This window comes from Setaria viridis, chromosome 6, assembly GCF_005286985.2.
Source record: "Setaria viridis chromosome 6, Setaria_viridis_v4.0, whole genome shotgun sequence".
Classification (NCBI taxonomy): domain Eukaryota; kingdom Viridiplantae; phylum Streptophyta; class Magnoliopsida; order Poales; family Poaceae; genus Setaria; species Setaria viridis.
In genome coordinates this window covers 6,566,979-6,627,926 of record NC_048268.2, presented here as the reverse complement: position 1 = coordinate 6,627,926, position 60,948 = coordinate 6,566,979, and the positions used below count along the sequence as shown (strand labels likewise).

At 46.6% G+C, this 60,948-nt stretch overlaps 8 protein-coding genes and 1 pseudogene across 14 annotated transcripts; 6 read left to right on the top strand and 3 right to left on the bottom strand.

Moving 5' to 3' along the window:
- The first annotated feature begins 427 nt into the window (after positions 1-427).
- Positions 428-7,010, top strand: LOC117859589 (zinc finger CCCH domain-containing protein 55). The gene is made up of 5 exons (XM_034742722.2): positions 428-473; positions 1,120-1,215; positions 3,176-3,726; positions 4,180-6,469; positions 6,580-7,010. The coding sequence occupies exons 3-5, from the start codon at positions 3,272-3,274 to the stop codon at positions 6,607-6,609; spliced, it is 2,775 nt and encodes a 924-aa protein (XP_034598613.1). The 5' UTR covers positions 428-473; positions 1,120-1,215; positions 3,176-3,271; the 3' UTR covers positions 6,610-7,010.
- A 150-nt stretch (positions 7,011-7,160) lies between these two features.
- LOC117859590 (F-box/LRR-repeat protein At3g59210) lies at positions 7,161-9,714 on the top strand. Of its 7 annotated transcripts, none has more exons than XR_011898594.1 (5): positions 7,161-7,432; positions 7,791-8,430; positions 8,640-8,666; positions 8,759-8,917; positions 9,081-9,222. XR_011898594.1 is itself a non-coding variant. In XM_034742728.2 (5 exons), exons 1-5 carry the CDS (start codon positions 7,355-7,357, stop codon positions 9,486-9,488), a joined length of 1,344 nt encoding a protein of 447 aa, XP_034598619.1. In that variant the 5' UTR covers positions 7,161-7,354; the 3' UTR covers positions 9,489-9,714. The 7 variants fall into 7 exon arrangements, 6 of the variants coding, with proteins under 6 accessions (XP_034598619.1, XP_034598617.1, XP_034598618.1 ...); XM_034742728.2 differs by having other exon boundaries at positions 8,608-8,666; positions 9,081-9,714; XM_034742726.2 differs by having other exon boundaries at positions 8,608-8,681; positions 9,081-9,714.
- Positions 9,715-13,109: 3,395 nt separating this feature from the next.
- Positions 13,110-15,150, top strand: LOC117859512 (DIMBOA UDP-glucosyltransferase BX8). The gene is made up of 2 exons (XM_034742633.2): positions 13,110-13,663; positions 14,106-15,150. The coding sequence occupies exons 1-2, from the start codon at positions 13,195-13,197 to the stop codon at positions 14,990-14,992; spliced, it is 1,356 nt and encodes a 451-aa protein (XP_034598524.1). The 5' UTR covers positions 13,110-13,194; the 3' UTR covers positions 14,993-15,150.
- A 179-nt stretch (positions 15,151-15,329) lies between these two features.
- Positions 15,330-16,967, bottom strand: LOC117859511 (DIMBOA UDP-glucosyltransferase BX9). Its single transcript, XM_034742632.2, has 2 exons — positions 16,373-16,967; positions 15,330-16,277 (listed from the first exon to the last, which is right to left on the bottom strand). Exons 1-2 carry the CDS (start codon positions 16,875-16,877, stop codon positions 15,391-15,393), a joined length of 1,392 nt encoding a protein of 463 aa, XP_034598523.1. The 5' UTR covers positions 16,878-16,967; the 3' UTR covers positions 15,330-15,390.
- Positions 16,968-22,770: 5,803 nt separating this feature from the next.
- Positions 22,771-24,129, top strand: LOC117861696 (F-box/LRR-repeat protein At3g58900-like; annotated as a pseudogene).
- Positions 24,130-28,329: 4,200 nt separating this feature from the next.
- LOC117861175 (tryptophan synthase beta chain 1) lies at positions 28,330-31,565 on the top strand. Its single transcript, XM_034744690.2, has 5 exons — positions 28,330-28,753; positions 29,373-29,729; positions 29,907-30,349; positions 30,436-30,530; positions 31,173-31,565. Exons 1-5 carry the CDS (start codon positions 28,406-28,408, stop codon positions 31,346-31,348), a joined length of 1,419 nt encoding a protein of 472 aa, XP_034600581.1. The 5' UTR covers positions 28,330-28,405; the 3' UTR covers positions 31,349-31,565.
- A 1,609-nt stretch (positions 31,566-33,174) lies between these two features.
- LOC117861223 (protein STRICTOSIDINE SYNTHASE-LIKE 10) lies at positions 33,175-34,671 on the bottom strand. Its single transcript, XM_034744746.2, has one exon. The coding sequence runs from the start codon at positions 34,310-34,312 to the stop codon at positions 33,287-33,289; it is 1,026 nt and encodes a 341-aa protein (XP_034600637.1). The 5' UTR covers positions 34,313-34,671; the 3' UTR covers positions 33,175-33,286.
- A 145-nt stretch (positions 34,672-34,816) lies between these two features.
- On the bottom strand, positions 34,817-39,926 carry LOC117861222 (homeobox-leucine zipper protein ROC7). The gene is made up of 8 exons (XM_034744745.2): positions 39,421-39,926; positions 37,817-38,094; positions 37,593-37,710; positions 36,845-37,489; positions 36,650-36,751; positions 35,803-36,567; positions 35,334-35,703; positions 34,817-35,228 (listed from the first exon to the last, which is right to left on the bottom strand). The coding sequence occupies exons 1-8, from the start codon at positions 39,511-39,513 to the stop codon at positions 35,218-35,220; spliced, it is 2,382 nt and encodes a 793-aa protein (XP_034600636.1). The 5' UTR covers positions 39,514-39,926; the 3' UTR covers positions 34,817-35,217.
- A 16,426-nt stretch (positions 39,927-56,352) lies between these two features.
- LOC117860157 (vascular-related unknown protein 1) lies at positions 56,353-57,832 on the top strand. The gene is made up of 3 exons (XM_034743399.2): positions 56,353-56,818; positions 56,954-57,028; positions 57,364-57,832. Exons 1-3 carry the CDS (start codon positions 56,444-56,446, stop codon positions 57,508-57,510), a joined length of 597 nt encoding a protein of 198 aa, XP_034599290.1. The 5' UTR covers positions 56,353-56,443; the 3' UTR covers positions 57,511-57,832.
- The last annotated feature ends 3,116 nt before the right edge of the window (positions 57,833-60,948 follow it).

The window sequence follows — 60,948 nt, the reverse complement described above, 5'->3', positions numbered from 1 at the left end:
CGCAGACAACAATTCGTCGGTCGTTTGGCGTTTGCTGCATCACACACAGGTGCAGACAACTGACTGGTACGCCGGGCCCCATACCAACTCAAAGCACACCCCGAGCCGTCGGATAGAGCACGTGCGCTCACGCTGACGTGGGAAGCCGCTCTTTTCGATTTCGAACCGGAAAACTAAATAATCAGAGAGAGAAAAAAAATCAAAAGGAAAAATAAGGCCCGTCGCCCCACGCCACGCAGCCCTAACGAATCCAGCCGCTCTCCCCGTTCCCCTCCCCCACGCCGACCCGCCGCCGAAACGCCTCCCCTTCCCCACGCCGCCGCCGCCACTGCCCTCGCCCTCGCCCTCCGCGCAATTGGCCGAGACCCTCCGCGCAAGTGGCCGTCCTCCTCTTCCCCCTACTCGGCTGGCGCCGCGTCGGGTGGCGCGGAGTGGAGATCCGCCCGCGCCTTGACTGGTGCCTTCGCTAGGCGGTAAGGAACCCTAGCCCTTGTTTCGCGCCGACGGATTCCTCGCCCGTGCTTGCTACCCCGCGGAATCTTCTCTTTCCGTCGCTCGAAGTTAGCTCCGGCTCTATATTTCTATACCAAAGCTGATATTTTTTTGAACCTCGCCTTGGTGCCCGAGATTTGCTCTAGGGTTTACGCGCGCACCCCGTGTTTGCAAACGGGAGGGTTTGGATTCTTTGGGGTGTCTTTTTCGGTGCGGATGGTACGGGTAATGCGCTGCGTTCCGACGCTGTTAAATCTGTTTCCTTTCTTCTAGTGATAGGCTATGCGTCAGGATTGGGCCTTCGCATTGTGTTGCGGCCTTGCGGGACCACTTTGGCTTGGCTGATTCCAAATTCTCCTCGTCTGCAATTGAACTCAATGCATCGTATCCTGTTCACCCAATTTCTTTTCACCACGTACGTAGTGAATATTGTTCGTGAGATGGGACATGCTCTTGCCACTTGCATAATTTAGGTTTGCTGGTGGGTTGTGTGCCTGGATTTTGACCGTAACTAGTCCAAGCCAGAATAAAATGCCTTCTTTCTGTTTTCAGTCTTTTAGTGTTTCGTTTGGTGCATTCTAATCTGCCGCGGTTTTAACAAGCTGATTTCTGTGCCTTGTTTGTCAGATGGACAGTAAGCGGTGTAAGGTCTCATGAATTCTGCCAGGCGATCAGGAGAGGTCTGACGAATCATCTCAGGGACACTGCCGGCTACAGTTTCAGGTTGGTACCTCTTGTGTCGTTCTTCCTGTCTCAACAAGCAAATTATGCGATCCTATGTTTCATGGTTTGATTACTAGCTTGTTCAATGGGATACCCTAAGACACTCTGTTTGCCATTGTTCTTAAAAGAAACCACTCTTTCTGGATAATATGTACTTGCCAGTATATTCAATACACCATTATAGGTCTGTCCGTGTTGGCTAGTCTTTTCGTCGTATTTTTCCTGCCTTCATTTGTGATTATCATTGACTCGTCTGCTGTCAGAAAATAGGCTGGATTCTTTAGTTGTCGGTATGTAATATAATTCACCTTAGGAAGCATAAAGTCCACGTGCTTCACTTTTGTAAGTTTGCCTGCAAAGTCAACCATGAACAAACTGTTGTTGTTGATAATGCAAATACTGCAACAACATGTTTCTTGCAAAATCTTACTAACTTAGCAATCCTACTTTGTTTCTTTGACTTTAAGAGGAAACTGGTTACGATGGTAGGTTGGTACTGGGTAGGGGGTTAGGCAAACTTAACCTTGTTATAAGGTTGTCATGTGCCTAGAAATGTCACTGAGAGATGGTTGTCATACTGAGAAAGCAGAAGGAATTCATGGCAGCTGATAGAATTATCTTTCTCATATGCAGGAAGGATTTTGTAAATGCCACTTTTTGGAGTTACTGGCCTTTTGGTTTAGCCCTCAAGATTCTAGCTAGCAATTATCTAAAGAAACAAATGAAATGTTAATAGCCACCAAGTTGGCAAAGTCATCGGAAAACAGCAATTGAGGGAAAACTTCACTGTAATGCTAACAATAGCAGTGCCCTGCCCAGGTCATGACAATCAGAGCCAGTAGCAACTGAACCTTAAGTATCCACCAAGTTTGGCAAAACTGCTGGAACTCAATAGTTGATGCAACTTGTCGATGCCCAAGATTTCTGCAGTTGCTGCTTGAAATATTTTCTGGATAGTCAGGACTTAATTTTGTAGATGTATGTTTTGTCAGTGTGGTGGCCTGTAGTCCTCTTATTATTATCTGTAAAGGATGTATGGTCTATTTGAAATGTAATGATAAGTTGCACAAAAGAAATTTCTTTGATGTGTCTTGATATGGAAACACCCTGGCGAATGAAAATTGAAATGTTTGTGATAATCCTGGTTGTGGAATTGCTTGTATAAAAGTATTCATGAGTCAGCTAGTTCCCAATCTGTAGAAAATGCTGTGATGCCTATTCAGCTGTTAACTCTTGCCATCCAGAATTCTTGGCTTTAGTTTCTGACGATGATGACATTGAAAAAGATGCAACCGGTAGTCTTAAAAACAAGAAACTGTAAAGAGAAGTAGGAAATACGACCAATTAATCGATGGAATTAATAAATGACAATGCGCTGCTAACACAAATTTCCATGTTTGCAAACAACACATTCATTCCTCTTTGCACTTGAACTGCACTTCGTGTATGATTTTCCCATGGACTTTGCTTCCTTTGTGTTTCCTCAAACTCGTGTTACTGTGGTTGCTCCATTGCATGGTAGACAATCTCCTGTTGTTGCCTATGCCACTGACTTAGATGCTGCACTATCTTTTTGTTCTTGATGAATTCTGCTCATGAGGGCTAGAGTCATGGGATTTTAAGACACCGTGCCTGGTTTATTTTTGGCATGAAAGAGTTAGGATCCGTTACTAAATTTTTGAGCAACAAACAGCTGCCATGTGGTAGGAAGCGTACTTGTGGAGTTGGCTAGCCACAGCTTGCCAATGGGTGTTCATAATTGGCTTAAATTGTTTTTTCGACATGCAAACTTCGTTACAGTTTTGATTTGAAGATTTAGAATGGGCTTTAGGAGATAATTTCATTTTCATATTCCTGTCAGTTATTACTGGTTTTGTGCCTGGCTTCTCAAGCTTTTAATGTCGTAGCAGTATGTTCCTTGATTAATTGTAACTATATACATATTCCTTGGCTATTTCAGAGTTTCAGAAGAATTTTTGCAAGGAGGAAGGGGATCTTGTTCTTGAAATTACTTGGCATCCATTTTCTTTTTTCATATTAGTAAAGAAGGGACAAAATGGCTGGTGATAGTAGGAAACAGCGTTCCAAGTGGGATGCGAAAGAAGGACCTCATGATATAGTTGAGATCAGCGAAGATGAGTCTCTTCCTGATAAGACAGGTGGTCACCGTAAAGGTGATGTACACCCAAAACCTGATACCTCCATGCACCATGGTGGTGCTGGACATGAGAAGGAACAGGCTGATGGGTTCAATAAAGATACCAAGGAATTGCAACCTAAGGCACCCTCTGAAAGACCACAGCTTCTCAGAGCGGCTGATGAGCGTGATGAGTGGAGCAAGGCAGCTGCTAACCAAGGCATGAACAGATATGCAGATGACAGAAGACGCGGTGATGGATGGGGTACAGCTCGTAATCGTGGTTATTCTTCTAGGGCGCCTTCTGATCCAGATGCATGGAGGCCTCGTAGTCGCAGTCCATCTCCAAGAGGGGTTTGGAATAGATCACGCAGGTATGATTGAACAACTAATTTTATTGACTGTGCAAGTATTGGCACTTTGGTTTTGTGTTCCATGCGCATAGTGTTCAAGCAACTTAAAATGCTATGTCTGGGTCAAATTTATATTATGGAAGCATCCAAGATGGAATTTACAAGAATTGTGTAAATTAAGTTGAGGCCACTAGGTTTCCTGGCTTTCCACCTGTACTTGTACTCAAGCAGCATGCTGTATTCCTTCCACTACCAACTGCAAGGAGTTGAAAAATGTGGGCCTTTGATAATATATGTTGTACTTGTGAAGAATCTCTCTCCAGTTTTAATCAATCTTGATCTGGAAGATGGTATATTATCTTAAAATTCATTCACAACTTCTACTAGAATTTACTATTTGTAAATTGTAATGTCATCGAAAGACTTAGTATGCTAGCAGTACCTTTTCTTTACACTGTGTGTTTCTGTTAACAGGAACAGAAGTCGTTCCAGAAGCAGAAGCAGAAGCAGAAACAGGAGTAGGAGCAGAAGCAGGAGTATAGGGCGAGGCAGGGGAAGGAGCAGAAGTCCTTATTTTGCTGATCGTGGACCTGAGTGGAGGGTTGAGAGAGGCAGAACATCTGGAGGGCCTGCTCTGCCCTGCAGAGATTTTGTGGCTGGCAGGTGCAGAAGAGGCACGAATTGCAGGTTCCTTCATGAAGATGGAGGGCAGAGGCCATTTGAAGATCATTATCCTGCTGACCCAAGGGAAAGATATGGGTTTCAGAACAAGGAATTCATGGATTCACGAGAACCAAATGACTATTTGCGTAATAGGCAATCTCGAGATCATTATGATGATGGGCCATGGGAAAGATCTGAACCCCGAAGGGATTATCGGTCTACTGAACAATGCTATAATTTTGCCAAAGGGAGGTGTGCTAGAGGTGCTAGCTGCCGATTTGCTCATGGTGATTCTGCTTCTCATGGTGGATGGAGAGATGAGGCTAGGGAAAGTGTCCATGATAGAGTTGGCCCTGATTCATCCTATGGGAATAGGACTGAGCACCGTAGGGTAAATAAAAACCCTTGTAAGTTTTTTGCTGAAGGTCGATGTCGCCGTGGTGAAAATTGTCCATATCTCCACGAGGAAGCTCCCCAGAGTCAGATAGGAGTGAGTGCACCTGATGAGCCTTTGAATTACAGTGATGGGCGTTCAGCAAGAGGAGACTACTCAAACTGGGGTGAACAAAATAATGCTATGCGTGCAACTTCTCAGATTTTATCCAGGGATGACAGGGAAAATCCTATTTCTCAGAGTATTGGCAGAAATGATTCTCATTATGAGTACGAGAACCGGCTTTCAAAAGATGCTGGAAAGAGTCAGTACCAGATTATTCCTCAGGAAGATTTTCGTTCACAAGTGGAAAATAAACATGAAGTTGCTGTTTCACAACAGCCACAGTTATTAACTCCTGTCCAGATTACTGCAGATAACATGAATAATGAGAACATATCCGGCATGGGCGGTCAGAATGCTCCTGCAACAGAGATGAGCATGCAATCGGGTATGCATAGTGCTAATATAATAGCAGAGCAAAGCCTTGGACAAATACTTCAGAGACATGACGCGATTCCTCATATTCCTGGGCCATCAACTCTTCCAGTCACCACCCAATTGCAGAAGGTTGCATCCTCATTCCATTCGAATAGCCATGCGCAACAGAGCAACTTTCCTGTACAACAGAACAGGCAAGAGCAATTTGTAGTTCCACAGGCATCTGCAAATAATACTCCCAGCACGCAGGGCCAGCCGGTTGCTCCTAATATGGGGCATGGCCAACATGGCTATGGTCTAGAGCCACAGGCACTGCCAAATCCCTCTGCACATAATGGACATAATTTCAGTGTTGCCAGTCAAGTTCCACAGAATCTTCCAACAACTGTGCTTCAGGCAACAGTCGACATCCCCAGGCTAAGTCAAGACAGTAGTTCTCAAAGCATACGAAACATGCAGAATTTCCAGCCTCCAAATATGCAAAATCAACCCTTGCAAGGGTTACCTCTTGTGCCAACTTCCAGCTCAACTGATGTGGCTGGAGTTCCTGTTTCTCACAATGCAGCAAAAAGTGAAGAAGTTAGCCGCGTTACTGCATCCTTGGCACAGTACTTTGGAAATACCGCTTTTGGTACTGGTACAGTTGGATTACAATCATCACAGCCTAATGTTAATTCGAGCCTGATGGCCACTTCATCTGCTGCACCTCCAGCTGTCCAACCCAATCAGTGGCCCTGGGCGCAGCAACAAACAGGCATAGTCCAACCTGGTCTTGCTGTTCCATCTGAACAGCAGCAGCAGGCTCCCCAGACATTCCAGATGCCAATCGCCCTCGGTATTAGTAATGGTAACTCTATGCACTTACCTCATGGAGGTGCACCGTCTGGTCCTGCTGCCGCTGCTTCAGTGGTCAATGAAACTGTGCCTCCAGAAAGTAAGAAAGGAGAGAACAAAGATAGTGACGCTGAGGCTCATGAGGATGGTGATAATAAGAAGAGCAAGGACTCCAAGACACTGAAGATGTTCAAGGTTGCACTTGCGGACTTTGTGAAGGAAGCACTGAAGCCTACATGGAAAGAGGGTCAGATGAGCAGGGAGGTCCATAAAACCATCGTGAAGAAGGTTGTCGACAAAGTTACAAGCACGGTGGAAAATACACCTCCAACGAAAGAGAAGATCGAGATCTACATGTCCTACTCCAAAGAAAAACTAAATAAACTCGTACAGGTCAACCTCAGCCCCCTCCTTCATCGTATCCCTTTACTCTTCACTCAACTTCATTTTCAGCTCATTCCTGTGCTCCAAGTCTCTAACCGAGCCGTGCTAATTGCTTGCAGGCATATGTTGGCAAGTATGCCAAGGCGTAACATTTCACGAATAACATTGCTCCAAGTCTGAGGTTGAAATTACTGAAAGCGCCACATTATGCGATCAAAAGGTTTAGGATTCTTCTGTAAAATAGTGGTGCGCTGGCGCTTCACACCCAGGTTTTGCTTGCAGTTTGAGAGTTTATAGTGTTGCTTGGTTAGACGGACAGGTGGTGCCGCTGCTAGCGCGCGATGGCGCCAAACTTCTCAGCTGTAACTTTTGTAGAAGATTTATTTGAAGATTGGACTTTATGTAGCGAAGTACGCAAGGTGTGGACTATAGGAGATAAACTTACATGTGGTGTGGTGTGTGCTCAGCAAGTCAGCAATCAGCATGCCTCTGAGTTCTACTTCCTGGTTTGTGTGATACTCGGTTGAATCGTGACTGGTTTATGTCTCAATTTCGATTTGCCTTCTCCCTGTATGTATCACTGTACTACTGATTGTGGTCAGTAGTTGCAGAGATTAATAACGTGAGGATTACTGTCGTCTGCCTGTTGGTTAAGTGCAGAGAGAGCCTTCAAGGGCTGTCGGTTCAGTTGCGCCCGCGGCGGCCCAGTATGTGTAGCCCAATAGCACAAGGCCTGCCTTTTGGTTTTGGGCCTTATGTGCGGCCCAGCGCGCCTAGCAGGGACCAACTAGCGCACTCTATGCGTAGTAGCCTGCGGGGACGGGGAGGCGGCGGCGCCTGCCGGAAGTTTGCAGCAGCCTACGGCGGAGGAGGCGGCGGCCGGCGGGGAAGCGGATGAGGATGGAGCGCCACCGCGTTGCTACCGACGACTCGCTCAACCCCTCCTCCTCCCACATAGACGACCTCCCCGAGGTAAACTCTCTCCCCCTCTTCCCCTGCCTTGCCCTGTGTCTCCTCTCCGATCCTTTCGTAGGGTACTAGGGTAGGTTGGGGAATCTATGCTATCAGATACATAATCGGCTAGCGGAGTTTTGCTCTCAATTTTGTTTTCCTGTTCCTGCAAATCCACGTTTATCATGCTATCTTATATGTTCCTGTGTCCGATTTGCATGTCCTCAGTTTACCTTGCAAAATATATAGAAGAGCGGTTTATGATATTTTAACGAAGGCAGTGTTTAAAGCACTGTGTGATCTGTGGTCATCGCGATTCACGCCTACCATGCAGTTTTTTTCATAGCTCTCAACCCTTGCACATTCTTTCTTGCCACAGGAAATCCAAACTCTTGTTTTGTCACTGCTGTCACTGAAAGAGGCTGCAAGGACTAGCATTGTGTCAAGAAAATGGAGACCGCTCTGGACACGCCACCCTAACCTGAGCTTTGATGGCACTAGAAACCGGTCCAATGACGAGGATTGTGTCAAAATAGAAAGAGCAGAGTTCATTGAGACAGTCAATTCTATTGTTCAGCAGCACAGTGGAGTAGGGCTCAATAGGTTCTGCATCAGGTGCGGCATAGAGAAGGAGTCCTCGGATCATCTTGATAGGTGGATTTGCTTTGCCACTGCAGCAAGGGCAAAGACCATAGACATTAACCTGTTGCCAAAAGGGTGTATCAGAAGACCAACCAAAGGAGATTATCACTTCCCTCTTGAGGCTTTAGGTGCTCGAGATGGTCCTTTTATCCAGTCCTTGCTTCTCACCCATGTCTCTATAGAGCCGTACTCAGATGTATGTGGCTTTACAAAACTCAGAAGGCTTCTTTTGCATTCTGTTCAAATCACTGGAGATCTTGCAGGCTTGCTATTAAACTGTTCTAGTCTTGAGGATTTAGAGCTCATCGCGTGCTCTGGCTTGACTGATCTGATTATACCACACCAACTGGATAAACTTAGACATTTGCTACTTTCAGGTATGTGTGTCCAGATGGTTGATTTTCATGTTCCTGGTCTTGCTCATTTTAATTACAAAGGGGATGTGGTTCCTATAGCACTTCATGGTTGCTCAAAACTAGAGAAGGCAATAATAATGTTTAAAAATTACAAAGTAGTGGGCCATGCATTCACTGCAATTCATGGTATTTCAGCAGTGAAGGTGCTAAACATGCGTGCTGCTATGCAGGAAGATCATCCAGTCTGGGGCTCACAAGTACCTGCCTACCTGGTGTATATATATGTTCTTTACTTGACTGACAGTTCTTCAAGCAGAGTTGCTGATATTTTTTTTGGGTCATGTTTCAGGTGCAAATGGTAACAAGACCAACATGCATGTTTATGAGTTTGAGGCACTTAACTTGTGAAATAAAAATCCACACTTATCGTCCAAATAGCCACAGTGGACTCCTTCAACTGGCTAGCTATTTGGAATTTGCACCCCAGCTGGAGATACTGCAAGTGCATGTGAGTGGTACTCTTTTGTTGATTTTGCAGATTTACATAGAATGCACATAGAGTCCATTAATTTGCGCATAACGCAGATCTCATACTTTTAAGATTTATTTTTGGGAAAGAGCGAACCTAGTACAGTATGTTGACTAACTGTGCATGGTGATTTCTGAAACAGATGTTCTATTATAAGTTTAGCAGCTCCTGCTGGAAAGGGGAGGTGACAGGGAAGGGGATCTCCTTTATGCACGGCCTTGATCACCTCAAGTCGGTCTACATGAGTGGGTTCCGCGGTTTCCGGGCTCAGGTGGAGTTCCTGTGCGGCATCCTGGCGAAGGGCGACGCGCTTGAGCATGTAACCATAGAACCACAGGTGAAATTACGATGCGCTCGCATGGTGAACGTGTTCATCCTTGAGTGGGAGATCAATGAGTGGGCGCGTCGTCTCTCCGAACGGTTTGGTAAAGCGATCACCGTCGCACCACCCGTCCGAGAGCCGTTGGGCCTGTTCGCTTCAGCTTATAAGCCGGCTGAAAAGCTGAAACGGCTGATTTGTTGTGAGAGGAAAATACTGTTTGATGGCTGATAAGCTGGCTGAATAAGTTGAAGCGAACAGGAAGTGATGTCATGTACCGTGTCTTTTTTTTGGGGGGTTTCCCTGAGTAAATTATGTCTGCATTAACCTTGGACGGGGTCTTAGATTTGGTGCGGCACCTTTTTAGTATTTTTGGTTCATAACATGAACTTCTCAACAGATCGTACGTGTGGTGTGTTGCCGGATATAAAAAGTTATGGCTGTTGCTCTTTTCTCACTGTACCCTTTTACAGAATATCTGTTCGTTTAGAGATTGAAATTGTCTGAAAGTGAAAATGTGCAACGTTTGGATCACATGTATGGATTGGGAGAGGAAAGTTACACGCTGCGCTGTGTTCTGATGTGCTCATCTATTCATATCTGATAATTCTCTCGGTTTGAGCACTGGGTACTACTGCATCAACGTAGCTACTGACTGCGATTAACCTGTGGATTACTGCTGTCTGATCCTTCAAACAGATTGTTAATTGTGCCTCTTCAAGTGCAATGGTGTCTCAGTTTGTTAAATTTTCTTTTACTATACTATCGTTTCTAGTCAATGAAAAGGTACAAGAGTCACTATTACGCAAGCCTTGATGCTTAGCACTGTTACGCAATGTAATAGCTAATGGCAATGCAAAGCGCTTGATTAAAGAAATGAGCCAGCACTGAACTTGAAACGCCATGCGTCGTTTGATGCTTCGGCTGGGGTACATGATGGTTGGCAGCACTGCACTGTGGTGTATAAATAGAAAAGTTTGACCCCTGTGAATGTGAGATATAGGACACACAGAGAATAACACACGAGAATGAAAGTAGTATAGTTCTCCTATCATCAAGAGAACTAGAAAGGGAAGAAGGAAGAGAGGAGAGAAATCTCCAAGATGCAAGGAGCCAACATGGCGCAAGACTTGCACATGAACAGACAAGCTGTGCGATGCACACATGAAAGATTGTTTTATTTCAGTTAAATCATTTTGTGCTAATACGTACGATCTTGTTATGCTTCTCAAAGCTTTCCAGAATTCTCTGTAATCTCCCAGTTCCTACCTCTATCCTCCCTGAAGTTTACCCTGAGTTGACTTGATTTAGCCACAAATTGATGCGTGATTTGCATGAATATATACTAGAGGTCCATGACACCAATTTTTTTAGAAAAGGGAATATGCATTAATATTCCAGCCTTTGTGACGATTGATACATATAGCTATCCATTATTACAAACAAGATCATGATCCAATGAAAGTGAAAGAACTTAAGAAGACAATCATAACATCCATCGTGCTTATGTCAAATAAAAAGGTAGTCTATTACTAGAACACCAGCCGTTTGAGGAAAAAATTTCCATAACCACCGTGTTTGAGGAAAAAATTTCCATGACCACCGTCTAAGCACAGGACACCCCCAGTTTATACGGGATCTTTCTCCTTCCTTTTGCAGCAGCGCACAAAAATAGCACCAATGTGTTCCTCTGAAAACTACCCGCATAGATGAAAAAACTCGTGTCTTGTTAAAAACCTCATCATTTCAGCTGATCCAAATTTCCCAACACATAGAACATGCCCCACCAAGTTTATCATGTAGCAATTCATCAGCTGTGAAATCATCGTATTCTTCACAATCAAAGTTTATGCATTGCCAACTCAAATCCAACTTGGGCAATGGTTTGCCTTACATATTTTATATGTTTTTACATTAAGGAAAATATCCGGTCTTCAACATTCACATGTGAATATGAATGTCTACGACCACAAAGAAACAATTCTAGCCACATAGCCAGAAACTAAACGAGTACTTAGACTCCGAGTCTCAAACCGAGGAACACAAAAGACAAGAAAGAAATACATTAAGAAAGAAAGGTTGAAAGACTAAGCTTCGAACTTCTTATACATCCTTCCTTCAACTTTGCTTTGGTCCTTATGCAGTAACAAACGCCTCACATCAGTTATCTTCTTAGAAACTTTAGATGTTAGGATCGTTGATGGTCATGTGCTGTCTAGTAATCCTTGTCATCTAGAAACCGCACTGAGTCGATCTCTACCACAAATACAAATTGGAACCGCCATCGCTCTAAGCTGAACATGGTATCACCATCAAGGACTCCAAGACGACACCTCAAGAGTAAAGCAACATCAAGATCATGCCACCGCCCGAACCAACATGTCGGTTCTTTAGTTTTCACCTGGATCTGTCCCTAGAGGTTGAGGTCCTTACGGCAACGCCTTCAAGAAGGAAAATGATACCCATGGCACCATCGTCACTAGCAAACAATCCAGGATCGAGCTAGGCTTTCGCCCGAGAACCTGCACACCCAAGAAACGCACTGCACGGCAACCGACGACCTCTGGACGCTCCACCAGATCCTGCCTCTGCCAAGCAACCAAGGACGCCCATTAGGGAGACTACCTGACACGGTGGCGGCAACCAAAAGGCCGCCCATTGCCCCCCACCTGGAAGACAACTAGAAGGGGTGGCGGCAATTGGAGGCGAGCACCCCCCTCCCCCCACCCACGGTGGTGGCCACCGGAGGCGAAGAAGATGCCATCCACCCGGAGTTCAAATATCCAAACCAGGAGAGGTCAGCTCGGACGAGCCCACCCTCACCGCCGCTACCAGTGGCAACCGGATCTAGGTTTTCTTGGGGAAGGATAACTCGGGGGAGAGGATAAACGCGTGGAAGGAGGCCTCACCGCTGCCGTCCTTGTGCCCGCGCGGGCTTCCGGCGGTGGCGAGGTGGAGGGATGGGAGGTGGGAGGGGCTGCAAGGGTGTGGCAGCCTGGCCGCCCCTAGGACGACGCGAGCGGATGGGCTTGTAACAAAGGTCAACTCGAAATTCTTACATATTTTATATAACCAAGTCAAATAGGTGAGCTCTGAGAAAATAAAAGTAAAATAGTATATACAAAGTGAAAATTGCTGGCACCAAAGAGCATGTGGAAAGCAAAAGAGCTCACATGCACATGAAATGGAGCAAATAACGTACCCCATGTGGGTTTATTCATGAGTAGTGGCAAAAGAGCAAGGAAACAAAACTCCGTGATGTCCAGACATTTCAGTGAACTACAATATCGGCTTGCATCGGCGTATATGAGAGTAGAAAAAAATTAAGGTCTTCATGCTTGTATGTTCTTTGGACTAAAACAGCCTTGAATCATCATCATGCACATGCTCGACGACCATATGGCGCTCTAGTGGCTGGAACTTCCCCCCAAATTAGGACAAGGGAGTGTTTGGACATCAGGTGCTAAACTTTAGTTGTGTCACATCGGATGTTCGGATGCTAATTTAGAGGACTAAATATATTTAAATTAAAAAACTAATTGCAGAACCCCTAATTCACGAGACGAATCTATTAAAACTAATTAATCCATAATTAGCAAATAGTTATTGTAGCACCACATTGTCAAATCATGGAATAATTAGGCTTAATAGATTCATCTCGCGAATTAGACTCCATCTGTGCAATTAGTTTTGTAATTGACCTATGTTTAATATTTCTAATTAGTATCAAACATTCGATGTGATAGGTGTTTTTAACACTTACGAGCCAAACAGCCCCGCCAACCCACGTCAGATGCCGCAAAACGAAAAATGCTACTTTTTTCACCTTTCCACGTGATCCTGTCCCAACTTTTCGTCTTTCTCACGCTTGTACACATCGAGTCGAGTTCTCCCTCTCCCTCTCCCTCTCCCTCCCTCTCTCTCTCTCTACCTGGCCATGACTCCAAGCGACGCTCCCGGTGGCTGCCCTCGCGTGGTCCTATTCCCCCTCCCCTACCAGGGCCACATCGAACCCATGCTCCGGCTCGCAGCGGCGTTCCACGCCCGTGGCCTCGCCATCACCGTCGTGCACACCGAGACCCGCGCGCCGGACCGCCGGAAGCTGCCCGTGGACTACGACTTCGTGTCCATCAGGGACGGCGTCCCGCCGGAGCTCGCCGAGTCGAGCGACGTTGCGCCGTTCGTCCTCACGCTGAACAGGAGCTGCGCTGCGCCGTTCAGGGAGTACCTCGCCGGCGCGCGCGACGTCGTCTGCGTGGTCGCCGACGTGGACTGGTTCGCGCCGCTTGGCGTTGCGAGGGAGCTCGGCGTTAAGGCGCTCCCTCTGATGACCAGCAGCGCGGCCAAGTTCAGGATGTACTTGGCGTTCCCGCTTCTGGAGGAGAAAGGCTATTTGCCCATCCGAGGTATGGAGTTTGCTGCCTTGCTCAGTGACCAGTTGACCATGTGGATGAACAATTAGCATCCGGGGTTCTTCGTCCTTATAACATTCAATTTCCGCATCCAATTGTGCTATCTTGAATACAAATTTAAAGATATTGATATCAAGATGGGGGTCAGATCGTCAAAGATATGATTTTTATTTACCAAAGGCAACTTTCCCATACCTAGATTACTTAAAAGATACCGTGCTCCAAACATTTTCAAGCTCACGAATTGAATGCAAGACATATTGTGGAGTCAATTGGAATTCATATATAAGGGTATTGAAGTACCAAATTCACATTGTTATCCTGGTACCTTTCTATGATTATTAGAAATGCTCAATCTACTTTCTCCATGTACTTTAATTACCCAATAATTGGTTCCATGATAGAAAATACAGTGACATTGAAATCATTTTCGCAGAGTCGAATTTGGACACGGACGTCAAGGAGCTCCCTCCTTTGCTCGTAAGGGACTTGCATCATGAGAGGGACGCCACTCGGCACCGCGCCTACGCAGACCTGCTCACTCACATGGTTGCTGAAGCACGACAGTCATCAGGCCTCATACTCAACACGTTGGATGCCATCGAGGGCACGGACATTTCCAACATCTGCCAGGACATCGTTGTCCCGGTGTTCGCCGTCGGCCCCCTCCACATCCTCTCACCGTCCGTGGACAGCAGCTTGCTGCTCCAGGACCGAAGCTGCATCGAATGGCTGGATGCGCAGCCACCAAGCTCCGTGATATACGTCAGCTTCGGGAGCTTGGTGTCCATCGATGCGCACGAGCTCACGGAGATGGCCTGGGGACTGGCTGGCAGCAAGCGCTCCTTCCTGTGGGTGGTCCGCCCGAGGCTGGTGCGTGGATGCGAGTCCAGCGAGCTTCCTGCTGAGCTGCGGGAGGAGGTACGGGGCAGAGGGCGGATCGTGAGCTGGGCTCCGCAGCAGGAGGTGCTGAAGCACCCCGCGGTGGGGGCCTTCCTGACGCACTGCGGGTGGAACTCGACGCTGGAGAGCATATTGGGAGGCGTGCCGATGATATGCAGGCCACTGGGGGGAGACCAGCTGTGCAACGCCAGGTACGTGTGCCAAGTGTGGAAGGTTGGGGTCAGATTGGTGGAGGTGGAGAACCAGCTGACGAGAGGGGACGTCCAGTTGGCTGTAGAGAGACTGATGGGCCGAGAGGAAGGAGACAGGATCAGAGAAAGGATTAGAGATTTGAGGGATGCAGCAGTGAAATGCACTTCCAAAGGTGGATCTACCGATGCATCCTTGCAACGTCTAGTGGATTTCATTGTCTCACCGTAGTGTGTACTTTTGCATACTTTATGATATATGTATGGTGATGATAGGAACTTAATTGTTTTTGCTCCTTGTTCGTGAGCATCATTCCTGTCAGAGTAATATTATTGAACATTTTAAGATTTACATTTTATTTGATTTCAAGTGATAGTTTATCTTGTTCAGTCATGCCGTTGGCCTAGTAATGTGTTCAGGGTATACACTTTTGGCTTCTGAGTGACCACATGCTGAGGGAATCAACACAACCTTTTGAATTACTACAGCTCAGGTCCCCGAATCTGTCGAAACGTTAAATTAGGTTCCTAGTTCAAGGTGGAAATTGAATAAAACTACAAAAGGAAAGTACACGTCCAATCCATGCGTTCCATAGCAATAACAAATACGCTTTGTACCTTCCAAGTGTTTCATAGTGAAAATATGAGATCAGCCAAGTTAAGGAAAGCTGTGTGAGATGATCCACTCTCCTTAATGCCTTTCTCCGCTATCTCTTTCAGGTTCGTCATCCTCTCTCTAATCTCCTTCCCTTCTTTGCTCCCCATCAGTTTCTCAATAGCATCTCTGACCTTCACTCTCTCGAGCTGGTTTTCCACTTGAACCTCCACTCCAACCCTCCAAACGTCGCACACGAACATAGCATTTCCATACTGGTCACCAAAGAAAGGTCGTGATATCATCGGCACGCCTTGTGATATAGCCTCCATCGTCGAGTTCCAACCATTGTGAGTCAAGAAAGCGCAAACTGCAGGGTGAGCAAGCACCTCATCCTGCGGAGCCCAGTCGACGATCCTGCCTCGATCGCCAATCTCTTCCCGAAACCCTTCGGGCAGATCACCGGACTCGAACCCGCGGATGAGGCTCGGCCTGACCACCCAAATGAACGGGCGCTTACTGTCAGCCAGGCCCCAAGCCAGCTCCGCAAATTCGTGCGGGTCCATGGCAGCAAGGCTCCCGAAGCTCACGTAGATAACGGAGCCAGGCGCCTTCGTGTCCAGCCAGTCGAGGCACCGGCGGTCTTGCTGCAACTCGTACAAGCTGCTTTCCACCGGCGGCGAGACCATGTTGAGAGGGCCGATGGGGAACACGGGGATGGACATGTCCTCGCGGATCTTGTCGAGGTCAACCCCCTCGATGGCCTCGACGGTGTTGATTATGAGGCCGGCGGACTGCCGCCCTCCATCAACTGTGTGCCCGAGCAGGCTGGCGAAGTCGGCAAGGCTGCTCGTCTCGATGCGTTGAAGGTCCCTCACACGGAACGGTGGCAGCACGTCGACTGGATCATCCTTGTGCTCCTCTGCCGTGCAAAGAGGAAACAGAGAATTTTTGGTGTCTGGTTGTTAGAATAAGCGTTAGTACTAAACAGCAAACATTTCGATTTGCTGTAGTTACCTTGGACAGGCAAGTAGCACTTCTCAATCAGTGTCGGGTAGACCATGAAGTTCCGGAAGCTCGCAGCACTGCTGGTCATGAGCCCCAGAGCCGGCACGCCGAGCTCCCTCGCCGCCGCCTGCGCCGAGTACCAAATGACGTCTGTAATCACGCACTGGACGCCTCCTGCCTCCTCCTCCTCCTCCTCCTCCTCCTCCCCCGCAAGCAGCGCCGCCAGCCGCTCCTTGAACGGCGCTGCGCAGCTGACGTTCAGCTCCATCACGAGCCTCGCGATGTCCTCCGACCCCACGAGCTCTGTGGGCACATGGACCGGCACCGGCACGAAGCGGTAGTCCGAGGGGTAGTAGGTCGGGTCTGGCGCGCGAAAATCGGTGTGGAACACGGTGACCGCGACGCCGCGCGCGTGCAGAGCGCCGGCGAGGCGGAGCATCGGGTTGAAGTGTCCCTGGTAAGGGAACGGGAAGAACACCACGCGGCGGCCGGCTCGGATGGTGGGCGAGGCCATTCCTGCAATCCTGCCACCTCGATGCAAACGGCTCTCTGGATAAGGACTTTTTTGGCCCGAAACAGGCAAGAGCTGCAAGTGATAAATACGATGGGAGTGGCCGGCAAGGTTAATTACTTTAGCAGAGTGGCCGGCAAATGGTACTTAAACAACTGCTGCTGATACTAAAAAAATGGTTCAAGTGGGCTGACCAGTTCAGAGTTATAGGGCTGCTAACACCCACCAATGCCATCAAAACACAAGAAAAATTAAGAAAATGCACATTTGCTGACTAAAAATCACCTGCAAGTTTAATATACTCTTTGTTGTTAATCTGTAATGTTTATGAGAAGCTAATTAGTTCAACGTCGTAAAGTTAACACCGAAGGGAGTATCTCGTAAACTACATCACCCAAATGTATAAGGCTCAATACAATTTAGATGGTTAGACAATCACTCAATTATTCAAAAAACTTATTTGAAAACAAGAAAAATTAACTCACTTCTTGAAACTAATATTCTCACAAGAGAAAAAAAATGTCCCACTTGATTAGCTATATATGTGCCTGCATTTCCCTAGATCTCTAGTGTTGACTTTATATTTTATTACGACTCTGCTTTTGTAGTGTGATTCGGTCAGTCAATCAGCACTTAAAGTTGGTCATGAACTCATTGTATCAAGTTGCATTGATTGTTTTGATGTATGATGTAATTAAATATATTATTATTCAAAGCTTGTCAGGAGAAAGGATGATTCGCATTTATATAATGGGGTTTTTTCAAGTGAAAACTAAGATTTTATAAACTCCAAGGCCATCTAACAAGCCTCATTGACAGGATCAGGTTCTACTGAACATGCATTTAACCATTTTTTTCGAGTCCCAATTTGAAGCATCCCCGATTATTAAATCAGGATAAAAAGGATACAAATACCCCAATTCTAAGAAGAGCAATACATACATTTACTCATCGTATAGTCGAAGAGTGATACAATTCACTACGTAGAATTGAAGTGTATTCCTAGCAACTATTTTAGCAAGTAAGCAATACCAAAACTAGTAAATGCCTAACAACAAGCCTCCGAAGTACACATCCTTCCTTGGACCCAACACCCGACTTCCTTGGACCCAACACCCGACTTGTATGTACCGGCTGCTTTTTGACCCGATACTAATATGAGCAACATTAGTACTAAACCTAACGGTTAGTCCCCAGGAGGACTATTAGTACCGATATGAGGCTTCACACGGTACTAAATGCAACCTATTAATACCAGGTGAAACCTCTCCACCCAGTACTAATTTTCCTCCAGTAAAGCTGGCTTCTTCTTCCTCCTGCCCGAGCCACCAACAAGACTAGCTAAGAGCTCGAGTTTCATTCTTTCCATGGCGACCTAGGGGAGGTGGTGCCTGATTTTTCACCATTTCGTGGAATTTCACTTATCCAAGTGTTCTAAAGGTTAGTGTGAGGAACAATGACCTATTAGGCCATAGTTTCTGATTTTGGTGAGTGAGTGACCACATGATCATTGGGACTATTGGTTTGTCAAGAATGTAGTTTCATAGGTCCCAAGAATGCGAACCACACCATGGCAAGATCCAAATCATGGTATTTGAGTGTCCAAGCCATAGTATCTAAGATTATTCTATGATATTCAAGTGTGCAAATGATAGTGAAAATCAAGATAGAATAATTCTAGAGCATGCAAGTGACAGTATTCATGGTGCTCAAATAACGGTATTCAATTTAGAAAAATAAGTAGCACTGGATTATCCATCGGTGCATGGGAGCAACCATTGAAGCAATTGGTACAACAGGAAAAACTACAAAGGTACCGAATGATCCGACGGGGTGAATTTTACAAGCGTCGCAAATGCACAGTGAAGATAGAGAAAATCCTACAGCACCTGATGATCCGATGCTATATTGAAGTGACCATCGGACGAAGCATATTTACATTGAAATACTTCAGAAGGTTTTGATAAAAACCTGTTCAAGACCGGATGATCTGATGGTGCCATCGAATGAAGCGTCGGATGTTCCGAGCATTACTAGAAATAATAGCTTCCATGACGTTTTGCGCGTGATGTTCTAAAACTTCATCATTGAACAAACCATATCTATGACAAAAATCCTAGGTTCATCATAGTTCATCGGCACCAGCCCTCAGCCACTACGGATCTATGACGAAAGTAAAACAAGCATTATAGAACAACATCTCATATCATCACAAAATGGTGCGCCATCAACCTCTTGCATTTGTGACGACCACAACTCGTCGTAGAACCGGTGGGCCACATATAGCGTTGGGAATTTTCATTTTTTGGCACCGAATCGGAGTGCCTCTCCGACTTTGATACCAGTCCTTGTGTCTTCCATATTTTGACATCGTGGTCAAACCAATTCTTCCGAATGGAGTACTCTGGACCAAATTATTTCCCCTTCATCATCTTCCTCGCTCCCATCAGCCATGGCTGCGCTGCCTTCTCCATCTCTGGTGAGTTGAGCAGACCGCTCAACCTTCCCCGCTGTAACACCCGTAGAAATCACCAACTAAAACCACCCATTAAAAACTGTCTTTAAAATCTTTTTACCGCCGAGCTCCCGGAAATCGGAAATCTCCCCGGCGATTTCGCCGTCCCGGTACCCATGCCGACCCCTACCTTTCTATCCGTGCCCGTAAATCTCGCCGCGTGCCGTTGTCAGACGCTACGCGCGTGCTCCGACCGCGTGCCGCAATCGCCGCCGGTCCCTTTCTTTTTCTTCTTTCTTTCTCTTTTCCCTCCCCCTTTTTCCTTTTCTTTTTCCTTCTTCTTTCTTCCTCTTTCTTCTTCTTTCTTCCTCCTTCCTTCCTCTCTCTCCTCCTCTTTCTTCTTCTTGGCACCCGGCGTCACCTCCCCCTGGCGCCACACCTCCTGGCCGGCCAACGCCATTTACTCCGGCGCCCCCCATCCCTGGCGCCATACTGCCCCGTCGCTCGAACCCGCGCCGCCCGCCTGGGGTCCCGCCGGTCACCTCCGCCCGTCACCGGCCCCCTCGCTCGGCTCGGTCCCGCCGGTCACCTCGGCCCTCCTGGCCCCGCCGGCGCGCCTGGCGCCACGCCGCCCGGCCGCCTTGGGCCCGCGCCCGGGGCACGTGCTGCCGCCCGGCGCCGACTCCCCGGCCGGCCTGCCCGGCCCCTACCCCGCCGTACGCCGCCGCCACTCCGCCCCGGCGCCTGGCACCACGCCGCGTCCCGGCCCCGCACGCCACCGCCGGCGCCCTCCCCGCCGCCTATAAAAGCCACCCGGCCCTCCCCACTCTCCATCCACCAACACCACCACTCCCCGTTTCCCCTGCCTCCGCCACCCGAGCCGCCGCCGCCGCCGCCGAGACCCACCACCGGCCGCACCCCCTTCCCTACCCAAATCCCCAAGGTGAGTAGCAAAATGGGGCCTCCCCGAACCCCTCCACCTTCTCCCGCCGCCTCCCCTCGCCGCCGGCGACCCTAAGCCGCCACCCCTAGGCCCGGCCGTGCCCCTCCCTCTCTCCCCCTGTGTACTGTGCGCACCAAAGGAAGAAGAAACCCAAATTCCGATCTAACCCCCTGAAATCCACTATTCGCGAAATAGTCCTTCCACCACTCTTATAGCAGTTTCGCAAATAAGCCCCTCCATCCCCGAAAGTATTTACACATAGGTCCCTGGTTTATTATAAATCAGCCCTAAGCCTCCGTTTAAGCCCCTAATTCATGTTTAACCCGTCATTTCATGCGCCAAACTTCCTCCAATTAATCCCAAATTTTACCACGTCATCCTCCAGAATACTTTCGCCGATCTATATCCAAATTTCTCAAAAATAATCCTTCTACCTATTTTCCGTTCACGTTTCCTGTTCGGAGCTCACGGTTAAAAAACCGTTTCCTCTTTTATTTATTTGTGTGTCTGTTTGTGCGTGCCGTAGATCGCGGATTGCCCGAGGAGGAGCCCGAAGAGGAGTTTGACCGCGAGCCCGAGCCCGAGGACCAGTACCGCGAGCCGGAGCTACCGGAAGGCTTTGAAGACGGCAAGTCCAATCTCACCCTTTGATGCATATTTATTACCCAATTTTTCAAACACAACCTATTGGCCTGTTTTACAAAGTGCATATTATTTCATCGCAAGACATGGTTGGATAGCCACCCCTTGATTGTTATAAACATTCCTTGTTATCCTACGCTTATCTCTAAATATGACTTGCTCTGTTTAGATGATAACCACTGCTAGAACGCTTAGGAATTTGTTACTCAACTGAAATCAATATTACAATGGTGGATTCGGAAAAATAAATGTGTGTGTGCGTCCAAGTAAGAGAAATGGCTTATGGGTTCGGGAAAAGAGGATGTGTAGACGGGATGGATGGGTGTTCCTTGTGTGGGATGCTCTGTTGTTGTGCTCGTACCTTGGTGGTTGAGCAATGTCGGGAGATATCCATCTTGTCATATTTAAGGACCGAGTTGATGTGTCATCTTGCCTAATTCCACCATCGTGCAACCACTCGACCGTTGTATGGGCAACGGCTTAGCATAAATCCCACTAGCTGAACTGTTAGTCCTCAGGGGTGCTGGTGAGCAACGGGAACCCATGGAAAAGGAGTAAGATCTTGGTGACTTAGGTCCCAGTTACGGTCTCATGGACGAGCCGTGAACCCCTTGGGTGTTTCCGCGAGGGCTAGCCAGTCTTAGCTAAGGTGGGTAATGGCTTTGTTAGGATCCGCATCGACACTAAGGTGATCTTGCTGCGGTACCCTACTTGTGGGAAAAGTGTACACCCTCTGCAGAGTTAAAACCTATCCGGGTAGCCGTGTCCACGGTATTGGACGAGTTACGGCTTGGTCACATAACTAGCAATTGGGCAAGAATGTCATGTGTGTGTGCATGGGTGTTGGATTTCGGAAGAGTCCGGCAGTTGTGCCGTGCGCTATGGCGGACGGGGAGTCCGATAGCGATAAAAACTTGGATCCTTTGTGTAGGATCAACCCCACTCAATGTTTTGGGTAGTAACGGAAACCTTTATAAAAAACCCTTTTGAAAACAATCCCCTGCATGTGTTAAAATTCAGCTTTACCGCAAACAAACTCTAGCCTATCCTTGATATACTTGTGCATAAACTTGCTTGTATCCCCCTCCGTGGATGGGGTTGGACTTGTTGAGTACGTCTGTACTCACCCTTGCTTCGTTGCCACAGAGGAAGACCCGGACTTCGTCGCCGAGGACCTTGAGTAGAGGTTGTGTCCGCACCCAACGCTGCCTGTGGTGTTGGCCTACCCAAGATGCTGCTGCTGCCGTGTAGTCCCGAGTACTGTCTTTTGGCAGTCGCTTGGTTAGCCGCCGTTATTTATTTACTGTTTATCGCTGCGTGGCTTTCACGCCCGCTCCCTCGGGAGTTATACGGTAACTGAATTATCTGTCGAATAAATGTGCTATCAGCCTCCTGGGACTGATATTTGTAACACATTTAGTCTCTACTTATGTGGGGACGCTTCACCCGCACTACATGCACATACAGTTCTCCGGTCCATCTAATATCCAATTTTCAACCTTGTTTGGTTCCAATGCATTCAAATGGTCTAGTTTCTGTATAGCACAATCTTTTGCAGTTTTTTCTTAACTACATCTATCATGTTCCTGGGATTTTGGTAAACTTTAGGATTGCCTGTGGGTTGAATTGGTAAATTCTAGCTGAGTTTGGTTGAGTTGAATGTCTCCATTTGTGGTTCGGTTCCTTTGCACTTTCTTATCTGTTTAGTGTCTGATCTGAATGTGCTCAGCTTTTCCTTGCAGAAAAGAAGGGTTCAATGTTCTGGTTTTAGTCGTTGTGTATCCTGACTCCTAATTACTTTTGATTGCCATGCCTATTCGGTAGTTTTGATCAAACCTAACCCTTCTTATCATCCGATGGTGTCACAGGAAATTCAACCTCTTGTACTGTCTCTGCTTTCACTGAAAGAGGCTGCAAGGTCAAGCATTATGTCGAAAAACTGGCGAATGCTATGGACACACCACCCTAACCTCTGTTTTGATGGCACCAAAAACCGGTCCAATGACGAGGATTGTGTTAAAATAGAAAGAGCAAAGTTCATTGAGACAGTCAGTTCCATTATACAACAGCACAGCGGAATAGGGCTCAATAAGTTCAGCATCAGGTGCAGCCTTGAAAATAAATCCTCATATCATCTTGATAGGTGGATTCACTTTGCCACTGCAGCAAAGGCGAAGATTATAGATATTAACCTGTGGTCCAAAAAGTATATTGGAGAACCAATAAAAAAACTTGTATCACTTCCCTCTTGAGGCTTTAGGTGCTCAAGATGGCCCTTTTATCCAGGCCTTGCTTCTTGCCGATGTTTCTATAAAGCCACACTCGGATATATGTGGCTTTGCAAAACTCAGAAGCCTTCTTCTGCACTCTGTTCATATAGTTGGAGATCTTCCAGGCTTGCTGTTAAATTGTTGTAGCCTTGAGGACTTGGAGATCACTGCATGCTCGGGCGCGACTGATCTGAATATACCACACCAGCTGGATAAACTGAGACATTTGCTTATCTACCATATGCGTGTCCAGATGGTTGAGTTTCATGTTTCCGGTCTTGTTCATTTTGAATACAAAGGGGATGTGATTCCTATACGCCTTCATGATTGCTCTAAGTTGGAGAAGGCATCGGTAACATTTAAAAAGGATAATAAAGAACTGGGCCATGCATTTACTGTGATTCCCAGTATTTCGGCAGTCAAGGTGCTACATATGCGTGCTGATATGGATGCATATCATCCAGTATGGTTGTCACAGGTATGTGGATTAAATTTTAATTTCTTTACTAGTTTACTAACCTCACAGTTCACCTGTCAAAATGCAGGAGCTAATAATGTTTTCTTATCTGCTTTGGTCATGTTCAGGGGCATATGGTGGAAAGAAGTCGGACATCCATTTTTACAAATTTGAGGCACCTGACATGTGAAATAACAATCTCCACTAATGGTCCAATTAGACACGACCTTCTTCAGCTGACTCACTATCTGGCCTTTGCACCCCAGCTGGAGACGCTGCAATTTCATGTGAGCAGTCTTAATCTTTGTTGATTTGATTTAGCCAGATTAACAATGGATGCACCTAGAGTACACTAATTCCTGCATCGTAAACTTTCAGAATTACCTTTGGGAAAGAGTAAACCCTGCAGCACAATGTGTGTTGTGTTGACTAACTGTATGTGCATGACTAAACTGTCAAAGATGTAGTAAATTTTGGAGATTCTTATGTGCCGGGTTCTCTTCTGTTGTTGTTGGTTGGGAATTTGAGAACTCTGCTGGTATGTGCTGGATATGAAAAGAAATAGAAGAGATGATGCCCCTTCTTTCCTCCTGTGTTTGACATGCTGCATTGTGAGGGGATGTGGGGTGTGGATGATGTTCTCCTGGACGGAGAAAGACGACGAGAATCACTACTGCTTTGATGCTGTTGTTTGTGCAAGATTTGGTCGTGTGTTCATATGCCATTCTGCTGTGTTTATAACGGCGGCAACCAGGCCGCTAAAAGGTGCTTTTTTTTTTGCTCCTGCTGTTGTTGCCTTGCCGCCGCCGCACGCTCCAGGCGCACATGTTTTTTTTTTTCCAGATTTGCTCCATGCGTGTTTTTCTCGTCCGAACTGAACATAGCTAGCAGCAGCTCCAAATTTTGTTTTGGACGAGCATGTCACAGATGTCAGAGAACATGCATCTTGCTTGCGTCGTCTTCCGAAAATGGGACCAAAACGACCACAAACTAATAAATGATATAATCATGAAAAATGAGGTCATCCCACTAGATTTTACAGGATTAAACTCACGACGGACAATCTCATCTAAAACAAATAACTCTGACGGTGGGCTCCACGCGGTGTGATCTGATGCCACGTAGCGTGGATCAGTTTGACCTCTTAGCCCATTAATCAGTTGCACATGTGTATTATTTATTTATATATATATATACAAGTATGTAGGACCCGCCGCCTGCGTGCCTGTCGTTGGCTGCTTGTCCCCATGCGTGGTGCCAGCGCGGATCGGATCGGACCACGGAGACGGATCACGTGAAGCGCGCGGTGCTCCCTCATGTGCGGATGGATGGATGGATCATCGATGGCCCTTCCTGAGGATAAGTAGGCCTATTTGATACAGGTTCATAACTTTGTACCTGTCGTATCGGATGTTAGATACTAATTAGGAGTATTAAATATAGTCTAATTACAAAACTAACTATACAGATGGAGTCTAATTCGCAAGACGAATCTATTAAGCCTAATTAGTTCATGATTTGACAATGTGGTGCTACAGTAACCATTTGCTAATGATGGATTAATTAGACTTAATAGATTCGTCTCGCGAATTAGTATAGGGGTTCTGCAGTTAGTTTTATAATTAGTTCATGTTTAATCCTCCTAATTAGCGTCCGAACATCCGATGTGACCTCTCCTAAAGTTTAGTACCCCGCACCAAACACTCCCGTGTGCGCACTTGTATAAAACAACGTCATCTCCTCTCCTCGGGTACGTTGCGCACTGTAACCTCGTGCGCTGCACGTAATTTAGATTCACTCGAGGTTCGTACATGCAGTAGGGTAGGTAGGTAAGCGTGCTGTGCTTCCACATGCAAGGTGCCTGATGATCGCGCGATGGAGTAGGTGTGTCGTTGACCGTGTAGGATCACCAAAGCCAAACAACATTAGGAGATCCCAGAGGCCAACAACGTTAGCTAGTTACGGTGCCGTCGGAGGACCGGAGCCTCATCGATCTCTGCTCATCTTTGACCAACGACGATGCAACGGGAAGCAGCAGGCAGCGTGGGCTCGCCGCAGCTGTGGATGCTGCGAGCGCCGCGCCGCCGACGACGTGCAGCCTCCTCCGTCCGGGGCTAGCGGCCGGCCGGCTTTTGCCGGGAAACAACCTCCGGGCTCCCTGCTGCAAAACCATTTATCCCGAGACTTAAGTACCAGTCGTGTTTCAACCCACTACTAACATAAGTATTAGTATCGAACCTAACAACCAGTTCCCGAGGAGCTCCCGTGACCTCTTTAGTACCGGGTGGAAACTTCACCCAATACTAAATGTCACCTATCAGTACCGGTTGAAGCCTCCAATGGGTACTAATATGCCTGAGGGTCTTTTAGTACCAGGTGGAGGCTTCATCCGGTACTAAATCGCAACTTCCTTTCACGCATCGACCCTCCTTCTCTCTCACCCATGTTCACCCCCCTCCCCACACTTATCCGCTCCGCTCGTCCCCTCATCCTCTCACCCGCGCCTTCTCTCTTCTTCTCCTCACCGAATCCCCTCTCTCTCCTTAGCTGAATCCCCTCCCTCTCCCCACACAGATCTCATCGCCGCCCTTCCCGTCGCCACCCCTCTTCTCCCCCCTTCGCTCGCCCCTCACCTCTTACATGTGGTGAGGAGCAGTGGAGGCAAGAAGGAAGGATGCGGCGAGGCAGCGGAGCGTCGGTAAGGCATGGCGGAGCAAGAAACGGCGGAGCTCCAGCGGGAGGCATGGCAAAGCAAGAAGCGTGTGGATCTTGAAGTAAAGGCCACCTCTCCCTTAGATCCGACGGTGGCGGCAATCGAGGGGCTGAGGAACGGTGGCGGCAGGTTGAGCAACGTAAGTACGCCGCCTCCCTCCCTCTCTCTTCGGTGCGAGGCTTAGGTGCTGTGCGGCTGGAGCTCCGGTCGACGGATTTCTTTTTTTTATTTTTTAATACTCCTTTAGTACTGGTTATTTGACCCGATACTAAAGATTCTCTTTAGTACCGAAATAGTAATATCGGTTGCACAACTAGTACTAAAGAGTGGGTTTGGATCAGGCGCATTCCGAGCAATGGCCGGCTCATCGTCGTGTCAAAGCTGGGGCTTACAAGTTAATTAGAAATAATAAGTAATGCTCACCGCAGCCACCGTAATATAAGCACAAACAGTGGACCAGCAGTACTGCTCGTCGATCGTGCCATGCGTGTCGATCGGTTTCACAGTGGATTCGATGTGGAAGGCGATAGGCACGGCCACGTCACTTTCACGCACGCGCCATTAACCCTGCACCTCTCATGACGTGGAGATATTGTGTACTCCTACACACACTACGATGTGTGCTTATTATGGACTTATATTTGTCTATTCCTATATTTGCTTTCACGAACGGCCCGAGACCGCCGTCCGATCCTGTACACGGCGACGATGTCAACCAGATAGCAGCAGCAGGCCGTTGCTTTCACGTTCATTGGAGAGGCACAATGTCCGATTCGAAGATATTTCTAACGAACAAACACTCGTTCTCATACATTAACATCTTAAGACCAACGAACCTTACCATGGGTTATCTTATAAATCTCGTTCTTATACATTAAATTATCTGGTAGATCTATATAATTTCTTAATTTATGCATATAAAAAAGAAAATATTATAAGTTACATGATAATAATAAGTCATACAATGGTTGTTGAGTTATCTCGTAGTCCTACAATTTGGCTCATGAAGCGGTTGTTTCGTAAAACAACGATCTCTTTCTCTCTCCTACACATCATAAAAAAATCCTACGTACTCTCCTCGCTCTCTCTCCTCCACATCATAAAAAAAAATCCTACGTGACATTGCATGAGACGATCTATGAAACCACTGACGTATGACATACAGCAACGTACTTTTCCTCGAAAACCACTCGCAGTCCCCTTGTATTTCGGGACAGGCCAGGTGAGTGCACGACTTGCTTCGACTAGTTTAGTTTCACACCAGCCATCTTATTAACCGGTTGCAACTTGCAAGCTGCCAAGCTGGATGCGACGGCGAAGCGACAGAGGCTCATTCGGTTTGGTACAAATTCAAGAGAATTTAAAGGGATGGAATCAAAATTCGCCCAAACACCGTAAAGAAAAGGAGACGACAAAAGGTAAACTCTGGAACAAACGTGCTATAGAACCTCGGAAACAAATAGGAGCAGAGAGAGAAGCGAAACGGGAATTAAAACCCGTGACGCAAAACGCCTCCCCCGTCGCCATCGATATCTCACCAACCGACCCACCGCGCGCGCTCGGATATCTCAACGGACGATCCCCGCCGGCGTCGACCTCGCCGTCCCGATCCTCCCGTCGACACCGAGCGGGCGGCGGAGGCCGGTCCACGTGGGACGGTCGATTGCCCCTGCCCGGACAGCCGCAAAAGGAGGAGCACGGGGGGAAGGCAACGAGCGGCTCCGCCTCGCCCTCGCACGTGCTCCGCGAGCGTCCCCGATCCGGTGGGCCCCGGCCCGACCCAGTCAACCCCGCCCCCGCCTCCCCGCACCCGGTCCACCTGCACCGCACAGAGAGCCAGCCAGGGGTGGCGCGCGGGGCGTGGACCGTGGCGCGAGCGCCGGGTCCAGCCGGGCCGCCGTGGACCCACCTACCCCCGCCCCGGAATTCCAAAGGCTACCGCGATATATACCCGCCGCGCCGGGTACCCGCTGCACCCCGACCACCACCCCCAACCCCGTCCCCGCCTCAGCATCTCTCCTATTAGCCGCCTCCTGCCATTTCTACCACCCATGGCCGCCGCAATCGGGAGCCCTAGCCGCGCCGCCGCCGCCGCCCCGTCCCGATCCTCCACCGCCCGCTCCCCGCTCGCGGTGCTAAGGGTCGCGTCGTCTGCGTCGTCGGCGGCATCGCGGAGGGGCGCGGTGGCCGCGGCGGCAATGCGGCCGGCGAAGGCGGTGGCCGCGGAGGCTCCGTCGGCGGCGGTGGAGAACGGCGCGGCGGTCGCGGGGATGGCGAGGCCCGACACGATGGGGAGGTTCGGGAAGTTCGGCGGCAAGTACGTGCCCGAGACGCTCATGCACGCGCTCACCGAGCTCGAGAACGCCTTCCACGCGCTCGCCACCGACGAGGAGTTCCAGGTAACGCCGACAACGCCCTCCTTCTCTGTGCCGGGCTTCAGATTCGGGGGGTTTCGCACCCGTTGGTGCTCCGAGATCCACTTTTACCGATTCGATGAGCGATTTGGGCACTCTCGTTCACTGGTGGGGGGTTGTTTGACCGCGAGATTAAGTTAGCACTGGTGCTGATGGTTCCCGATGCGTGATTTCCCGTCGTTACGTGATGCCGCGTTTAATTGGCCGGAGAGATTTTTGTCCCCTGGGCGAGTTTGATTTTTCGGTCCCATCGGCCCCCTTTCCACCATCCAAAAAGCCCGTGTAGGCGCACACCACACTACTGTAGAAGCTAGCGTTCCACTGTTTTCAGTCCCGGACAGGTACCTACCTCTACCTGAAGAGGATTTGCAGGAAGGGCAGGAAAAATGCACCCAATCATGCCATGATTCAAAATCACCCAGAGAAATGTAAAATCTACCACTTCAGTTTTTTTTTTAAAAAAACATGGTAGAATTTGACACTCTTGTATCATCAGATTCCTGTGCCCCACGAACCATGACGAAGGGATTTAGCTATTGCTTTCTATATTTATAGACGGATGACACCCAAGAGCTATGTCTGACCCTGCTCTCCTGCTTTGCAGAAAGAACTTGACGGTATCCTCAAGGACTACGTCGGCCGTGAGAGCCCCCTGTACTTCGCGGAGCGCCTGACCGAGCACTACAAGCGCACCGACGGCACGGGCCCGCTCATCTACCTCAAGAGGGAGGATCTGAACCACACCGGCGCGCACAAGATCAACAATGCCGTGGCGCAGGCCTTGCTCGCCAAGCGGCTCGGGAAGCAGCGCATCATTGCTGAGACAGGGGCTGGCCAGCATGGTGTTGCCACTGCCACGGTGTGCGCCCGTTTTGGGCTGCAGTGCATCATCTACATGGGTGCACAGGATATGGAGAGGCAGGCCCTGAATGTTTTCAGGATGAGGCTTCTTGGTGCAGAGGTATGGTGAAAACATCTGTCTTTCCTTAGATTATTAAATTTGGGTTGTTTTTGGCAGTACTTATTCATTAAAGCATGGCTGTGAGCAGCACAGTTGTTGCTTTTCTTGTTGGAGTGTTTGTTAGATATATGAACACTTTTCTCATCATTGTTTTGCTTCCTTTCTTTTTTTTCACAGGTCAGGGCTGTGCATTCTGGGACAGCAACCCTGAAGGATGCGACTTCGGAGGCTATCCGTGACTGGGTTACTAACGTGGAGACCACACACTACATCTTGGGCTCGGTTGCTGGTCCGCACCCATACCCAATGATGGTGAGGGAGTTTCATAAGGTTATTGGCCAGGAGACCCGGAGGCAGGCCATGGACAAATGGGGTGGCAAGCCTGATGTGTTGGTTGCTTGCGTTGGTGGTGGATCAAATGCTATGGGCCTCTTCCACGAGTTTGTTGATGATCAAGATGTGAGGCTGATTGGAGTGGAGGCCGCTGGTCATGGTGTTGACACTGACAAGCATGCTGCAACTTTGACAAAGGGTGAAGTTGGAGTTCTCCATGGATCTATGAGCTATTTGCTGCAGGATGATGATGGGCAAGTTATTGAACCCCACTCCATCAGTGCTGGGTAAGTTTGTTTGATTTTTACATTCACAAGACTGTATTTGTTACTTATCATGTGGGCTAAGTGACCCTTTTTATTTTGAATCATAGGCTGGACTACCCTGGTGTTGGACCTGAGCACAGTTTCTTGAAGGATATTGGACGTGCCGAGTACGACAGTGTAACAGATCAGGAGGCACTGGACGGTATGTTTATTGCTATCTCTTACCATCCTTTGCAATCCAATTTGGTCTAGTTGATTTCCAATCCACCTACCAAATACTGATAGCAACAGGTTTATGGTGTGAACTTTGAACATCCTGATATCAGGACTAACTGTTCTAATTAACAACATGGACATTCTGAATTTTCTTGATATATCACATTTGCTGGTCTCCATTGGCGCAAGATTCTGGTCTACACGCTAAGTAGCAGTAGTGATATCAGTATCATTGCTGCTTGTTCATTTGTGGCTGAAACTATTTTAAAGATGCTAGTCAGTAGAGCACCCCATGTGGAGTGCTTCAAAATGCTGGAAAATTTTAGTTAGTGAAGACATCACATGTGGAGTATTTTAAACATGTAGAATCAGCAAGATGCGATCAATCACTGACTGATTGCTAAATATTTAGTTGACGTTGCAGGGACTCCAATGTCATGTTCCTGAGATATGCTAACTGTTTAAATAACATTTCTGTGTTTTTCCTGTGCTGAGGTGCACATGTGCTTTGTTTTTTTTTTCTGAACTATTGAAAATTGTCTTAACAACTGATTCAGTAGTGTACCCACACGTTTCTGTCCTGAATGCTATGTTCAGCATCTGACCCCATGATGACACTCGCATGCAGCTTTCAAGCGTGTCTCTCGTCTGGAGGGCATCATCCCCGCCCTGGAGACCTCCCACGCCCTCGCCTACCTTGAGAAGCTCTGCCCGACCCTGCCCGACGGTGTGAGGGTGGTGGTGAACTGCAGCGGACGAGGAGACAAGGACGTGCACACCGCCAGCAAGTACCTCGAGGTCTAAAACGCCATAAGAGTCTAAACGAAGGCCTTTGCATGTCAACAGTTTTGAAGGGTTCGGCAATAATGTAGCGCTCTTTGTTCGGATATAAAAAGCACCAATAATACCCGGAAGCTTGTACTGTAGTAGCTGGTAGCGCCTTTGTTTGATTGTTTGTTGCCTTGTATCAGAAAATGATGTTGAAGTGGATAACTGAATAAATAAATGCCAAGCTTTCTCCCTTGTTAGTGTCTCTGATGGCTGAGAAGATCTGTCTTTGTGACGCTGTTTCCATTTGATTTGTGGCCGCTGGGTAGGTAATGTAACCTAATTGAAATTTGTTTGCTCTACCAGTTGCTGAGCATGACTGCAATCTGATCCCGATACCTTTTCAGTGGCGGCTGATCCCTCAAGGCTCAAGCCATCACTTTTTTTATGCCCATTCCAGTTGATTTGTTGCTGCTGGGTAGGTATGGTAAAGGTGATTTATCTGGACTTGGTTTACCGAGCCGGTTGCCGCGCTTGACTGTAATCTGATTCCTCTCAGAAAAGACTCTAATCTGATGTCGACATCTTTTCGATATTATTACGCATCTAGACATACATTGTATCTAAGTGCATAGTAAAAATTATAAATTTAGAAAAATCAAAACGATCTGCATCGTGGAACGGAGGGAGTAAGTTTTTGAGCTGGGTTATCTTCCACGTACGAAAGCGAGATGTCGAGCCGAACTGAACAAGTTGGGCTTGTTTTGTTGCCTCCAAAGTCAAGCTTCCCTGCGTTGTTTAGCTGGGTGTCATGCCAGAACAAAGCTGACGGTACTCTAATCGGACATGTTTACTGAACCAGCCGCTGCACTTGGACTGCAATGAGGCATTCAGAGGACCTTTTGTCAGTGGTTGAGCCCCCACGCTGTCTGGAAAGCTTCATTTTCTCGTGTCAACTCGTTATACTCGTGTGCCCTTTTCTGTTGCAGCAAACTGGTTGCCGGACTTTTCGAAAAGGTCATTGATTTTTGGGAGAAGGCCGGGCTCGACTGTTGGAGCAAGCAAGTAAATCTCTGAATATAAAAAAAATACTCCGTAGAAAAAAATAGAGACAACCATGACCATTAAATTATTTCAAAAGACCATTGATGGAGGACTGGACTTGGTCTTGTGATGAATGGTATGGAACTCGCGTATGATCCACACTGGCCTCAATTAGCAAGGGTCAGGTCGACCAGAGACCATTTGAATTTTCATTAGCAACTACAGTATACGATTAACTTCCTTCCAAACTTCATGTCAAGGGTTTGGAGCTCAAACGGATCGTAAATCACCTTTCCTACTTGCACCAGTAATGCCGCCAAGTGTTGAACTGAATTTGTTCTTCCACAGGCTCTCTCCATATGCTCTTTAGTCAGTGATGCCGCCATTTTGAGCTGTTCTCTCCCTGTCCCTGTACAAGCAGGGATTGCTCACGTATCCAAGTACTGAAGAAATCGAGGAAGGCACCCATCTGATGGACTGATCCAAGTACTGAAGAAATCGAGGAAGGCCAGAACAAAGAATTCTTGCTCCTGAGCTGCTGTCAAGTAGAAGATAATTTGAAAACTGTTTGTACTTCTCTGTCTCTTGAAACAAAAGTTGGCCTGACGAGGGAGAAAGAATTGAGGGAAACAACTTGATTCACTATGAAAATTTACTAGAATTTGTTCAAGGTTTTCGTAGACCCTTTTAAGAAGTCTTTCGCCAGCTTCCTTATTTCAGCAAATAGTTCACTTCAGGTTCTTAAAATTAATATATAATTATAGCATTTATGAAAGACCAAGTACATCTGCAATATAGCTCGACTAAACTACAGGTACAGTAACAACCATGACCATTAACTTATTTCTCGTAGAACTTGAATAATCCTTTCAAAAGAACATTTAATAGAAGACAAAGCTTATACGATACAATTAAACTCTATTTCTAGAACTAAACACTACTAACAATGCTAACATATGACAACTCTACGGATCCAAGATAAATTTTGCCGTCCCCTCGTTCCACTGCCTCTGTTGGCCGAACATCCTTGGGACCCCTCATCTCTTGCAGCTTCTCACCTTCAGCGCCGATCCTAATAGCGACCAAGTGGCTGTCCTTTCCAAACGGGAGCTCATACTTCTCACGGTGCAACGCCACCCAATATCCTCCCTTTCCATCAGGCCTCACATTGTCCGGGTATCCCGGCAGGTCAGCGAACAACTCGGATGTCCCTGCCTTAGGCCCTCGGATCCAATACCTCATCAGCTTGCATGGTCCAGTGAGGGCGACGATGAGGTGGCTCCTGTCGGCGCTGATAGCGATGCCATTGGGGTATGTCACGCCGGACTGGAGCACGGTCACCTTGTTAGTCCGTCGGTTGTATCTCATAATCCGTCCCGTCGAGTCTCCCGACGCGGTGACCATCTGATGCTGCGCCCGCGTGTACGTCGTGCTACTATCGGTAAAGTAGACATCCCCGGTGACCTGGTCGACGTCCACCCCGTTGGTGAAGCGCAGCGGCGCACCGCCGGCCTCGGTTGCAAGCACGGTCGCCTCCCCACCGTTCGGCCCGACGCGCATCAGCCCCATGTATGCGTCCGCGATGTACAGATCGCCAGAGTTGTTGTGGAACCGAAGGCCAAGCGGCCGGCCGCACGAGCTCTCGGTGGCGACCGATGGGAGCTCAGACGGTGCGTCGCAGTTGTTCTTGATGTAGCTAGGGCTGTACGCGAAAGTGGTAAACCCGACGCTCTTGCCGGCGTACTTGAGGATGCGGCCGTCAGAGATGCTGACGTAGGGCCCGGCGCCACGGCGGTCGAAGGCGACGCTCTCGGGGCCGATCAGCCCGTCGGGTAGGTCGAGGCGCTGGGTCTTGGTGGCGTCGATGGCCTTGCCCATGGCGGCCGACGGCAGGAGCAGCAGGACGGCGAGCAGGATCGTCGCGATCTGAGGCAGCTTCGTCGTCCTCCGTGCCATGGTTGCTGTTGCTTCGAGTAGGCGGTGGTTCTGGTTTGCTGTTGTCGATCAGCTGAGCTCTGATCGTGGTGTTTGGGTTGATGGAGAGGGCGTACCCTGGCCTCTCGTTTTATTTGGGGGGTCTCTTCAGGTGTCAACTCCGAATCGGTTTCAGAACTCCAGCACAAAATCGGACTCGACCGGATTTTCCCTCGGCAAAGGAACAGAGACGGACTCGGAGTTTCACCCAAGGAGAACTAGTACTGTGTTAATACAGTGCAATTTTCAGAAGCAATAGAATTCATGAATTTCATATATGCAGACATGCAGTCAATTCGAGGCTTCTAGTTGAAGAACCGAGAATGTTGACACAGGAGAGTGTGCTAAAATCACAGAGAACGTTGACACAGACATTTAGGAACACGTATCCATGCAGAAACGAGGAACCGTAGGCACATTACTCTTCGCGTGATTTGAGAAAAAAAAAAAGATGGAACCATGAATGATGGACGGACTACAACAGAATGAACGAATACTGATAAAAAAACATTCAAGTTAACCGGTTCAAACTTTAACAATCTCCAAAGTCAAGTCAAATTAACTCAGGTGTACAGACACATTTGAGACACCAAGAATCCAAATAAAAGACACGCATGCATGGTCTAACTGCTTCTACTACAAACCCCTGGTGAGAGAGTGGCAGGTCGATCGGATGGGAGGACAGAGAAAGAAGAAGAGAGTCAATGCCCGAACCAACCCCCTTGCAAAGTGTTGCGCCCCTCGCCTACTACCTCTGAATCAGAAGGCAACACCTTGCAAGGAGAGCACGCGGTGCGTTCTTGACTCCCCGCATTGCCAGATCCTCCCAAATCTCAATTTCATCTGATTTGATTTTGATTCAACCCGCTCTTCATCCCTCACCAGTTTCATTCATCACCTGCACCCACCAAATGCAAACAACAATTCATCAGCAGCCGAAGAAATTGATATTGATATGAATTCAGTTCAGCCATTCCTGTGAGGAAGAAGCACTGGTGCTAACCATAGGGTGGTGGTCGGGCGCCACCGCCGGTAGTGTTGTCGGCAGCGAGGGCGGCCTTGATACGCTCGACGGTGCAGGCGATGAGGCTGTTGACGGTGGCGACGGAGCCCAGGGAGAGCTTGGCGGTGGGCACGGAGTCCACAAGGATCTGGAACGCCACGGTCAGGAGAGACCCACCGCCGCCCGCACCAGGACCGTCGGGCAGGATGGCGAAGCCCGATGGCAGCAGCGCCACGTAGTCTGGGTCCCCGCCGTTGAGCACCACATTCATGGCCACCACGTCCACGGGAGCATAGATCACGTAGGAACCTGTCTTGTCGGTGCAGCACTCCTGCAGGATCAGCATGTTGCTCTGGTTCGAGTTGGCGTTCTGCGTTCCACATCCACGGCCATGGCATCAATGTGTCGTCAGATCAAATGAGCAGGAAACAAGTATTAGCTACTAATGCAGGAGCTCAAGATGACATACATTGACACGGAGCAGTGAGACAGCGTTGCCGTGGTCTCGGCCGTTGGCGATGTGCGCCATCTCCTGCACGTCGCCGCCATTGGACAGGATGTCCCACTCACTGCGGGTGGCGTCATCGCGGAGGAAGCCGAAGACGCGTGCGGGCGGCACAGGGAGCCAGAAGGAGGTGGCTGCGTTGAGGATGATGCCGGGAGGGCGGCCAGGGTCATCTACACTCTTGCGTGTCATCACGCGCACGTCCTCAGGGCCACTCCCCGACAGCGTCGTCCACTGGTGCGTTGTTGATGCAGTCACGCCACCACAGAAGCTTGCTACCATCCGCTCTGCAAGCCGGAGCATGCTCCGGCGTCCCTCAGCTGAGTTCACCACGCCTGCGGTATCACCTCCTGTGGATGCTGCAGGGACACCGCTGGCCATGGCGCTGGCAAGGCGCTCGCACTGCCTCTCCAGTGCAGCTGCCCACCGCTGCGCGCCGAACGCCAGCCCAGAGCTCACCAGTGGACGGTAAAGGTCATGCACCATCGCGTCATCGGTCTCCACATGCTCCACCCATGTCACGCGGGAGTAGCCATTTGGCATCTCTCGGATCAGGCAGCCTGAGGGGCGGCGGCGCCCACGCAAGCCCACTGCACCACCTGCACGCAGGCCGTCAAGGGACACATCCACCACTGCCCAGCTGCCGTCCGTGTGCTGCTTGCAATAGCGCACAAACTGGCTCTCACGGGTCGGCACCAGCGGTGACGGCACCTGGAACTCCGCTGTCATCTGCATCCATCGATCACCTCGTATTAGAAACAATCAATGAGATCAAACTGATATGGACAAAATTAAAACTTTTGGAGACTACCAGCTGCAGTGCGCCATTGTAGTTGCCAGCGACACCAGTGGACAGCACCTCAAGCGTGGCAGCCCGCGACACGATGCTTGAGAACAATGTCGACCACTGGTTCTGCACACCATGGACAGATTGATTAGCAATCTCAACACACTGTATAGTGCATCTAGAAGGAAATTAGCATGTTCATTTGATTAAGTTGATTACCACATCCATGAGCATCTCGACGAGGTTGACATGGTTCATGATGACAACGACAGTCTCCCGTGAGGCCTCCGAGTGGAGTTCCGGTGACTTGGGCCCCACACCCCTGGGGAACCCATGAGCATACTCCTCTTCATTGAGAGTTTCAGTGGCAGCGCCGTCAACCAGGGCAGGGACCCAGAGCGGCTCGCCAAGCTGGGCCATCCGGACCAGCTCCTCCATGGCGGCCACAGCAAGCTCGATCACCAGAGGCTTGTCAAACCCTGCTGCAGCTCCACGATGGTGGAGGCCGCCAAACATGTCCGCTGCTCCAGGGATGATGTGGTGGGTGGAGAGCGGCTGCGGGTAAGGTGCGGCAGTAGCAACAACGGAGGAGATGTTTGATGAGTTGGGCAGCAGGCTGGCGACGGGCTTTCCAACGTACTTGGCGGCAATGGCAGAGATACGATCGATCTCATCGTGGAGGCGCGCGTTCTCAATGCGGAGGTGGTGCTCATCGAAGGACATCTCACCAATGACAGCTGTGGCAGGGCCGCCACAGTTGGGGCAGGCAGCATTGGCAAGTGCGTCCTTGTAGCGTGCGTTCTCAGCACGTAGCTTCTCGTTCTCAGCCCGCAGCTGTGTGTTCTCCTGCCGCTCCTGCTGCGTCTGCACCCATCCATGCAACAGCAAAAGCAAACATGTCATTAGCAACATAGCACGCAGCACAGCATGAATGCAAAGAGGTGATGATCAGCGATGATGCCAGTACCTTCATCTGGGTGCGCTTGTTCTGGAACCAAAACTTTACCTGCAGAGGCTCCAGGCCCAGCTCCCGGCTCAGCTCTTTCCTCTGTTTGTCGTCAGGGTGTGGGAACTCCTTGAAGAACCTGCATCATCCATGCATGGCAACATCGTCAAATACTCAAGAGAAAACCGGATGGATCACAAGCTACTGCATTGAGAATTTGAGATGAGACGGAGTGATGGACTTACGCTTCGAGCTCCTGGATCTGGTGCTGGGTGTGGCGGTGGTAGCGCTTCTTGCGGGGCTGCTGCAAGCTGAGGTCCTCCTCCTGCAGCTCTTCGCCACCAGAGCCTGACCCGGCACCGCCCTCCATGTTGTCGCTGCCGGACTTGCTCTCCATCAGCAGCTCATCGTGGCGTGAGCCATGCATGTCACTCTCGCTCGTGACAGGTTGCTGCTGTTGGCCATGGTTCTGATGCTGCTGCTGCTGCATCACCGCAAGTTGATGCTGCCCATCCATCATGTTCTAAATTAAACATAGCAATGTCAGCTGCAGTTCCTTTTCAAGCACAGTCGACCAAGATAACTTAAAATCCAATATGAAATTGAATCAAAAACGTGTGCTGGTGGTTCTTTGGCTTGATCTTACATCACCTCTTCAACTTCAACCTCTACGTGTTTTGAAACAAAATTTCTGAAGGTATATTGTTGTTTCAGAGGAAGGTAAACAAACATCATGTACTACAGTACCTTAGGTAGAAATAAAAACAGGAGCGGACGCATTTATTTTGCAGTAAAACGTGGATGGTTTAAGATGCCAGCATCTGTACTGACTTGCAAGACTGTAGGAAGTTCCGGTACGCTTTGGCGGGGCAATAAATTCGAGAAAGCACTGATTAAATTGGAGAACAAGGTGGGATTAAATCCGGAAGAAGAGCACGGCTCAGCACACTTGCTTGAGAAATAAAGGATGCCCCAACTTGAACATGTACAGGTATGCTGCTGGTGCAGCAGCATGTATGAACACAGAAAGAGCTGCACCAACCCCGCATTTCTCAATCTTCAGGTGAGTGATGAATGCAGTGATAGCGTATGCAATGCAGCGGATTAATCCTGGAGATACGTTGCCCCGATTTTGGCATTTAATTATCTCCTACTTAAATGACCGCCTTCTTTTTTTAGCAATACGCCGCATAAAGGAATTCATCTTAAGGATAACGATAAACCACCCATTTCCTCCGCTTTTAGCATTTAATTATCTCCTACTTAAATGACCGTCTTCTTTTTCTAGCAATACGACCGCATAAAGGAATTCATCTTAAGGATAACGATAAACCACCCATTTCCTCCTACTAGTAGTACTACATATAAAAGAAAAGGGGTTTATAACGTTTAAGAAAACTTTCTTGAGCAGAACGTTTAAGAAATCTTAACATTGAAGACACAGATTCATGAAAATAAAACAAAACATGAGAAGAAGATATCCTTCCTCCGGTTCTCACAGTACCCACGTGACCCACGAGTCCAGCACTCGAACCCGGGTAGCTGACCGGACTTCTCAACTAGAGGATCGACCAACTGAAGTATCACTTAGCTCCAAGATTCATGCACATACAGATCAGAATCATTGTTCGCGAGGACGAGATTAAATAAGCACCTTAAATAGCCCAAACTAAGCTTGCAGTATAGAACAGGTACTGTGTACTACTGCAGTTTTCCGTGAAAAATGTCTCAGCGAAATGAAACATAGAAGCATACACACATGCATACCGAATCACTGATGACGGTGCACGGCGGTCGAGTACAACCAAGCAAAGAGTTTGCATAGAGGTGATAAGGATTGCTGCGTTACCTGGCCGAGGGAGGCGGCGTAGCTGGCGAGGCCGCCGATCATGGCCGCCGCCGTCGGCATGTTCCGGCCGGGGATCATCATCCCGCCGGGCATAACCAGCCTCCTCCTCTCCCACGAATGACGAACCCTAGAACCTCACCATGCACGCGCCTAGCTGCTGCCCCCTTCCCATCTCGCTCCACCGACCGTCCCCGAGCTTGGATCTACGCCTCCGCGACCTCGCCGGCTAGCTCCGATCCGAATATCCGATCGATCTTCTTCTCCCCAGACGCGCGAGCCGATCGATCGGTCGATCCCGAGCTCGCTGGCCGATGAAACAGGGAACTGAAGCTCAGTGAACAGACGAGGACATCGGAGGAGCTAGCCAGCGAGGGAGGGAGGGAGAAAGGGACGGCGGCGGCGATGGAGACGGGGGGATTGGAGGAGGAAGACGAAGTGGTGGTGGTGGGGAGGGGAAGGGTGGAAGGTGCCGTATTGAATACCGGAGTTATTGCGGAGAGTAGCGAGAGGGTGCAACTGCATTCAATGTCGGCGTGGAGTTATTGCATGACACACAGCGCACACAGCAGCAGCCCGTCCGCCTGGACGCCCCCCCTCTCTCTCCTCACTGCGCTAGCTAGAGAGAGAAAACATGGACAGAGACAGAGAAACAGGTAATACTGTATGTAGAGAGAGAGAGAGAGAGAGAGAGAGAGAGAGAGAGAGAGAGTAGAAGGGGGAGGAAGGGTACACGTATGGGAGTGATGTACGTATATAGTGAGCATCGATCGGCATCCATGGGTCGATGGATCCATCCATCCGTCTGCCATGGTTGACGCTTGTATAGGAGCATCTAGCGTTCTAGACATAGTAACTTGTGTAGCTGCTACAAGAAATCAAGAATAGTAGTCTGGACTGGAGTATAGTACGACTGATACCGTAAAACAAGCTAGTATTTTTTTTCAAAATAAAAAAGTCTGCTGTGTTTATACTCTTTTTTTTCTTTCGACATGTTGTGTTCACATTCATGCATGCTTTATGCTATATTAATGGGGGAAAACACTAGGTCTACAATTTCAGTAATATAACGGTGGACTTAGTAGACAAGATATGCAATTGTATTAAAAATGATGAGTGTGCGTGTGTACGTGAGCATCTGTGTTTGTATTGTGTTTTGTAAAAAAAATACAATCGTACAATGTGCGCAGCTCAGAGTGAGTTTAACTCTCAACTCTGACATTTTTAGAGACAATAATGATACTAGCTAGGCTAGTATTTGTGGTGTTCAACGCCAATGGAGCACCAACACTCCGTAAATAGTTACAACTAAAGTTTCAACCGGACCACGTTCATGTAGAATGCAAAATGACATCCTTTGTTTTTTTTTTGCGTGAAGTGTACAATAGATCATCAAAGTTTAGAAAAGGGCTGCGTGCAAACACTAGTAGAGAACTGACTTTCGATCCGCCCCCTTTTATCCCGGTTTAAAAGTGGCCCGGGACAAAAGGGGGTGCGCCGGGGTGCGGGAATTTGGAGGGGAGCATTAGTCCCGGTTGGTAATTGCAACCGGGACTAAAGCCCCCCCTTTAGTCCCGGTTGCAACGGCTAGCGGGGGGCCGTCGGTGGCGGGACCCTTTTATCCCGGTTGGAGGATCCAACCGGGATAAAAGGTTTAGTCCCGGTTGGTGCCTCCAACCGGGATAAAAGGGTGTCCCTTTTATCCCGGTTGGATCCTCCAACCGGGACTAACTTCCAACCGGGACAAAAGGGGGGGGGGCCTTTTGTCTCGGTTGGAGTTTTTAACCGGGATAAAAACTCATCCCCCACTATATCCCGAGACAGAGACTTTCTTCTTCCTCCAGCCCGAGCAGTCCAGCACATTGATAGAGAGCTGAGCTTCACCTACTCTCCGGTGGTGCCCAAGCAAGGGAGGTGCTGCCCGAAGTTTTTTCCCTCATTTTCGTGGGAATTTCACTCGGCCAACACAAGTAATGCGAAGGTTTGCTACTTCATCCTCGTGTTATGCTTTGATTTATTCTTTGGAGATGGAAAGATTATTTGCTACAATGTGATGATGAAGTAGAAAAATGGAGAGGTATTTTGAGCTAGAATGTGAGGGAGATTGATGTGTCATATATAGTATGCATTATTGCAGTGGTTTAAATCCATATGCTACCTTGTCTAGATGGTTTATCTTATCAAATTCAATATGGTTTTTTAAATCCATATACTTGTTGAACTTGCATACCGTGTTCATTTCGGCGAGAATGTTCTCCGCCGAGCAGCAACGTATGTTAAGAAGGAGGTTCGATTCTACGAGAAAGAGTGGATACGGACATCGTGACCGTGTCCCCTTTTCCGTAGCATCTAACCTCTTTCATGACGAAGTGCGGTGCCGCCCAGCTGAGGACATCCTCGCAAAATGAACACGGTCTTCAAGTTCAACAACTTCTGTAGTGGTAAGGAAAGAATATTTGTACATAGATGACTTCTGCTACTTGTTGAACTTGCATACCGTGTTCATCTCGCCGAGGATGTTCTCCGCCGAGCAGCAACGTATGTCAAGAAGGAGGTTCGATTCTACGAGAAAGAGTGGATACGGACATCGTGACCGTGTCCCCTTTTCCGTAGCATCTAACCTCTTTAATGACGAAGTGCGGTGCCGCCCAGTTGAGGACATCCTCGCGAGATGATCACGGTCTTCAAGTTGAACAACTTATGCAGTGTTAAGATAATAATTTTTGTACATAGATGGCTTCTGCTACTGGAGGAAGTGGCGATGGTGGGGGCGATCGTGGTTCCTATTATGGCAAGGTTCCAATCATAGTTGGCCCTCAGCATAAGCCGAAGAAAAAGAGCGCGTTGGAAAAAGCAATGCTTCGTTATTTGCAGCAACGTCATGAAGAAGCTGTTGCCGCGGGTCAGGAACCTCCTTTTGGTGGTCGTTATGTTCCACCCTCAGTCCCGGGTGTTTCACGTCCACTTAGTACTACCATTTCAGGCGGCACAAATAAACCTAAGGATGAGGTTGGGTCAGCGGAACCTTCATCTTCACCGTCCAAGGATGCTTAAAGTCCTCTCCTTGATAATAACCAGTGGATGGCTTGTTGTATTGTATAATGTTGTTTGGGACTTTAATTTAAATATGTGTATTTGGATCTTCATGTTGTTGTATTGTACCATGTTGTTTGGATCTTTAATTGATTTTCACGCGTAATCCATTGTCAAGTGTAATCCATTTTCATGCGTAATACGATGCAGATGGACCGGCAATGGATGTATAATGCAGACAGGCGGAGCAAGGTGTTTATTGATGGCTTGCATTATTTTCTCGAAGTGGCAAGAGCGAACAAGCCAGAGAATGGGTTCGTATGTTGTCCATGCTTCCAATGCAATAACAGGAAGGAGTATTCAAAGGATTCCTGGGGGACTATTCACAGCCACTTGTTTAAATACGGTTTCATGCCTAACTATTTGGTTTGGACCAAGCACGGTGAACTAGGGGTTGTAATGGAAGATGGCGAGGAGGAGGAGGAAGATGACACCATTCCGGACTGGGTTGCAGGCCAAGCTTTTGCAGGTACTACAATGGGCGAGGCTGATGAAGATGAGTTTGCAGAAAATGACCCTACTGATGACCTTGGTCAGGTGATACGAGATGCACACAGAGATTGCGAAACTGAGAAGGAAGCAGCAAAGTTGCAGCGCATGATAGATGATCACCAAAAATTGTTGTACCCAGGTTGCCAGCAGGGCCATAAAAAACTAGGTACGACACTAGAATTTGTGCAATGGAAGGCAAAAAATGGTGTGTCCGATAAGGCATTTCAGGGGATGTTGAACATTGTCAAGAAGATTCTCCCCGAGAATAATGAATTACCGTCCACAACATATGAAGCTAAACAGATTATTTGCCCTCTCGGATTGGATGTTCAGAAGATACACGCATGCCCTAATGACTGTATCCTCTATCGTGGTGATGAATACGAGGAATTGGATGCTTGTCCCGTCTGCGAAGCCCTGCGGTATAAGATCAGGCGAGATGATCCTGGTGATGTCGAGGGGCAGTCTACCAAGAAGAGAGTTCCCGCGAAGGTGATGTGGTATTTCCCTATAATACCACGCTTGAAGCGCTTGTTCAGGAACAAGGCGAATGCTAAGTTGATGCGATGGCACAAAGAAGACCGTAAGGAAGATGAGATGCTGAGACACCCCGCAGATGGGGCACAGTGGAGATCAATTGATAGAACATTCCCAGACTTTGAAAGTGAAGCAAGGAACATAAGGTTTGGTTTAAGCACTGATGGATTCAATCCATTCGGTGAGTTGAGTAGTGGTCATAGTACTTGGCCTGTGACCTTTTGTATGTTCAACCTTCCTCCTTGGCTGTGCATGAAGCGGAAGTTCATTATGATGCCGGCGCTTATCCAAGGCCCAAAACAACCCGGCAACGACATTGACGTGTACCTAAGGCCGTTGGTTGATGACCTTTTACAGCTCTGGAAGGAAGAAGGTGTACGTGTGTGGGATGAGGATAGACAAGAGATCTTTAATCTACGAGCACTGTTGTTCGTAACCATCAACGATTGGCCTGCATTGAGTAACCTTTCAGGACAGACAAATAAGGGATATCGGGCATGCACCCACTGTTTAGACGACACAGATAGCATGTACTTGAAGCACTGTAAGAAGGTCGTCTATATGGGTCATCGTCGATTTCTCCCTGCTCACCACCAGCTGAGAAAGAGCGGGATGCATTTCAAAGGGACGCCAGACCATCGTAAAAAACCTGCACACCATAATGGAAAGCGTGTGTTCGAGATGATGAAGGATGTATATGTAGTCTTCGGAAAGGGACTTGGTAGCCAACCTGTTCCGAACGATGATAACGGACATGCACCCATGTGGAAGAAAAAGTCAATATTTTGGGAGCTACCTTATTGGGAAATCCTAGAGGTTCGCAACGCAATAGACGTGATGCACCTGACGAAGAATCTTTGCGTGAACGTGCTAGGCTTCATGGGTGTTTATGGAACCTCAAAAGATACATTGGAAGCACGACAGGACCTGAAAGCCATGGGGCAACGAGATGACCTACATCCGGAAAAGAGAGATAATGGACAGCACTATTTACGTCCTGCCAGTTACACTCTCAGCAAGGAGGAGAAGGATAGCATGTTTGAATGCTTGAATAGTATGAAGGTCCCGTCTGGGTACTCCTCGAATATAAAGGGAATAATAAATATGAAACAAAAGAAGTTTACAAATCTTAAGGCTCATGACTGCCACATGTTGATGACCCAGTTGCTTCCGGTTGCACTGAGGGGTGTTCTACCAGAAAATGTCCGGTTGCCGCTCATAAAGCTATGCTCGTTTCTCAATGCGATTTCGCAGAAGGCAATCGATCCATCCAAGCTATCAAAGCTACAGAACGATGTGGTGCAATGTCTTGTCAGTTTTGAGTTGTTATTTCCACCATCCTTCTTCAATATTGTGACGCACTTACTGGTTCACCTAGTAAAAGAGATTGGTATTCTCGGACCTGTATACCTGCACAATATGTGGCCTTTCGAGAGGTTCATGGCAGTCCTAAAAAACTATGTTCGTAATCGTGCCCGTCCAGAAGGAAGCATCGCCAGGGGATATGGAACAGAGGAGGTGATCGAGTTTTGTGTTGATTTTATTGATTCAATTGACTCGATTGGGGTTCCAACTTCACGCCACGAGGGGAGGCTCCGAGGAATGGGCACCCTTGGAAGGAAATCAAGTTTGAGCAATGATACTAATTTGTTCGACAAGGCACACTACACTGTTCTACAACAGTCATCCTTTGTGTCTCCGTATATTGAGCAGCACAGGCAGATGGTAGCTTCCAAAAACCCGACCAAATCCGATGCTTGGCTTACCCGTCATCACATGGAAACTTTTCCCTCCTGGTTGCGCCAACAACTTATGGGTAACTCTGAGATTCACCCACAGCTTGCCTGGTTAGCCAGGGGACCTGCTACCACAATCGTCAAATTCCAAGGCTATGAGATAAATGGTTACACATTTTACACGAGAGCCTAGGACCAGAAAAGCACAAACCAGAATAGTGGTGTCCGCATAGATGCCATGGACAGAAATAATAGTAAGGAGTCGTATTATGGTTTCATACAGGAGATATGGGAACTCGAATACGGACCGCTGTACATCCCTCTATTTCTTTGCAATTGGGTGAAGCTAACTGCCGTCACCAAAGATCAGTACGGAATGACAATAGTAGATCTGAGCAAGACTGGATACAGTGATGACCCATTCGTACTTGCCAATGATGTGCATCAGGTATTCTATGTGAAGGACATGTGCAGCAAACCAAAGAGGAATCCAGAAGAGACATGGGAGCCAAAGTGCCACATAGTTCTTCCAGGTAAAAGAAAAATCGTGGGAGTCGAGGATAAAACAGACCAATCAGATGATTATGATCAGTTTGATGGCATGCCTCCATTCGACGTTGAAGTTGATCCAAGCATCCTGCTGTCCAAAGAAGAGGCTCCGTACTTACGCCGCGATCATGATCAAGGAACTTTCGTGAAGAAGAAATTTTACAACGTTGTATTGTAATGCGTTAAATGTGCATGACCTTTGTGTATTAATTGATACAATTTGTAATTTACCCTATGTATGATTTCATGTGTTATTAAATTTGTTAGGTGAAGATTTTTTAGATATACATGAACATTGTTAACCACATACTGACATGGATTTTTCTGCGCATTCAAATAATTTAATTGAATAATTTATTGATCACAGCAATGCAGTAAAATAAATATTTTACAGGCTACATGAGTTGGTATAGAAATAATGATTACTTCATACTTATTGTCAATTTACTCGTTAATTAAATATATTTTTGCATGTACAAAATCTGAGAAGGTTTTGTTTTTCATCCTGGAATGCAGTGAAAAGGTTAAATAAAATCCATTTCCAAAAAACAGGCGGGAGAAGAAAAATAGGAAAAAAGACCTTTTGTACCGGGTGCTAACAGCAACCGGGACAAAAGGCCCCCCTTTTATCCCGGTTGCAAACGGCAACCGGGATAAAAGGGTACGTTTCGTCTCCCGCCCGAACGCACCCTTTTATCCCGGGTCCCGTCACCAACCGGGATAAAAGGCCCCCCCTTTTATCCCGGTTGGTGACGGGACCCGGGATAAAAGGGTGCGCTCCCAGCCCCACCTGGCGGGGGCACCCTTTTGTCCCGGGTCCCGTTACCAACCGGGATAAAAGGGGGGGGCCTTTTATCCCGGTTGGTGACGGGACCCGGGACAAAAGGCTCTTTTGTCCCGGGTCCCATTACGAACCGGGATAAAAGGGGGGCGGGGGGTTAAAAGCACTGTACTCCCTTCTACCCCCCGCCAGTTCCACACTTAGCGAAATTTTCGCAAGTCCCGCGCTCTCCGCCTTCGCCGCCCGTCCGCCTCCCTCGCCGGCCGCCGCCGTCGTCGTCCCCCATTGCGCCGTCGAAGTCCCGCATTGCGCCGTCGTCGTCCCCCGGCCGGCCCTCCTCGATCCCCTCCTCGTCCGTCGACGGGCCCAGCCCCCGGCCCGGCCACCTCGTCGCCGGCTGCATCGCCCCTCGTCGCCGGCTCCATCCTCGTCGCCCCTCGTCGCCCCTCGCCGGCCGCCGTCGTCGTCTTCGCCTCGGCCGCCGTCGTCCCACCGTCGTCGTCTTCGTCCTCGTCGCCGCCCCGGCCGCCGCTGTCCCGCACGCCGCCCGGCCGCCGCCGTCCCGCCGTCACGCCGCCCCGGCCGCCGCCGTCACGCCGCCCCGGCCGCCGCCGTCCCGCCGCCCCGGCCGCCGCCCCGCGCGCGAGAGGTCTGCCGCGCCGGCCGGTGCGCCGGGAGAGGGTTTTCTTTTAATTTTTAATTTTGTTTTTTTTTAGATGGAATTGTAATTTTGTTAAGTTAGATTTTTAGATTTCTAATTTTGTTAAGTTAGATTTTTAGATTTCTAGTTAGTTTGTTAAGTTAGATTTGTAGTTAGCTTGTTAACTACCGTCCCGCCGTCATGATCGCCGCCGTCCCGCCGAGTAGCTACCGTGAGAGTCGCCTTGTAGCCGTCGTGATCGCCGCCGAGTAGCCGCCGTGATCGCCGCCGTCCTGCCGCCCATCACAACGTAGTAGCTTAGGCACCGCCCGTGGTTCCGGTGAACCGCCTCCGCCGCCCTGACCGCCGCCGTCCCGCCTCCGCCGCCCTGATCGCCGCCGTCCCGCCTCCGCCGCCCTTATCGCCGCCGTAGAAATTCGTCAAAATTCGTAGAAATTCGTCAAAATTTGTAGAAATTCGTAGAAATTTGTAGAAATTCATAGAAAATCGTAGAAATTTGTAGAAATTCATAGAAATTCGTAGAAATTCGTAGAAATTCATAGAAATTCGTAGAAATTCATAGAAATTCGTAGAAATTTGTATAAATTCATAGAAATTCATAGAAATTCATAGAAATTCATAGAAATTCGTAGAAATTTGTATAAATTCATAGAAATTCATAGAAATTCATAGAAATTCATAGAAATTTGTAGAAATTCATAGAAATGTATGATTCCGGACGCCCAGGTTACCCGTGGAGGGTAACCTTCTCAACGCCTCGGGAGCAGTTGTGCTTCTACAGGGGTCCCCGATGCGCAGACGCCCAGGTTACCCGTGGAGGAGCAACGGTTCCCCGTGGATGCCATCACGCAACGGACCTCATGTGAGCTGCATGCACCGGTCGGCAACCTCACTATTAAGGTATACTTATACATAATATTTATGCAATCTTGTCAATTGATCCAGGCCTCGAGATCGGAGTTCAACTTGTTTACTTCTGCTATATGTACAGGTAGCGTACGGGAGTGCGTTACCAACGCTGGCAGGGCAGAGCAGTCATGGCATGGACATTCCAACAGGCTACGCCAGCGTCTGCGTCGAGCAAATAGTAGATGCCCAGTATGAAGGTCTAGAGCTCGACTTCCCGGGAGACGACGGGGAAAAGACATTGGCAGATGCGCTTCATGGGATCATTCTATGGAAGAAACGCTACATCATTATTTCCCGCACGGAGCCATCTCCTCAGACCTCAAGACCGCTCCCCGTAGATCCCGAGCAGCGACCTTCTCCTCATACCTCGAGACCGGCATCTCCTGCTCCAGGACCGTCGCTTCCATCTATATCAAGGTCTCCATCTCCACCACATCCTAGTGCTGGGAGCGACGACGACAATAACAACACCCCTCCCCGATCACCGTCGTCGGCACCAAGAGCGGCCCCCTCGAAGGAACCTGCAGCACCACTCAAGAAGTCACGAGCACCGCCTCCCAAGCAAAGACAGCCTCGAAAGAAGAAAACAAAGGTCGACCCTGAAGTGGCTCGCAAGGAACGCTTTGAGGCAATGTCTCATGCGGAACAGTGGGCAGAAATCCAACGAGAGGCCAGTGAGTGGTTCAAGAAACAAGCCGAATTAAAAAAGGCAAGGGAGATGGAGCCACCGCCAGTAAGTCGGCGGGATTTAAACTTTTTTATCAGGATGGAGGAAGGAGCCAAGAAAAGGATACCACTCTTGTCAAACTATGAATGGGCTCTAGTAAAGGCTGATGAAAAGGATAAAAGAAAAGGAAAATCATCCTCCAAAGGTTCAGTCCCCGACCTCAGCCATTTATCAAAGAAAGATGCTCAACGGGTAAAAGCAATGCCCTTGGATCAACAAGAAAATATATTGAAGTTCATGGAAGAAACAGGTCTGGGACTTGATGAATGCATAGGGCAAGTCGAGACGCCAACTGCACCGCCCCCTGAGCCGAGATGGCCTTATGAGCTAGGCAAGCCTCTAGTGAAGCCGGCAATGGTACGGAAGCTGTCAACAAAGATGTACGAATTCCATCAATGGTACATGACGGCATCCGCCAAATCGAGGGAGATGATCGGCATGAAGGTAAAACCGATAGATTTTCACGGTGAAGGGGAGAAAGTGCTGTGGCTAGACTTCAAGGATATATACGAAGTGTACCATCATGATGCCCTGGATGTCTCTCTGATCAGCGCTTGGATTCTGTAAGTGTCCGTTTATTATCTCTACATGTAAATTTTGGCGTGCGTCACCGTACTAACTTCATCTTCCATTTCATGTAGGATGCTAATTCAGACATGCCGCCGAGAGGCGTACCTACATGTAGGCTTCATGGATCCATCTGTAGTTAACCAACAACAGATACAATTAGCGCCGGAAAAAACCTTTGCCGAAATATACAATTTCCTACACAAACAAACATTCAAGGATTTCATACTACTTCCATACAACTTCAAGTAAGTGTGTGTATACCGTCTACTTTCGATGTCTTTTTCCTTATCTCTACATGTTAGTTAGCTCTAATATGCATGAACATTTTACGCACGCAGCTTCCACTGGATCCTTATTATAATTGAGCCTGAAAGAAGCCACGTCACTGTCTTTGATTCGTTACGGAAAGATCCGGTGGACTACCAAGAATTGCAAGACATGCTAGGCTTGTAATAATTCTGGACCTTTATCTCTATGCAAAAATTTATTTCCTAAATTTTATCCCTGTTACACTATGTCATTCATTATTCTAATCCGCAGCGCATGGAAACAATTCATAAGGACACACAAAGGTCCATTCAAAGAAAATCTTACATGGAACACAGACTTCCCGGTACGTATGAAGTCTGCACATTTATTACATTGTATAACACGAATATTTCATAACTTATTTTTTTCCGCACTGAAGTGCTTAAGACAGGAACCCGGGAATAACCTATGTGGCTACTACATCTGTGAGCACATGCACAGTTTTTTGGGACCCAAGGGACCGAAGATGACGCCGCACAACTTTAAAGTACGTAAAATAAATATATTACTAGTTAATTATTTTCTAGCTCCTTATATGTATTTGTTCATGTAACATTGACAAATTTCCAAATTATAGATGTTAAATATTCAACAAGGACTCTTGAAGGAAGAAAGAGTAGCGGCAATATGTGAAGGTCTCATTGGATTCATAATGGACGAGGTGGTAAATCCAAGAGGAGAATTTTATTACGATGGACGACAATTAGACACTCCTCTCAGCAACACCACGACGGGAAGATCGTAGGAAGATACTTTGATTTATTTGTATATATGATCGATTTGTACTAATTAAGCTAGTTGAATTGTGTATATGAATTGTGTATAAGGATTGTGTATATATATAGTAGTTGTATAATTACAAATCCCATTCGTTTAAATACTAGTTGATTTCGTTCTAAAAAAATCTCAACTACAAGGTTAACAAATTAAAAGGGCCGCGGTACTACTATATACGTATACGTGATGCATGCATGAAAAATTCAGGCGTCACCAGTGCCATGCGAGCGCAATTTAGTCCCGGTTGGAATTGAGCCGGGACTAAAGGGGACCCCTTTAGTCCCGGTTGGATTTCCCGGATGGATATCCGAGAGATATGCACCCTACCAACCGGGACTAAAGGTCAATTCTCTACCAGTGAAAGTTTTTTACGAAAAATCTTTTCACTTCCGAAACAAGAGCTGACGTAGAGTAGACGCATCGGCTCCAGACTGTTATCAAACTTTGATTAAAAAACTTTACACTTGGTCACCTATCGTTAAAAATTTTTTTGGAATATTTTTACTTGTCCAAAAAACATGAGGGACAAACATAAAGGTAGGGGTTACATACATAAAACTCTCCACGTCACGTATCATGGTGGCAAAATACATCCACGAAACATATATACATGTGACCATATATGCACACAAGTGATAAGTTTGTGTATCTATTCGTATGTTTTGCTATTTTATTGAACCAAAATGATACAACCATACAAGTTGTTGTATGGTGGGTGCAATTTATACTCAAAAAGGTAAAGTACTTCAACTTCAAGATGCATGCATGTATATATACAGTACACGACCCCCGTGACCATGAGACCAGCCAAAGAACATTATGTGTCAAGATCAAGGTATTTTGCATATTTTGGTGTCCTCTCATATATAGTTGGTGCTGATTCTATTCTGTGAGTCCAATTGTTAAATTGTTAAAAAGTGTAGTTTTATTTTTTAGAAAAAATATTCAGGGATAAAAATTGGGTTCCTCATAGTTCATCGCAATTGGTTCTTAAAAGTATTCTTTTCCTTGAGAAGCATTAAGTCAATTCTATTAATTTACCACTACTTTTTTTAGCAGCACTTTATTAAGGTGTTGTTTCCTTTCATTACTCGTATGCCCGTTGCCTGTTTGGGCTCGATGTTGACAAGTTGTCACACAGCATGGGACGAGAAGCCTAGATAAACATATTTTTTTTAAAAAAAGAGAGGAAAGTGATGTGTTCGTGCATGCCCTAATAACAAAAGAAAATTGCTTCGTATAGGTCTGAATTTTAGTCATTGGAGATTAAGGCGACACAAATCCAGTAATAATGTGCTTTGATGCGCAATCTATGAAACTAAGTGTGCGTTATACATTACGAACACTAGTTAGTAAATGTTTGTATTATTTTAGAAATAAAACAAAAGTGATGCTTCTATAGTATGGCGCAAATTGAATGGCATGAAACCGCTGCACAGTGATCTTAGCAATAATAGCAGCTTCTTTTATAATGATGAGTAGGAAATTATCAAAATCGAACTCTAGTTCAGTTGACTCTGAGTTCATCTAATCTCCTTCAGAAAAATCATGAAAAGAATCTCTCAACTTTACACTAGTGTTTGTTTGTATTTTAATCAATCACCATTTTAGATAATAGGATAGCAATTTTATATGAAAACAAATCATATTACGTTTTTATTGTTTTCTCAATCGCCACAATACTATTCGTTTGTTTATTTTGAACAAACATAGAGCAAGACCTTTATCCCATCTCATAATTATTGATAATACCAAGAAAGCATTGTATTTGCATGCAGTTCAGCAAAATTAGAACATCAACACTAACTCAGTAGGTTATGGAAGTTTCATTCTCCATAAATGAGATGCCATGTAGGCAAATATGGTGACATGTCGTAGGAATTATAAAGAGAGAGATGAAATGAGTTTCATAGGGATGAAACTTGGTCTGCACAGTCTTCCAACACATGAAACTCTTCCACACCTTCAAATGAGAACTAGAGTTTTTATTTCATTTGATCATGTGTCCAATTAAAAACTTTCACATCATGCATGAATTGAATATAGTGACACAAATGAAACTTGCATTGTAGGGCCTGTTTCATTTGAGGTTTCATTTCACTCTAGATGATGTGTCAGTCTTGAAAACAGTGAAATGAAACTTCCATTGAGAATAGCCTAAGATATACGCATGAGCACACATAGTATCCGAAACATCATACTATTAATTAATTAATTATTACACAACACATATATATATTAATTGTGAAATCAATTTTCACCATGAACTGTGTGTTCGTTTCGATATGCTGGGATTTTTCAAGGCGAGCAACCAAAGGAAGAATCATAAAGTCAAATAATAAATATGTACTCAGTTGGCATCTTGTATCTTGTTTTTTAGTTAACTCGATGAATAAAAACAACACCTACTCCCATGTCATAAAGAATATGATGCTCAGTTGGCGCTTTTGTTTTTTGTTTTGGTTGGGGGGCGGTGGTAATTTATACACTACGCATGAAGGGATTAAGAAAGAAAGACAAAGAATTACCGTTGTGTCGAGATGTTTTCTTAGTTTTGGTCTGGTATCTATCGAGTGAGCCAGCTCCTTAAAACATACTGAGACAGTAGTTTTTTCTAAAAGAAACAATAAAAACAAATAGTTCCTCGCAAAAGGTTCTTGAAAGTACATATAGTTTTTAAATATTGTAAAACACATATGTAATTCTATAAAATTTGCTATTACCTTCTTCTGCCGTACTTTAAGGCGTGTTGTTTTCATCTCATTCTTCTTGTGCCCATTTACATTATTATTGCCTAGCTGGGCTGCTGGTCCAAATGGTGGTATTGATAAGTTGTCATGCAGCAGGTGATGGGAAGCCTTTCAAGTTGCAAAAGCAATGCTGGAGAGTGAGCCCCCTGCAGCATTTCAGTTCTGGTCAGCAGAACCATTTCAGCGTGAATATGCAGAAAGGTCAACCGTGCTTCACACTTGCAACTTTCCGGTTTTGCACACACATCAAGTCCTATGTCCCAACTTTGTTCGTTGTGACATAGTTTGGCCCCATTTTATTTGTTTTTTTCTCTCTAGAGCTGGGCCTATTCTCTGTAACTAGGTGTGGTCTAGGCGTGTAGTCCAAAGAAAAGAACAACTGAAGTGTACAATAGTGTCTATATGTAATGCCTAATACTCTGTTCTTCTCTTCGGAAGGTGTACATGCCTCTCAAGATTCATCAAGCATTTAAATCTGTAGCCAATAACTAACCTAAATATTTGCAGATTAAACACATAATTTGAAATATCATTCGATTCATGTTTGAAAATACTTTTATATGATGCTAAACCTATGACCATGAGATAGTATAAGAGATGTATGTGCTAACGAACTTATATATCCGTTTGGAAGAATTAGGGGCGTTTGATTCCTTTACTTATTTTTAGCACGTGTCACATCAAATGTTTAGATACTAATTAGAAGTATTAAATGTAGACTATTTACAAAACCCATTACATAAGTGGAAGCTAAACGGCGAGCCGAATCTATTAAGCCTAATTAATCCATCATTAGCAAATGTTTACTGTAGCAACACATTGTCAAATCATGAACTAATTAGGCTTAATAGATTCGTCTCGCCGTTTAGCCTCCACTTATGTAATGGGTTTTGTAAATAGTCTACGTTTAATACTCCTAATTAGTATCTAAATATTCGATGTGACGGGTGCTAAAAATAAGCAACCGGAACCAAACCAGGCCTAAAAAACACACAAATTGAGTGCATATATAAGTTGTGACAAACTAAGGGGGCGTTTGGTTCCTCAAGCTAAAGTTTAGTCTGTGTCACATCGAATATTCGGAGGCTAATTAGGAGGACTAAATATGAGTTAATTATAAAACTAATTGCACAGATGGAGGCTAAACGACGAGATGAATCTATTAAGCCTAATTAATCCATCATTAGCAAATGTTTAATGTAGCATCATATTGTCAAATCATGGACTAATTAGACTTAATAGATTCATCTCGCCGTTTAGCCTCCAGCTGTGTAATGGGTTTTGTAAATAGTCTACGTTTAATACTCCTAATTTTTTAATTAGTATCGAATGGAATGTGACGTGCTAAAAATAGGTCAGAGTAACCAAACAGCCCTAAGCAATTCTCCATGAATGATTGATTTGTCACACGACAACGCAATCGATACACGCATGGCTGCCTCCTCCTCATGTACACATGCACGCGTGATGTGATGTGACGCAGCAGCTGCAGAGGAAAGCCGGCCGGTGATGCTTGGGTCACTGCTGTCGTCTGCGTCGTTCTCAGATGTCAATCTTAGCTCACGAATTGAAGACCCCGGCCATTTCTCCTTTGCTTGCCTGCGTGTACCTTTCGATCAGATGGCACGCATCTATTTGTAGGAGCAGGTGTGTTGCATTGTACACCGTCTAATTGCTGATTGGGTTTCTGGTAACATTGTGACCTGGCAACTAATTTGCCTACCTGATATGGTTGTTAAGTTATCTTATTCTGATTGTCATCATTTATTAAAATTGGAGGAGAGAGACGTCCCCTCCAACAATTTAAGTACAAGCTTGTCATTTCGACGCCAAAGGAGGAGCCGAACCTGGCTTGTTTTCGGTGTGCTTACCATTTTAGAATTTGAGTTTGCTTTTCTACGCGCGCCGTCAGGTAACTCAAATTATTTTAATAAGGTTCATTTACTACCCTGAGCAATCCACTTCGTCCGCGCTTAGCCCCTTGAACAAAATTTAGGTTGTCCTCCGAACTTTTCAATTAGTCCAATATACACTCTAATGAAGTTTGCATTTTTTTGTCTCTCCACATATCAATTAAAGTTTAAGTTTTTAGTTCAATTTTTTTGGATTGACATATATAGAACATTGTAACTTATATTATGTTAGTAATATATATTAAGAATATTTCATCATCATTTTCATAGATTAGGAACATCTAATTCTAAATTAATCCTAGATATACAAAATTCAAGAAACATATTATATGCACATCATACCCACTATCATCTCACAAATTGAGCAAAAGGTAGATTAAATCTCAATAAAGGTAGATTAGAACAATTAAAATGTTTTTGGGGGTGGGGGTGGGGGTGGGGGTGGTAAATTGAGCAAAAGTTTTGTTCAAGGGTCAAATAGACACAAATAGACAACTCGGGTAGGATAATAGAATTTTTTTTTCCTATTAACAATTATGCAAGTGCGCCATGATAATTAGGATTAATGTGACTGTTTTGTAAGCAAATCATGATAATTTAAATTATTTTGACAGCTCCAATTTACACGTCACAAAAAGCGTGGCTGCCAGCCCTAGTCTATAGTTTCTAGTACTGAGTTGCTTGGTCAAGATTAATCTGGGCCACTCAAATGCAAGTTCCTTTTATTTGAAATGATTGCAGGCAGGAAGAATAACCATGGTTATCCATAACTGTTGGAAATAGCCCAGTCAGGCAGTCGACGTACCGTAACATCGATCATTCTCTGGCTAACCAGAGTTCATTCATGACCACTCGATCGCAGGTTAGAAACTAGAAAGGTTATGTGTATGAATTATTCATCTTGAATACGTTGACAGTGAGCTGTGAATCTTAGACGACCAACCGCTGTAAATTATTCTTAGTACAAGTATTAAATGAACAAGAACACATTAATGTTCTTGAGGCAAATATGAAACACAAATTTCATATTTTTTTTATACTTGTACTAGTTAGAAGTGGTTTGTTCAGCCAGTTCTCTCCAACACAAATTACTCTAAACCCCCCTTCTGTCCAACAGGCTAGTCACACCGCCATTCAATACCGCTGGCTTTGTGTATATAAAGCGACAGCAACACTTGACCCCCTCAAAGCCTCACAACCTACTACCTGCACCTTCTTTCCAATGGAGAATTCAGGCGAGGAGCTCTCTTCCACGGCCAACCGCTCCTTCTCCGGCGACGGCAGTGCCGCCGCTTCTGAGGAGGAGAGCGGCTGGACGTCGTACATCGACTACTTCATGAAGACGCAGCGGCGACAGAAGGGGGAGGCGAGTCTTTCCGCTGATGCTCTCTCAACTGACGATGCTGGAGGATGCCGTTCTACATCGGAATGCAGTGGTGATTGTGGAGTAGGAGCCTCCACACGGCTGCCGGCGCTCGTCGAGCCGTCGGTGGTGTCGAGAAGGTTGAGCCTCAAGGAGGGTTGGGGGAAGAAGAAGAAGGTCTTGTATGATGAGTCCTTGGAGGATACAGCAACATCTCCTATCAGTAGCCCTAAGGTTAGAGCTTAATTACAAGCTTATGCTACTTTAGATTTTTGTTTGCGTGTTTATTTGTTTTGCACATAAAAAATTGGACCCTTTTTGATTTGGGAGATTTAACTTCGTGGAAGTAAATTTTATTTTATGATTCAGTTGATTGAGCTGAGGGATTCAGATGCCACCCACCAGAAGAAAGATAATCCCAGCGATGAGATTTTGCATTCTAAGGTGATGTCAATTATCTATCAGAACTTTTTTTTTTTGCCTCTGCTCCATTTCTTCCTTTTTTTTCGCGGTATGTCGCATCAGAAACACCATTTATGTCTGAACCTCGAGTACTACACCACTAAATTTAATTGCAACATGTTTTGCAATCTTTTGGAGAAATCAGGCTACTGAAGTTTTCGCAATGAGCTGTTAGAAACTCATCATTTACTTTATTTTATTGAACGAGATTCGTCATTTACTTTGAGTCTTTGATATAGTTTGACCTTCAAGACACATAAAAGAGCATTTTAAGAAAACAAAATCTCACTTTGATGTACATTCTCCTCAATTTACAGAAGAATACAACTGGTGACGTAAATGGGGCAAACACAACAACAGACACGACAATCAAAGAAGAAGACGGTGCATATGACAACAATGAGCTGAGGAAGAAAGGCCTTTGCTTGGTCCCAGTGTCTGCTTTCCGTGTATATAATAGCTGATCTGATCCCAGTAAACTCATTCGTTGCTAGCTAGCTGGTTGTACATATGGTAATAAGCTAGCACCGAACCTTATCACACATTGCTTGCATACATGTACACACACTTGCACGTATGAAAAGAAGGTTGATAACCTTGTGAAATTCTTGTACACGTTAGTCTGTTCCTGTTCATGAAAATGGTACAAACTTTACATGTAAAAAGGTACAAACTAAAGGTTTAGTGTTAGGTGACGCATCACACTGGTGTGTTAGATACGGGGTCTATTCCATCTTGTGAAGGAGATTAGTTATTCTGTTCATGTATGAGCTGGTTGTTGATCTATCTGTTCCTTCCTCCATTTGAGTTCAATCATGAATCCATGACCAAGATATACAATTGAAAGTGCACAACATGAAAACGACACGGTATCAGGATTTGTTTAAAATGGCAACGGCTTGATTGAGTGAAAATGAAAGGGGTCCAAAATCGATCTAAAGAAGCTGTGCACGCATGGGTGCAGACGCATTTGTCGGGTGGAAATTTCCCCATCATTTTCAGAGGAAGGTCGTCCGGTGTCAAAATCGAGCCAATTAATTCTAGACATAGAAATCTAAAGTTGAATTGTAAAGATACAGGTGGAATAAAAAAAGTCCGGGAGATTTGAGGCAATTCACTATGTTGTGGATGTTTTTGTTAGCAAATTGTCTACACACATGGTTGTCCACATAAATGTATACGTCTTCCTTATAAACAAGAGAGAGATTTAATTAAGTGGGTCTTGAACAAGGGACATTGTTCTGTAATTTACTTAGATTTTTTGAAATTCAAACTACTTATAGGATCTAGTTTCAATATGAATCAAATAGTTAGGAATTTTAATCCAATTTTTTGCTATCCTGAAAAACATACAAGTTGTCGTACCTGCGATCTTTGGAAGTTTGAACTGAGATACCATTATTCTCATAACAATATATCTGTCACCACTTAAACTTGACCAAAATGTATCCATGATAACAGGCAAGTGATTTCAGGATGCCTTTTGCATTAACAAGATGATTGGGGCTAGCCTTTTGTTTTCTGAGACATGCGTTGGCTATCTAGGTAGTAGACTAGTAGCTAGTACCAGGAGTAGAACAGGTAGAGCCATGTGCTGCAACAGATAGTCAGATAGGCAGTTGAGAAGAACAAGGCCGGCACTGTTGCAGTTGCCAGTTGGTCCTTTTCAGACTTAATTTTTCTATATAAAAAGAAGTGCATTTGCTATTGGTTATTGAATTCCATTCTTGACTCCTACTGGCAAACAGCCACAAACATTTCAGGCTGTGCACATCTTCCCCAACCCTGCCAAACTTCACTGTCGGATTTGACTAGGCGCATCACTTGTACAAACAAAACTTGATTTCAAACTCAGAAAGGTGTACAAGGGTGTTCAGTTAGCCCTGAGAAAATTAATAAAGGTACATGCAGAGTTTTATTTTCGGTATGGGAATCTACATCAGGTGTGCATCTCTGGTGCTTTTCAGGATTAAGCTCAATATAACATCAAGCCAAGAATTTCAGGATACCTGGACCCAATGTTGCTTGTTCAGAATCAGATTCCCGTGACCGACTGACCGTGTGCAACAAAAAGGAGGAGCTGAATTCCTTGTTTCGTTGGGTTGTGGATTATCTGCCAACAATGAATTTGTTGCCATATCTTTCACGCGGACTTCCAACCAAGCTTTAGACGTGCTGTCTCCAACAAAAAGGCGTGTCCACATTTTGCTGAAACATTGCACACTGGTGTTATTCTTTTTTTTTTTTGCAAATTACACAGTACAAACGCAGCCGCTCACAAACACGCACACACACTCACCCCTACGAACACACATACGCAACCCTACACCTATGAGCACCTCCGAAAAACTGAGCTGGCAAATCCTCGAGATTGACGAAGTCACCACTGGGTGCCTCGTTGTCGACGGGCACGTCGCCTACCACTGGAAGAATAGTGCTGGTTAAACCTTGGAATAAATCCAGAAAAATACGAACACCAGTGCCGGATCGATTACACGAATCATGATGGGCATGTTCCACCACAAGAAACCTTACCAGCTAAGCTTCGCTCAGTTTGCTACAGTGGTGATATTCACATGAACATACTACCATTGAACATCTGAACTTGATCCTGTTTATGCTCATGTGCTTTATTTACCGATCAACATTTTATTGGACCCTTAATTTTGTATGTAAAATAGTTTTCTACACCTTGCAATCCTCCTCATTCTACCACACTTGCTGCTTTTATATTATCTTAGTGACTGGCCAAGAAAATAAGACACTGCTCCTTCACTCTAAAGATGACCAGACTAATCTAAAAATAAAATCAAGTACCCGTATACATGTTTATAACTTATCCATCACTGAGACTATGAGAAAATAACCATACAATGGTTTCTCTATTACCCACTTCTACCATTATTTTTAAAATAAATGAATAATTGGCTGCACCCTATATATATATATATATGATTATGTGAGTTTAGAGTTGCAATTCAAATGATCTTTGGATGTCAAATGTAATAGAAAAAATGGCCCAATATGATGGGTGTAAAAGCAAAGAAAAAGAGAGAAGAACCAATACAAGAGGACGTCTGATTCCTTCGTGTTGTTTTTTTAAGACGTGCAGCACGTTTTTCATTAAGAAGAAAAGAGTTACAATGATGCAACTTCAGGAGAGATCCCAAAACGTAGAGTTACAAAAACCACCACTTGCGACCAGGAATAGAAACACAACAACAGAAAAAAAGAAGCCACATCACCACCACCACACTAAACACGACCTAAGACGACTGAAACCTACAGGAGATAAAGGACACCATGAACACACGCACATCACCGATTGCCTAACAACTCGGAGCCAGCGGAGGTAGAGCGAGAATGTCATGTAAGACGATGCCTCCAAGGGGGGAGCAACGCGTACGCCACCATCGTCTGTCTGTCCATGGAGTAGCAGACCAAGTCTTCATTTGGCAAAACCAAATGGATTTGGTGGCCGCAACAACGCCCCCAACGAGGTGAGTTACGTTAAGGAACACAACCATTGTCGGCATCGGCAAATGCAAGGCAAAGCTTTCGCAAAGATCCCCAAAACCAACTCCACACAGCAGACCGCCAAGGCCTGGATAAGAGACAATCGATGGGATGGTAGCGAGCAATCCACAATGACGACAATGGCCTTGCAAGTAGACCGCCAAGGCCTTGCAAGCTGCAACTGCGCCCTCCTCTGCTCAGAGTAGGTGCAAGCTTGCCAGTGATGCATGTGTGCACGGCTCAAGATCCTAGTAGTCATCTTGAGTTGCAATTATCCCCTAAAAGAAAAATAGTTGCATTAAGGCCTCAACTATGTGGAGTGACTCTAGGAAAAAAAAGTCGAGGCCCATGTGAGAAAAGTTGGCATCTGTTTTGTTCCGTCATAG

Coding starts and splice junctions, on each gene's coding strand:
- LOC117859512 (XM_034742633.2), top strand. CDS start 13,195: ATGACTCCAAGCGACGCTCCCGGTGGCTGCCCTCGCGTGGTCCTATTC. Junction 13,664..14,105: donor AGGCTATTTGCCCATCCGAG/GTATGGAGTTTG, acceptor TCATTTTCGCAG/AGTCGAATTTGGACACGGAC.
- LOC117861175 (XM_034744690.2), top strand. CDS start 28,406: ATGGCCGCCGCAATCGGGAGCCCTAGCCGCGCCGCCGCCGCCGCCCCG. Junction 30,350..30,435: donor CCCCACTCCATCAGTGCTGG/GTAAGTTTGTTT, acceptor TTTGAATCATAG/GCTGGACTACCCTGGTGTTG. Junction 30,531..31,172: donor AGATCAGGAGGCACTGGACG/GTATGTTTATTG, acceptor ACTCGCATGCAG/CTTTCAAGCGTGTCTCTCGT.
- LOC117859589 (XM_034742722.2), top strand. CDS start 3,272: ATGGCTGGTGATAGTAGGAAACAGCGTTCCAAGTGGGATGCGAAAGAA. Junction 3,727..4,179: donor GTTTGGAATAGATCACGCAG/GTATGATTGAAC, acceptor TTCTGTTAACAG/GAACAGAAGTCGTTCCAGAA. Junction 6,470..6,579: donor AACTAAATAAACTCGTACAG/GTCAACCTCAGC, acceptor AATTGCTTGCAG/GCATATGTTGGCAAGTATGC.
- LOC117859590 (XM_034742723.2), top strand. CDS start 7,355: ATGAGGATGGAGCGCCACCGCGTTGCTACCGACGACTCGCTCAACCCC. Junction 8,682..8,758: donor CACAAGTACCTGCCTACCTG/GTGTATATATAT, acceptor GTCATGTTTCAG/GTGCAAATGGTAACAAGACC. Junction 8,918..9,080: donor TGGAGATACTGCAAGTGCAT/GTGAGTGGTACT, acceptor TTTCTGAAACAG/ATGTTCTATTATAAGTTTAG.
- LOC117860157 (XM_034743399.2), top strand. CDS start 56,444: ATGGAGAATTCAGGCGAGGAGCTCTCTTCCACGGCCAACCGCTCCTTC. Junction 56,819..56,953: donor CTCCTATCAGTAGCCCTAAG/GTTAGAGCTTAA, acceptor TTTATGATTCAG/TTGATTGAGCTGAGGGATTC. Junction 57,029..57,363: donor ATGAGATTTTGCATTCTAAG/GTGATGTCAATT, acceptor CTCAATTTACAG/AAGAATACAACTGGTGACGT.
- LOC117861223 (XM_034744746.2), bottom strand. CDS start 34,312: ATGGCACGGAGGACGACGAAGCTGCCTCAGATCGCGACGATCCTGCTC.
- LOC117859511 (XM_034742632.2), bottom strand. CDS start 16,877: ATGGCCTCGCCCACCATCCGAGCCGGCCGCCGCGTGGTGTTCTTCCCG. Junction 16,278..16,372: donor GTGCTACTTGCCTGTCCAAG/GTAACTACAGCA, acceptor TTTGCACGGCAG/AGGAGCACAAGGATGATCCA.
- LOC117861222 (XM_034744745.2), bottom strand. CDS start 39,513: ATGCCCGGCGGGATGATGATCCCCGGCCGGAACATGCCGACGGCGGCG. Junction 37,711..37,816: donor CAGATCCAGGAGCTCGAAGC/GTAAGTCCATCA, acceptor TGGATGATGCAG/GTTCTTCAAGGAGTTCCCAC. Junction 35,704..35,802: donor TCTCACTGCTCCGTGTCAAT/GTATGTCATCTT, acceptor TGTGGAACGCAG/AACGCCAACTCGAACCAGAG.